This window comes from Furipterus horrens, unplaced genomic scaffold (genome assembly GCF_987537825.1).
Source record: "Furipterus horrens unplaced genomic scaffold, mFurHor1.1.pri manual_scaffold_3, whole genome shotgun sequence".
Lineage (NCBI taxonomy): Eukaryota > Metazoa > Chordata > Mammalia > Chiroptera > Furipteridae > Furipterus > Furipterus horrens.
The window spans coordinates 32,027,576-32,098,890 of record NW_028327173.1 but is presented as its reverse complement, the minus strand read 5'-3'; the positions used below and the strand labels follow the sequence as shown (position 1 = coordinate 32,098,890).

At 44.3% G+C, this 71,315-nt stretch overlaps 2 protein-coding genes across 4 annotated transcripts; one reads left to right on the top strand and one right to left on the bottom strand.

The window, feature by feature from the left end:
* The first annotated feature begins 8,396 nt into the window (after positions 1-8,396).
* On the top strand, positions 8,397-13,842 carry PDZK1IP1 (PDZK1 interacting protein 1). Of its 3 annotated transcripts, none has more exons than XM_090269409.1 (5): positions 8,397-8,460; positions 8,669-8,844; positions 11,285-11,393; positions 12,769-12,864; positions 13,441-13,842. In XM_090269409.1, exons 2-5 carry the CDS (start codon positions 8,778-8,780, stop codon positions 13,511-13,513), a joined length of 345 nt encoding a protein of 114 aa, XP_090125535.1. In that variant the 5' UTR covers positions 8,397-8,460; positions 8,669-8,777; the 3' UTR covers positions 13,514-13,842. The 3 variants fall into 3 exon arrangements, with proteins under 3 accessions (XP_090125535.1, XP_090125536.1, XP_090125537.1); XM_090269410.1 differs by having other exon boundaries at positions 8,405-8,460; positions 8,655-8,844; XM_090269411.1 differs by lacking the exon at positions 8,397-8,460 and adding an exon at positions 8,501-8,519.
* Positions 13,843-25,358: 11,516 nt separating this feature from the next.
* On the bottom strand, positions 25,359-62,374 carry LOC150014852 (cytochrome P450 4X1-like). Its single transcript, XM_090271613.1, has 12 exons — positions 62,048-62,374; positions 48,304-48,448; positions 47,053-47,097; positions 43,475-43,602; positions 41,589-41,716; positions 41,351-41,505; positions 34,983-35,077; positions 34,236-34,426; positions 31,114-31,247; positions 28,354-28,418; positions 26,844-26,926; positions 25,359-25,821 (listed from the first exon to the last, which is right to left on the bottom strand). The coding sequence occupies exons 1-12, from the start codon at positions 62,219-62,221 to the stop codon at positions 25,653-25,655; spliced, it is 1,512 nt and encodes a 503-aa protein (XP_090127739.1). The 5' UTR covers positions 62,222-62,374; the 3' UTR covers positions 25,359-25,652.
* Positions 62,375-71,315: the final 8,941 nt, after the last annotated feature.

Below are 71,315 nucleotides of genomic sequence, written 5' to 3'. Positions count from 1 at the left end.
AAAAACAAAATTCAACTAAGCAAACCAGAATAGAAACAGAATCATAGGTATAGGGATCATTTGGAGGGTTATCAGCTGGACAGGGGAAGGGGGAAAAATGGGGAAGTGGTGCAGGGATTAAGAAGCATAATTGATTGGTACAAAATAGGCAGGGGGAAACTAAGAATAATATAGGAAAGGGTGAAGCCAAAGAACTTATATGCATGACCCATGGACATGAACTAAGGGGGGTGGGATTGCTGGGGGAAGGGGAGTGCTGGGCAGAGGGGAGCAAAGGGGAAAAAATTAGGACTACTGTAACAACATAATCAATAAAATATACAAAAAAAGAATTGGTAACATTTCTTAAGTTTACATATCTCCTTGTCACCATGGGCTGAGCAGGGAGGGCAGACCCAGATGCTTCCATGTGTGTCTTGGCACCTGGGAGGCCTCTCCAGAAAAGTGCGATGTGGGCAGCCTTCAATGAGCCAGAAAACAGGCAAACTGGGCTCTGCCACAGAGCCCCAGTGGCCCTGCCTGTCCGCGACAGACTCTTTGACAAAGTGAGGCTCTTGGTTAACTTCTGGGTTATTTAAGAACAGTAGTAGATCTGTGGATAAGTGTCCTGATTTTGCATCTCATGTACATTTATTTTGTTTCATTTTAAATTATGAGTTTTGTCCTCCCCACTCCCAATAAACATTTCTTGTTATAGAAATTCTGGAAAAAAACAGAAGAAAAAGAAACAAACAAAAAGTATTACAAACTCAGCCTCTTTTTGTTGTTCATTTAGAAGAAAGTCTACATGCTTTACTTCAATTGTGAAATTATTTATATTGTGTTTAACTTTTGCCTGCAGTTCTAGCCTTTTAAAGTCATTTTAATTTTGAAGGTCAAAGTCTGACATTTCAGACAAAAGCTTCAGGGGTGACATGGTCACATGGATTGGGTGTGGCTTCTTGACTGAGTTTGAGGGCGGTGAACATACTGGCCAACATATAGCCTCTAATGCCTCTTACTGCCCTGCTGGGGCCTCTGTCTTTAAAAAGGACTGGTTAGAGGCCAGGCAGTGTGACTCAAACATGCGATGCCCTGTTTAGAGCTGGGTAATCCTAACACTTACTAGGTATCCATAGCTACAAGGCATTCAGATGCATTATCCTCCTGCCAATTCGGTGCAGCATAACTGGAAACAGAGGCTCAGAGAAGTGAAGAGACCTGCTCAGGTCACATAGCTAGTGGTGGGTGAGGATCCTGACCCCAGATCACCCCTGCTGGGCCCCAGGAACTCCAGCATTGAGACCATGCACCCCTCCCCTGACCTTGCCGTGCTCTACACCCCCTGCAAGCTCACAGCACCTCTGTGCAGACCTCTGATGGTGGGGAGCTCACCACCTCGCAGGGGTATCTCTGCCATCACTAGACAGGCATTTCTCTCCCTGAACCAAATCCAGCCTCTCTGTGACTCCTCTCATCTTCCCCAGCTCCGTGTTCAGAAGGCACAGAACACAATTTCTCTCTCTGACCTGGGACTGCCCTATGGCTATTTGGGGACAGACCCTCCCAAAGCTGTTCCCGTTAAGGCTGAAAATATCAACTTCTCCAAATATTTAAGAGACTTATGGAAAAATTAGTAACAAGGGAAGGAAACAGTTTTAGTTATGATAAAATGAGATCAGTTACATGACTCCAAAGGCGCTGAGATGTGAGGCATGCCTGCTGCTTGTGGTTTGATCCTAAGTGGCATAAAGGCAATATGTGTTGCTTCTTTATTTTCCCTTCAATTCAGATGGAGATGCACTTTCAGGCCTTTTAAATTGGCATTTCTTAGGGCTGGGTCCTGGCCCAATTTCTCATACTTCCCTATCCCGGGCCAGGTCATCCCTGCCTTCAGGACCGCCCACAACCTGCTGAATCCTAAGCCTCTCCTTCCAGCTCAGATGTCTGCCACGATCGCCAGACAGACACACGGAGCTGTCTGCACTGGAACCTGTCGCTGGGCTCATTGCTCATCGCTCATCTCATCCCCTAACATGTGAGTTCCCAGGGGCAGGGCTGTGGAGCTATAATGCTTTGATGGTGCTGGGCCCCAGAACAGACAGTTTAGAAAGTTTTGTTAGGTGAATGACTGCATTGCCCCCACCCCTGTAAACCTGTGGCTCTTTTAGTATCCTCTGGTTTAAAAACTAGCACCAACATGCAAGTGTTGTCCAATAAGGGGGACTAAGTACCACCTAGACTCTACTCTTCTGAGTCCCTCGCTCCCCACATCCTTAGCCTGCCAGTTGTACCCCTTAAATTGCTCTTTGACCCTCTCACTTCTCTCTATGCACTGTTCTACTCCCATCCACACCATCTCTCTCCTGGACCCCCTCTGGACCCCTCCACTCCTGCCCCCAAAAACAGCCCACTCAGGGCTCACTGCCTTGTATAATCCATTCTTCAAGTTGTGGTTGGGGAGATCTTGCTGAAATGCTAGATTGCCCAGGTCACATCTTTGCCTAAGAACCCATGATGGCTCCAAACCTCTTCACAGGTCCTGCAAGCCCCTCAGGACCCCTTTCTGACCATCTGCTGGTCCCCAACCAGGCTTATCTCCTTGTCTGCCTCCTTCCCACCTGCTCTTCCCCAAGCCCAGTACTTCAGACCTCTCTGTGCCCTGGGGGAGCTCCTACACCCCTGCCTGGCATCTCCCAAATGTACCTCTCCAACCTGGACCTCGCCTCTGAATTACAGACTCACATACCCATCTCGAAACCAAACTTGTGGCTCCTGCCCCTTCTGAACAAATATGCCCTGTCCTTCCTGAACCTTCTCTACCTCAATCTAGTCTAGCTGAGCAGACTCAAAACCTTGGCTTCTCTCATTCTCTCATATTCCAAATTATATTGGCTTTACCCTCAAAATCCATCTCCTCTCCTGTCCCCTTCCCTCAGCCTCACTGCCTCAGGGCCTTTGCACTTGCTATTTGTTCTTCAGTGTGAGATCCTCTCCTCTCAGACAGCTGAGCTTCCTCCTCTTAAAGGAGCCTTCGCTCATGTTTCTGTGTAAAATAGCACCCCCTCCCCTGCTAGCAGCCCATTCTTCTGATCATGTTTGATCTTGTTTTGTCTTTCCCATATTGCTATTTGACCTATTTTATGTATGTTTGTTTCCTGGTTGACCCCACCAGGGTGAATGCTTTGCACAGGCAGGGACTTTGTTTTGTTTATCACTGGAACCCTGGCATCTTCAACAGGGCATGGTTTATGGGAGGGATTCAATATATATTTGTTATATGAATGAATAAAGTTCAGATTTCCTAAACTAAATAGCTTCTTTATTTATATAGCATCTTTTTATCTCCTTGGAAACATTTGGTGCAACTGTAATTAGGTAGTTGTACAATGTAAGCTCAATCTTGGTCACTACTGTATTTCAAGTCCTGTGTTAGACACTAAATATGTGTTGAGTGAATGAATGGAAACAAGCCAGAACACTGTCCAGGAAACTGACCAACAAGTAGATGCTTGACGGAAGGACTGAGCCCTGGGCTAGCCATAGGGATGCCTGGGGTTTAGCCCTATCTCTCTTATTAACTTACTGTATGACCTTTCATTACTGACTGTCTCTTTCTGGGTCAAGTTTCCCCAGCTGAATAATGAGGAACAAGATCACAGTACTCAGGATGAGCCATTAGGCCAGGAGAGACTGTGATTCCAGAAACCAGCACCCCATCTTGGTTCCACTGCTAGCCTGTGACTTTGGGCAGGATAGCAGGGCTTGTGACCTCTGCTGGCCAGCTGGGCCCCCAGCACAGGGCCAGCCTATTAGTTTCTTGGCTGAGTGAGTGGGCAGCAGGAGGAGGTGATTGATCTGCCCCCACTGGGTGGTCTGGTCCATAAATATCACTGGCTCAGTGGAGTTGCCTAGGACCCAGGAGTCGCAGCCAGTACATTCCTTGGCTTGGCTGGCTCTGAGAGGTGCTTTCTGCCCCCTCCAGCTCCCAGGCACAGGACCTTCTATGGTGGTGAGCACCCATTCAATCAGACCACAGCTCCCAGCCTCAGTCCTAGAAAACTTCTGTCTGGGGAGTGATCAGTCTTTCTCCAAGTCTGACCTTGAGATCACAAGGCAATGCTTTGAGCCAATCTGCCCCAGGTTCCTGGGTGAGTTAGGACTTCTTAACCCTTTTCCGTGCTTTGAGCAGTCTGGGGAAGCCTATGGACCCCTTCACAGACTGAGGTTTTTAAGTACATGCATAAAATGTGTAGCATTGTGAGGGAAATAAATTACATTGAACTACAGTTATCAAAATATTAAAAATATAAGTATAATATAGTAAGTTATGTGTATCTTTATGCTATATTAAATAACAAGATCTAGTGGAAGGGCCAACGACTGTTATACATCCATTGTGATGAGCATAAATGATATCTCCAGATACCTGTCACAATTTTATAGTGATATGAAGATATCACAGAGGCACCGTGGTTTGCTGCCTTCATTCCTAATGGAAGAAAATGGTAACTTTCAGTTAGAGGTTAGTGAATTACAGATGTGACGTATGCCCCAAGCAAGTTCATGAAGCCCTGAGTTCTGTCAATGGAGCCTTGTGAAGGGGAGCCAGGTGAATGAAGTGCTGAGTTTGGGAGGAGACACAGTCCTCACCAGCCCACTCCCTCAGAACCTGATCACAGTATGAAAATCTATCATAATCTGCTAATGGAGTCACAGAATCCATTAGCTGGGAGGGCCACACCCCTTACGCAGATGCCCCTGGTGGATGACTTGGCTCTTTGCTTCTGCTTGCCCACCTCTAGGGATGGGGAGCTCACTCTCATTCTAGGACTGGACAGCTCCAACTTCTCTGAGCTATGACCACATACAGAAATGAATCAGACCTAGGCTCTGTCCCCACAGCTAGAGGATAGAGAAAAAGAAGGATCCAACTCAAGTTAAAATGCTTTATTCATTCCACTTTCGTTGTCTGTCAGGCCAGAGGTAGGCACTGGGTATACTGTGACTTACTGCCATAAAGGATTTTCTGGGTGTGTGCTCAGGCATGGTGCTCAATACTGGGTGCTGGGGTGACAGGATACTAATGCCTCCCCTCTGGGGAGACAGACATTAAGTGAGTAAACACAGAAATCAATATGTAGTTGAAGTTTGTGATAATGGCTGTAAGAAGATGAGCAAGGAGGACTCACAGGAGGAGGAGGACTCACAGAAGAAGTAACTGCAGATGCGGGAGAGGGGAGGTCAAAGAAAGCCCCTTGGAGAAAGTAGCATTTAAGGCAAGACTTAGAGGATCTGTTAGCAGCCAGGCCAATGGGACGGGAAGTCCAGTGCAGGCAGAAGGAAGAGCAAATGTGGACAGGTCCTGATGCAGGTAGGAGCTGGGCTACTGCTAGGACTGGCAAGAGGCACTGGGGCCAGATGAGGCTGGAGAGGACAGTAAGGACAGGGTGTGGGGTCTTCAAGCCCATCCTAAGTAGTTTGCATATTACCTTAAGAGCTCCTGGAAGGCCTTGAGGGGTTTAAGCAAGATTTTTTTGAAAGAATAAAAGTTTCCAGGTCTTCTTAGGCTTGCAACAAAGACATTAATGAGATAAAATATTATAAGAATGAATGAATGAAAAAAACCTTTTATTTCTGTGCTCTAAACACCCTACTTTCCCTCAGGCTGAGCTCTCTGCCTGGATGCCTTCCTGGGGCTGTCTTTCTGCTCAGTCCAACGATTCAGCTAACTTTTGTGCTAGCACCACCTTCTCCAGGACACCCTCCTGAATATCCTCCAAACCATTCCTGGAAGGGGGTGAAAGTGAGGGGCTGGAGGGTGGGGAAGTTGCAGAATCTTTAGCTGTAAATCGGCCCCCTCGGCCCTCTCCAACCGGTCTGGGATTGGAACTGAGCTCTGCCACCTGCTGGCAATAGCTGGGATGACAGGCTGGATGAGGTGGGCAGAGAGGGGACCCTGGGCCCACTTGGGCTTTTCTAAAGGGTAAGCACACAAGGTTTAGCTAGATGGAGGGCCTGTCCAAGGGAGCGTGATGATTCAGGATGGCAGAGCTGGGCTGGGAACAGGAATAAGGAACTGAGCATTAGTGGAACAGCAGCTCAGAGTTGAGGATACAGGGTCCAGCCCCATGGGGCTCCTGAGGCCTGAGTCCAGATCTTGGGTCCAAGCCAGACTCTCAGGGGGGCCCAACCTGTTGCCATGGGGACCCAGGGCTGTGTCCATACAGCTGGGGAGATGACCCTCCCCCACCCCCAGTTGGCTGAGGACACCCAGGGATCAGGGACCAGCCTCAAAGCCAGTGTCCACCCACACCCCCTTTCCGGTACAGCTTGTTTTGCTCTAAAGCTTGGGACTTTGACCTGGGAGGTGTGTTTTCCTCCTGTTGGTCACCTGATGTCCTTCCTGCTTATCCCCCTCCCCCACCATCCCCAAAGCATGGCCCAGGGGATCCTTGCCCTTCCCTAGGTTTTTTAGGGAAGTGGGGGTGATGCTCAGGTGAGAGAGGCAGGACCTGGGTCATGGGGACTGATGGGAGAGGCTGGGCTGCTCTTGTGAGTCACTGGCGGTTGGGAGCTCACAGCAGTGACTTCCCTGCCCCTGTCCTCTTGGATCTATCCTTTTTGGATTTTTGGAACAGCCCCTCCTCTGGGGTTCCTTCCTCCTGCTCCATTGTGACTCCTCTCTGATGAAAGACCCTTCCATGTCTGCTCCAGGGATTCTGCTGCCTTCTGGAAGTTTCCTCCTGGAGGGCCAGCTGGTACCACAGGCCAATGCTTCTAAGCCTGTAGCTCATCTTGCCTCTGGCATTCTGGGACTTGCTCTGCCTTGTGTTAGGCACCACCGTTCACCAGTTCCCAAGCCAGAACCCAGAGTTGCCCTCTGCTCCTCCCTGTTTCTCCCCACCCGCTCCCAGATAACACTGTGCTCTAGCAGCGAGTCCCATTTATTGTATCTCCTAAAAGGGCTCAGCTCTGTTCCTACTGCTGCTCCTCTGGTGCAGCCGCAGCCCTGGCTGTGTGGTTGTTGTCGCAGCCTCCCCAGGGCCTCCCTTTCTCCAGTCTTTGTATTTCCCTTCCATTCTCCACTCACTGCCTAGAGGTGTTTTCTCAAATGGAGACCTGACCATGTGACTCCCCTTAAAACCCTTGAAGAAGACCTTGTGGACGTTTATTAAATTCAACCTGATTCCTTGCATTCCGGGCAGTGATTCTGTGGCTGTTCATTAACATGCACATTGACTACTCTAGACAAACTTTGTGCCAGAAGATTCTGAGGACACCAGGTTGGGGGAGGCAAGCAGAAAAGGTCATACATATGGGAGGTACCACTCAACTTCAAGCCAAGTCTCCCTGGATCACCTTGAGATGCCCCATCTTTGGGTGGAAATGGGCCCACTGCACTGCCATGTGTACACCCAACCCAGGCCCATACCCAAACACATGAGGGAAGCAGGGATGAGGCATGATGTCTGAGTGTTGCCCCTAGAAAACCTGTTCTGGGTAGGAAGAGCTGCCCAGGAGGCCCTGTGAGCAGCAGTTTTGTGGCTTCTGGACAGCGAAGCTGTGAAGGGGTTTCTAGCTCATGCCCTGGCTTCTGGGGACCCTCCATCTCTAAGACTTTGCCCTGGTCTGCTGGCTCCTGCTTTCTTAGTGTCTGTGGAGTTGGACTCTCAGCATCTCTGGCTTTCTGTACTCCTGGGGAGTGGTGGGGCAAGGAGACCCAGCATAACCCTTGGCCCCAGGCCTTGGCAGGTACTTGGGTCATTCTTCGTTCCTGAGCTGGAGGGCACGATGGACTCCATGTGATCCTGAGGGTTGAGGGCCCAGGGGTTCAGGCCCTGGATGGGGCCTTGACACCTGAGGGTGTCCTTCCGTTGCCCTCCACAGCAGGGCTGAGTTTTCTCGCTGTCTGCCTGTGATGGGTGGAGGTAAATCAGAGATATGTGTAAAGACTTCTGACCAAGCCCAGATCCTGCCCCAGGGAGGTTCCACCCAGATTCCAGGAACCACATCTGGGGCCAAGAGGAAGAGCCAAACTGAGACAGGTCAGCTGTGCTGGGTAGGGAAGGCTGGGAACTCAGAACCCTAGGCCCTCTGTGGTGACCCCCATGGGAGAGGGTGGATTTAGAGAGCTACTGAGCTGGGCCAGGGGCAGGGGGACAGAAGACAATGCTGTGTTCCAGGACTGTGTCCCAGGATTGTGTCCCAGGACTGGGTCTTGGCTGAGTAGGGCCAGGTGAGGAGTGAACAGTAAATAGTCCAGGCTCTGAAGGAGGGGGCAGCTTTGACCTTTCTCTAGCCTCTGGGGTTCCCCTACTCTCTCCCAGCCAACCAGCAAATTTCTTAATCCTACTGTCTGCCTTCCAAGAGGCCCCACCCACTGGACTCATTATATGTGTCACTTCTTTTCCCAGAGCCCAGCCCCACAGCCAGGAAGGGGGAGCTGATGTAAAAACGGGGAAAGCCTGGGGCTTGGAGGTGAGGCCCTGATCATGTCCCCCTTCCACAGACCCACTTCCTTAGCCAGCCTTCGGAAGGTGACCTCAAATGCCTGCTCCAGTGGGCTGGGCACTGGCCGGGGAGGCCAGGCCTGGCAGCTCATTACCGTGGGAGGGAGGGCAGTTTCTCTGCACCTTCCCTCCTCCTTTCCCTCTCACCTTCTTCCTTACTAGCTTTTCTCCTCCAGGGCCAGACTGAGCTCAGGCTGATCTCAGCTCACGCCAACGGACCCCACAGCTGCTCTAGGAGCCCAGACACCAGCAGTCGGAGGAGAGACCCAGGAGCTGCCTGCAGACATGTCAGCCCTCAGCCTGGTCATTCTGGGCCTGCTCATGGCTGTGCCACCTGCCAGCTGTCAACAAGGTTAGCACAGGACTGGGCCCACAAGGTGGCTGTGGTGCAGACAGCAGCGCGCTGGGTGCTGGCAACCTAGGTGTGGAGGGGCAGAGGGGGTTGTCTTCTGACTTTTGTCACCACCCTTGACACCTGTAGCTTGGAGGAGGGAACAGGGACTGGGCTCCTGGAGGAACTGCCAGAGGCAGAGACCTCAGAGCCAGGCTTCTGCCTGTAACTTGTTTCCCACAAGTGAGAAAAGCAGAATGCAGGCAACAGGGGGGTTAGGATTGGGGAGAGGAGTTGAGACCCAAGCTCTCAGAGCAGAAATGTGCCTAGAGATAGCTGGATCCAGAGAACAGGGGTCAGGGCTGCACAGAGGGTGAGGAGGGGCCTGACTACTTGTGCCAGGGAGGAGCAGAGCTGCCACTGGTTTGCCCACGGCTTTGGCCTGAGTTCTTGTTTCAGTTTCCTGGGCTTTGGTAGAGGACAGTGCCCCAGTGTGGCCCCCACCACACACCTGAGCTCCTTGTCCAGCTCTGCCTCTATTTTGTTGTGTGGCCTTGAGCAAATCACTGCCCCTCTCTGAGACTCAGGTTTCTCATCCATATAATGAGGACAATAAACCTGCCCTGCCTACCTCCCAGTGTGGCTGCCATGACAGGGGTGTGGAAGGGCTTGGCCCCAGTGAAGCGTCACGCCCCAGAATCTGGTGTCTGCCTGCATTGTGAGGCCACATCTGTAGCCAGTTTCTGGAGACTCTGCAGGTGGAATTTGGGTCCAGAGGGGGCTGGCAGAGATTTTTGCAGATCACCTTGTTGGCAGGTGTCCTGAGCTTTCATACACATCTGCTTCAATTCTGCCCCTGGGAAGCCTTCTTGGAAATTGATGATCAGAGAGGTTGAGTAATTTGTGTGGGTCACACAGCAGAGCAATAGGGACAGGGGTCAGATCACCTCTTTCTCACCACAGGCTCCGCTGCTTGCTCTGTGTCTCACCCCAGAGCCACATGAAAGGAGGAGCTGGGACTGTAGTCCCTGGTGTATCTGGAGGGAGTTTGCTGCAGGGTTTGGAAGAAGCAAGAAGGGGCCTCCCAGAGCTTGAGTCCTAACTCCCAATTCTTGAGTAACCACTAACCTGAAGAGACAATGGGTCTCAACTGTTGTTTTTTGGGGAAAATAATGAGTCCAAAACGTTGCTTTTTGGCAAGTATGGAACTCAGGGTAACCACACTGTGAATCTTTTGTTACCCAAAGAAAGAAGCCAGATCTAACCTGGCCATTGAGAATTCGGAGACCCCTCCCTCCCTCCTTTCCAATACTTGCCAGGATCAGAGAGAGCTCAGAGAAGAGGTAGAACCTTCACTGCAGCAGGAGGGCTTTAGGGTAGACTCAAGGAAGGACTTTTGAGTAAGAGGAATACAGAATGAGATTTTTGATGGCCAAATTGACCCCACAAAATACAGGATGGTACTAAAATGCAAGTGTTTTGGCCTGGAGGCAGGACCCCTCTGAAGCTTCCTGTTAGCTTTTGTCCCCTCTGAGACCTCTATCTGCTGCTGGGTGCATGTCCTCTGTAGGGCCAAGCTCCCTTGGGCTCAGAAAGCACAGTGATGTCCAGGGAGATAAGAGCCCTTAGGGCTGCCAGTGGCTGAGGGCAGAAACTTCTGGGAAACCTTGAGGGTTAGAGGTAGTGTCAAGGGTTAAACTTAACACTTTAAGGGTCAAAAGGCAGAGAAAGGGCCTTGACCTGGTCCCTGGCCTACTCCCCTGGGCACCTAGCTGGAGGAGCTGAAATGGGACAGGTTTTGAATCTTCTTTCCTGGCCCCCGAGACCCAGAGGAGAGCCCCTCTGTCTTGCCTTCCAAAGATGTTCTGTCCCACCCCTCTCTCTGGGCACTCCAGCCCCCTTGGCCCAGCCTGTCTCTCATTCCCACGCCCTGAGTAGAACCAGAGAACCCTCTTGTCACAGAACAGGATTGTCCAGATGCCAGCCTGGTGCTATCAGCTCTGGGCTGCCCCAGCCTGCTGGGAGTCAGGGAGGAGGGGAGCCGTCCCTGGCTGACAAGGCCGAAGCCAGCTGCCCAGGGGGCTGCCCTTTGGTCCCTGGGCCCAGGCACTCCCTGGGGGGCCCTGCATGTGACCCATGATGGGGGGGGGGAAGTTGCTCTGGGCTCTCTGGATCTCAGACACAGTATTCTGAGGCCTGTTCCCTCTTCAGCTCCTCATTCCTTCTTTGAACTCCTGACTTCCTTCCTCTAAACCTCTATCCCTTTCTTAAGCTCTGTGGAGGATCGGCTGGGTTCTCCTTCCCATCCCCGCCACCCCAGAATGTCTCCTCTGGTCCTGGCAGCTGGCCTCTAACACAGGCCCCAGCCCCTGGCGTGGGCTGCCCTCCCTCCCTGGCTCTGTACTTGCAGCCCCCCTGTGGCTCAGACTACATAAGCACCCCCTCACTCCCCTCTTTCCAGGCCTGGGGAGGCTGCAGCCCTGGATGCAGGGCCTCATTGCCGTGGCTGTGTTCCTGGTCCTTGTGGCAATCGCCTTTGCTGTCAACCACTTCTGGTGCCAAGAAGAGCTGTGAGTGCTTGCCGTGGCCCTGGGGGTGGAGCCACCACAGGCAGGGTGGCCCCAGGACCGTGGCTACAGCTCCAGCAGCAGTGAGAAGGGCCTGGGAAACCCTGAGTCCATTCCTCTCACTGTGTGGAAGAGACACTGAGGCCTAATGTCTTGGAAACTAAAGCGCCAGCTTACCTGCTCCCAGATCTACCTCTGATTGCCCCACAGCTCTGGCGCTCACCCACTGGGAGGCCTGGGGAATGTCTTCTCCTCCTGGAGTCTCTGTGCTTCTATCTGTGTAGTTGGGACAGCTGCCGGCCTGTGATGGGGGCTGTGAAAACCTCAGGAAAGGAAGGTTCTGTCCTTCCTCAGGGTCAGCTGCTGTGCCACACACTGGGGCACAGAGGGGCAGTGGGACAGACAACGCCTGCGCTCCAGGCCCCGGGATGGGAAGGGAAGGCAGACATGGAAGCAGCTACCACAAGCGCACGTACTGGTGCTGAGGGGAGTGCAGAACGCGGTGTAGGCCTGACCAGGTCTGGGAATGGGGTGCTGGTCCAAGAGGGCCTCCTGATTGGCCCTTTATCCCAAAGCCTGAAGAATAAGGAGGATCCAGTCTCAGGATAGGGTGGCATGGGAAGGGGACCACAGGCAGGGAAGAGTGCCCCTGGGGTGCTGAGTTAGAGGCGGGGCACTGAGGTAGAGGGAAACAGCCAGGCTTTGGGCCACTCCCTGAGACGTGGAACACCAAAGCAGATCTGGGGCAACTACTGAGTTTAACCCGGGACACGTTAAGTCTGAGGAGCCTGGGGGATTTCCAAGGAAAGGTGAGCAGCAGTAGGGCTCTCTGTGATCCTCGTGAAAGCTGTTTCCAGGAAAGTGGGGGCAGAGGCCACACACTGTGAGTTTAAACTTAAATAAGAGGCCAGGAGCTTTTGGCTGCAAGTGCTTCCTTTCTCCACTGACCCAGCTCTGTCTTCAGTGGCTGTTGCCCACGCTGCTCCTGCTGCCTGGGAAAGGGCTGTGGATATGTGGGCAGACCCTGAGCCCTGTGGGTCTGCTCTGGGGCTAAGTTGAGGCCACTCACTGAGTCCTGCGGGGTCCACTCTGGGCCAAGCTGAGGCCAGAAGAACAGCGAGGGAGACTGGGAAGGGCCTCAAATCAATCTTGCTAGTCTTGGGCTGGGACCTGAGGCGGCCACTGTGGAACAGGGATGAAGGTATAAGAGTCCATGGAGTGAGGCCAGGACCAGGTGCTGACAGGGGCCCTGCAGGGGAGAGGGGCCCTTGGACTTGTGAGAACTGGAGCCCAGAACAGGACTTTACTGGACATGGGGAGGAGGGGGATCCAAGAGGGAGGGCATCCAGAGAGCCCTACTAATAAACCCTGTCCACAGGGAGCCTCAGAACACGGTCATGCCCATTGGAAACAAGGCAGACGGGATTCTGGTAGGAACAGAAGGAAAGTATTCCTCAATGGCAGCCAGCTTCAGGTGAGGTGACCCTGGGGCCCATGGGGACCTCAGGACCAGGTGCTTCTGACAAGGGGGGCTCATGTGGGGCTCATGTGGAGCTCAGTGAGGAGAGAGGGTTCAGGGAGGGGAACTGGTGAGCCATGTGGGCTTTATGGGGACTGCAGGGCTCCCTGGGAACAAGAAGACTTAGTTAGGGGAGAGGGCCCAGGAAGAGGATGGGATCTTGGTGGGGCAAAGGGCTCAGTGGGTGGACTGGGACTCAGAGAGGGGGGGCAGTGGGGAAAAGAGGGTTGATGAGTGAAAGGGACTCTGAGGGATGAGTGAGGAGACTCAGTGTGGGGAGAGAGCTCAGTAGGGAGATGGCCTCAATAGGGGTCCCAGCGGTGAGGGCCTCAGTGGAGGAGGAAGGTGGGGTTCAGGGAAGTGGTGCTGAGAAGCCTTCATTCTCAGGTGCACAAAACAGATGTGGTACAGGGAACCCCCTTCCGGGCCTCAAATGTTTATTATGAAAGATACTGTTCTCCCAAGCGCAGGATGGGGCAGGGAGGAGGGGATGGGGTGGAAGGTGTAATGACCACTGTCACCCTCTTTCAGGTCCGATGAGCATGAGAATGCCTATGAGAATGTCCACGAGGAGGAGGGCAGGGTCCGGAGCACCCCCATGTGATCCCAGTTGCCTGTGGCGCCCAGCACCAATCCTGGGCATCTGTGATCAATGCCCCTCCTCTGAGCAGGAATCTACAGTAACCGGCCAACTCCTTCAATCCTACCCTCCCTTGAATTGTCCCAGCCAACGTCAGAACTCAGACTGTGTCTAGGTTAGGGCTCAGCTGTGGCTCTGGGGTCTCCTGGTGGGGGCGTCTCCCACTCAGTTTAATTCAGTATGCCCTCCTGAAGGAGAATCAATGCAGCACCTCCCATCCTGCCTCACATTTCCTCCCCCCACTGTGAGAACGACCCTTATTTCTGTGAAATAAAGATGTTTTGTACTTCCAAGGCTGAGGCTCCCAGGGCTCAGAAACAGCCCCTGAGGCTTCTAGACAGCTCCTGTTTTGCTTTCTGCATCATGACAATCACCTTCCAAAGCCGCTGTCTTGGTGGCTTTGGAGGATTACCCAGGAAGCCATCTCTGGGAGGCCCAATGGGGCCAGGGAGATCACCCGCTCTGCCCTAATTCCAGGCAGCACCGACCCCATCCCCCTGCCTCCATGCTGCCTGGCATTGCAGTGGGCTCGCTTATCTCATTCACTCGGCTCTAAGCCCCTCCCCATAGCCTCCCCAGGTGGGCTTCAGGCATAGGAAACACCAGGAAAGAGTCTTGGGCTAGGACTTAAGAAGCACAGATCTGAGTCCCCACTCCTCCACCAACTTGCTGTGTGACTTTGTGAAAGTCACCCTCCTCTCTGAACTCAGCTTCCCCTCAGTGACAGGTTTGGCCAGTCTCACCACAGACTCCCAGTCTTGGGTGGGGATGGAGTCAGGGTCCCAGCAGGAATGAAGCAGGAAGGAGAGAAGAGAGGAGACATGATTTAGCCACTGGCTGACCCTGGAGGCCCCTCACCTCTGACTGTCATTCTTATGGGAACAGCCTCTGTCTCTGTCTGGGGTGACAACCTGAGTCAGACTCATCGGGAAACACTCCCAGATGCAGAGGAGTGGGGCTGGAAGGTAGGAGGCAGTCCACTTTGTCCCCAAGATCTCCCTCTGCCACCTGTGCCAACCTGTCACAGCCCCCTCACGTCACTATTACAGCCATTCCTCTGCTGTTCTGAGGCTTCACTCAGATACCTCTAGGAGATCCATCTGAAATCCAAATTTTCCCTTCTCTCCTCCCTGGGGTCTAGTTTGGAGCCTATGGAGTGGGAAGAGCCCTGAACAGAGGGATGGCAGGGTCTTTGCCCCAGGCCTACACTTGCCCTGCTTCAGCTCAGAAAATTGTGGCTGTAGCTCTTGTGGTTCCCACTCCAGGCTCTTGCTCACATGGCGATGGAGATGACTCTCAAGATCACTTCACTCGTGCTCAGAGTATCAAAAACAAGAAATCCTGCTTGTTTATTGTGCTTCAAGGAGCCATCACGTGGGCTGATGCCTTCGAACCCATGTCTGCCAGTTTAAACTCTGCACATTCCTTTTGTTCGTGGCCCAGCTAAGGTTCCTCTTCCTCTAGGAAGTCTTCCTTGATTAAACCAGAGGGCAGAGCTAGGGGACCAGCCAGCCCAGACTTTCACCTACTGAAGGAGAGGTGGAGGTTCCTAGAGGGCCTTTGCTAAGGTACAAACAATCCCTTCCTCCTCCTCAGCCTCCCAGTCTGGACCTTTTGGCTACCTGGATCCCAATCTCCATGCATGAAGCTACATTCCCTCCCACTGCTGCCCTCAAGTTGTCCCTGAGGGGTGGGGTGGGCTTGAGTCTGAGCCCTCACCAGCCTGCTAGGGCCCAAAGGCAGAGCCACCATCCCTCTGTCTCCCGGCTGCAGGTGAAGCCAGCCCCTCTAACCTGTGAGGTTTTGCCAGGTGGGATGGGCGTGCAGGGTCGTGCCCCGGTTCCTGGGGCAGGTCCCCAGCCCTCTGCCTCCCAGGCCTCAGGCCCCTCTCCATACTGGCAGGACCAGGAGGGTGGGAACTCGGGGGTTCCTTGCAGGTGCTGGGCTGGCACTGACCTTCCTTTCCCCTACCCCCTTGTTCCTGCCCTGACAGGGGGCAGGGGGCATGAAGCTGCCCGCCCCAGAACCGCAGGAGCCCCCAATCCTTATCGCTAGTTCCCACCTGTCGGCCTGGCCAGATGAGGGAGGGAAAGGAGGCTGGGCCCGGGCCAGGGCGGCGCTTAATGACCCTCCCGAGGCCTAATCTCAGACTGGCAGCCTCTGAGTGGCTCAGGCTTGCTCCTGGAGGAGGCTGATAACGCACCATCTGGGCCCCCGACCATCTATCGGGGCGGCACAGCCAGTCCCGAGGGGACGGCCCTCACCAGGCCGGGAGAGCTGAGCCTCTGGGCTGGGGGCGGGGCGGGAGGTGCGCTCTCCGCCCCCGGCCCCACGGGGAGGGATGCTGAGCTCCTAGAGTGACAGCCGCGGGGGAGGGCCCCCGGCCCGCGGAGCTGTGGGATGGGCCGTCAAGAAACCCCAAAGGGCCAGTGCTCCTTCACTCCTTCCCGATACCTCCCCACCCTTTTCTCCCCGTTTAGGACCTCGCCCACCAAGACTTGGTCTCTTCTCGCACTCTCCCAGCCTTTATCGATCTCCGATCTCCATCACTCTGCTTCTGTCTCCTTCTGAGTGCGTCTCTTGGCTTCTGTTTTTATCTCCATCTCCTTATTTTCGTCCCGTCTCCCCCTTTTCCTTCCACTTGCCCTCAGTGCTCGCCGTCCCCTCTCTCCCATCGCATCCTTTCTCTATTTCCAGCTAGTTCTCCCCGCTGCCCTTCTTCCCCCTGTCCTCTCCTCCGCACCTGCCCAAGCTGCTCTGCTGTGGCCCTTGGCGGGGAAAGTCCCCGGCTCTTATTGGCGTCTCACTTCTTTTTGCCACATCATCTCCCCTGATCACTCTGCCTGACCTCTGGGGAGAACGCTCAGAGCTGCCCAGGCCCTGGCTCCAGGACCAGCAGGTTCTCTTACTGCTATAGGGCATTCCTGGAACAGGATTTGCACCTTTCTTTCTCCTCCCCTACCTAGCACATGTGACTTTCACAGGGTTACATAACAGATTACACCCACATTCAGGTGGTGAAGGCTCCACCCAGGAACTGCCGATCTGAAGGTAGATTGCATCACAGCTTACTTCAGTTAGACTTGAAAAAGAACTTCCATCCTGGAGTTCTATCTTGAGTGTCACCTGTTATATATAGGCCAGAGTGCCAGGTGATCGAGATGATTTTCAAGATCATTCATGCTCAGGGTATCATGAGCAGAAATAACGCTTGCTTATTGTGCTTCAAGGAGCCACCAGATCGGGAGTTTGGGCTGCAAACTGTCACTGGTAGGGGGTGTAACCCAAGTCACACTCTGCTCTGTACCCTTGGACCAACCTCACAAGTGAATCAGATGGCTGGAGCTGTCAGACTTGCTCTGGGGCCAGGTAGGAGGCACCTGCCTTCCCTCCAGAACTGACCTAGGGCCTGGACCCCCACCCCCACCCTAGCCCTCAGTTTTCAGACCCTTGGAAGTACACACAGTAACCACGAGTTTGAGACTGAGAATCTTGCAGACTTGGGTTCAAATTCTAGCTGTGTTCCTCACTGCTCATGGAAACATTTATTTAGATGCTGCATTCTTTTGCCTGTAAAATTGGTTCTGTCATGTCTACCCTGCAGAGCTGCTGGGAAGAAAGAGATAATGTACATTATTAACACACCTGAGACTTGCCAGAAGACCCTCTAGGCTCAGCTTAGATGTCAATTTGTCTGGGAAGCTCCTCCTCTGGGTTAGGTGCTTCCTCTCGGCTACTCCAGCCTTCTCTGTACTCACCCCATCTTGTTGTCTGTTTACTTGTCCGTGTCCAGCTCCAGCCCAGGCCTGATTGCTCCTCAAGGGCAAGAATGGGGTCACTTCTCTCTCTGTGTCGTGGGCATCCGGGACAGGGCTAGACTCAGGGGAAGGGAAGCCCTAGGCCTGATGAAGACCCAAAGGAAGGGACTAAACCTCAGCCCTCTGTCCAGCTGACAGTCTGTCCATACCCCTCAATCATGGCACACTCACACACATGCACTCATGGTCCTGGGATCAGTGACATGATCTCCTGAGCATCACTGCTCCAACTGTCCTTCAGTTTTTTAATGTCTAGTAGGTTTGTTTTGTTTTGTTTTTTGGGGGGAATGCTTTCTGCCTGTCTGTAACCTCGGCTGCCATCTGGTGGCTGCACACTCAACAGGAAGAGCAGATTCAGCAGAGCCTTTGAATTTGAACTTCAGGTGGGGTGCTTCCCCCTTAAACTCTGGGACCAGAGATCCCTAGGAACCCTCACAGATTGTACCAGCTCCTTGTTCAGTCTTCCCAAGGGCTTCAAGGGCAGCCAGACCTCCAGTGGCCCCTCCTTGTGGTCCAAAAGGCCATGTCTATGAATATCTCAGTTTCTGTGCACTATTGGTGGGTGCCAGGCTCTTGGGGGCTTAGTCATCCTGGTTCCAGGTGACACACTTCCTTTTCTCTCAGGGAGCCCAGTGCCTTCTACCCTGGGGCATTATTTAAGACGATAAGGGACTGACCATATTTCTGGAACATGTTAGCCCCTTGGAGAAGTAGAAAAGGGAGAGAGCAAGAAAGTGAGCGAGTAAGGCGGCTAGGGGTGGGGGAGAGAAAGAGAGAGAGTTATGTCAAGGATGATGAGTCCCAGCATCATCCTGAGCAAAGTGAAAGAAGGTGGAGCCAGGGAGGCCGCCCTGGGTTGTACAGACTGTGCCTACACTAACCTGGCCCTGCCAGCTGGCTCAGGCCTGTGTCAGCCTGCAGGGAGGGGCACCTGTTTCTGATGCTCACAAAGGCCCCTGTAGGCCAGTGAATAGCACTGAGAGTGGCAAGTGGGACAAGCAGGGGTGTATGTGGGGGTGACAATGTGGCACTCAGGAGCCTGCGGGCTCTGCAGAAGATGGAAGAGGACAGTTGGGGACACAGGTTAAGTTTGAAGTTCAACTGAGCAGTTAGTAATTGAGCCAGGCATTTTGCCTTCAATAGGGACGTCAAGAGCCTGGGTCTGGGTCAGGCAGCCTGGATAAAGCACTGCCCTGACACTTAGGATCTGTGACCTTGGATAAGTCCACTCTACTCCCAGAGCTCTGGTTTATTCACCTGTAAATTGTGGGCATTATATGGTGGCTATCTAATAAGAGGTATTGTGACATTTAAAAGCAACAATGCACATAAAATACATGACTAGTGCCTAGCACAGTTGGTGCACAGTAAATATTAGCTATTGCTATTGCTTTTTAAAATCCTCATCCAGGGACATTTTTTCACTGTTTGTAGAGAGAGAAAGGAAGGGAAAGGGGGTGGGGTGGGGGGAGAGAGAGAGAGAGAGAGAGAGAGAGAGAACATCTATGTGAGAGAAACATTGATTCGTTGCCTCATAGATGTACTTTTACTGGGGATTGAACCCACAACCTAGGCATGTGCCCTGACTGGGGATTGAACCTGCAGCCTTTCAGTGTATGGGGTCATACTCCAATCAACTGAGTTACCAGACCAGGGCTTTTTAAAAAAATTAATATATCTATTTTTATTACAAGATGAACTGAATTGGACGCAAGACCAGTGTGTCAGAGCTGGCAAAATTCTTAAGGCCTTCCCATTATGCACTGTGGAATCTGAAGCCAAGGAGGGGATGGCACCTGCCCAAGTCATGTAACAAGTCAAGGTGAGAGGCAGGCTAGAGGCTCTGCATGGCTGGTGGGTACAGAACATGCTGAGCCCAGCTGCTCTCCTGGGCCTCTTGAGGCACCACCACAATGGATCTGACTGCACAGGTTCGTTCTGCATTGCTGAGGCTGGTACAGTTCTGTACATGGACTTTGCAAATGAATAACTGGGCTGTTAACCAGTTCTAGCTGTAGGCTTGGGGGTGTAGGATAGGGACGGTGAGGACAGGTGCCGGCAAACTGGGGATAGGGTCAGAGAGGAAAGGGAACTCCAATGGTAGTGGTGGTAGTTTTTACATGAAAGCTGAAGGCTTATAGGATGCTTTCTGATCTAAGTCCTGTTCTGATCCTATCAGGTTATGTAATTGGGCTCATTGAGTTGAGAAGAAAATGCAGACTCAGAGAGGGATGTGACTTGCTCAAAGCCATACAACCAGTTAGTGACATATATGGACCCTGGTCTTTTGACTTTAAATCTATGGTTAAATCTAGGGTGTGTGTGAAATGGGAGCTGAAGAAGAAAATAGAATGCTTGTCATTGTAGCCCTTATATTCATTTGGAAAGCTGCATCTGGGAAAGGGGAGAGAGGTCCCTTCAAGTACCTCAGAGAAGTAGTTGACATTTGCTATTTTTGCCTCCACCCTTCCCACTCACTCCTGCACATCTTTTGTGCCCAACACCCTGCAGAAACTGCTCTCACCATGGGCACTATAGTCCAGTCTTCTTGTTACAAGATAAAATGGCTTATTTGATCCTCTGCTTTCAACAGTAATAGGGCAGTAGCCATTTTTTTCTGAGAGGCTGTTCCTGACCACCTGCCCTCTGCTGCCCAGGCTCCCACATTGGTCATAATGTTGCTCTCTGAACAACACTGTGGCCTCTGAATTCCATGAGACGCAGACCCCATCCGTCCTGTTTATTGTAGTGTCCGGGTGTCCAGCACAAGCTGGAAGTACAGGAGGACCCTAGTAAATACTTATTCAAGGAATGGCACGGGGACTTTATCCACTATGTTATTTACATTACTTCCTTTGAATATTCAACTTCCAAATCAGCACCTTCAGCCCCACTCCCTCCAGTACACAGTTGCCTCCTGCTCAATTACTCAAGTTACTCGGGTCCAAAATGGAATTCCTGGTCTTTCACCAACCTAAGTCCCTTATTCCTGTTAGGGGCACCACCACCGATCCACCCAGGCCAGGGATGGATTCATGCTGAATGCCCCTCCCTTACCCCTACCCCCAGCTCTCCTGCTTCGAGTCTCCATCTTGCCTGGGGAAGTTTTGTTTTCACTCTTGCTGAACACTCAAACCACCTTACACACTGCCGCTAGAGAGACCTTTTTCAAACACAGTGCCAGCCAGGGTCCAACCCTTCACACCTGTGAGATAAACCGCACGCTTCCAGGCAAGTGCAGCTTCGTGGCTGTGCACATGGGCATGAAGCCAGGCTTCCCTGGGAAAATCTAACCCTGAAAATTTTTCAGCGCCTCAATACGAAAACATAGGGTGAAATTATGACTATCATAAAGGTTTGTGGTGAAGAGTAAATGAAGTAACGTATGTGCAGAAAGCATATAGTAAATGTTCAGTGTTAGCAACAAGCCACCATAATTTTCCTTCCTGCTTTGCCTGCAATGTTTTGAGCAGCCACTAGATGGCCACACTGGAGACTCTCTGTGGCTCTGAGTATTCCAACCTCTCCTCCCTCCCCTCCCAGGCTGTTTTACATGGCGGTGTTGTTCAAGTTCAGGGCTAATAATTTTTCCTACTGCCAGCCTCATTTCCTTCAGGATGGCTTTATTTTCCTCCCACACTCACTGGGTGAGCTATTCTGTGTGTGTTTGTGAACTCCTGGATGGCAGGACATCTCCAGGGCATCTGGCATAGAGTACCTGCATAGAACAAGTGCTCCGTGTTTTTGAGTGAATTAATACCTGTCAGCCAGTCCCAGCTCAGCCACTTAAATCAGTTGTGTGAGCTTGGGAAAATCACTTAACCTCTCTGGGTCTCAGTTTCTTTTTCTTAAGTGAACACAAAAAAGAGGATCTACTTCATATTTTTGGTGAGAGTCCAGTGTAAAGAGCTGGCATCCTGTAGATCCAGGGCCACCATGCACAGCCACCTGCCTGCCAACCATGGCTTATTCCTACTGCCCACCAGCTATTACCCACCCTAGACTCACTCCTGTCACCTGGCCCCATTGAGGGTATTAAAAATGTTTTACCTCTTCCCCAAGGTCCTTCTTCAGAAATTAGTCTGCTAGCCAGCTGGGCTGGGTGGTTGACAGATCAGCTGAGCCCAATGTGCTCCCATTTTCCTGGAAAGCACAGCTTCAGCGTCTCATTCCTAAAACCCCAACATCCTCCTGAATGACTGCGCTCCTGGTCCTCCTTTTCTCCATCCAGCCCAATTCCTGATATCCCAGTTCAGTCTGGGGTTGGGCTGGAGGTCTGGATCCTGGCCACTCCCCATGGATCTCTGTACTCTAGCACTGCCTCTATCTGGAATGACCCTAGTTACTGTTCCTTTTCCATTAAATCTCTGAAGTAATGACCCTTCCTTATGACAAACTTCCAGGAGTAGAATGACTCCATCAAAGAATATGAGCATTTATGTGGCTCCTGTAATGTACATCCTCACTATTGGTTTCCTTAAGGGTTGAATATTTTTACAGTTACTTCGTTGCACTACAGTGTAAACAGAGAAGCAGGCAGTGGATTTCCATTTGCTTTAAGGCCAAACACTTTCTAAAAGTTCATTTGCAAAGTATAAGCGCTATCTTTTTGCTATCTTTTGTTTATTTTTCCTCCTTATTGCTTGCAATATCTTGAATAGCCACCAAGTGGCAGAGCTCACACAGTCCCTGGGAAGATCTTCAATAGAGGCTGGATCAGCAACCCGCCTTTTCGGGTGCAGAGATGGGAGTCTGTCCAGGCTGGGGGTCTGCGTGGAGTGGCAATTGATGCGATCCCTGGGGAGATGTGAGGGTGGCCCTAGTAGAGGGAGCTCTGTCTGGAAGTTAGTTGTTTGGGATTCTATTATACAACTGGCGCTGCCTTGCATCAAGTTTAGCTTCCATTTAATTTCTTGAGGACTTCCTGTTTGCTACATATTGTATCGATCACCGATCACGGCAAAGGAAACATCCATCACCAGGGTTTGTGTCTTAGGCAACTGATTGTTTTATGGATGTCTCAGGCAATGCTAATCTCAAGACAAGCCTGTATGCTCATGGGCCACCAGGCAATATTTATTAAAATAGAAGTTCTGATGACTGTATTTGTAAACCAGGTCACTGTGATGCAGGAGAGTGCGTTGACTAAGGTGGATGAGTTTGGTCTTGTTCAACTTTGCTTCCAGAAGGGATCTGGTGACATTTGGAGAGAAGAAGTGGAGCAGCATGTTCATCGATGAAATAGCTCACGGTGAATAAGTTTATTTCCTGCCTTTTGGTCACTGACCTGTCCACCTGGGCACTGTTCTAGGTGACTGAAGACACACTTCATAACGGTGTCCAGGGTCATTAGAAAAGGTGTTCGAAGAATTTCAGATATGGGTTCTGGACAATGCTCTCCTACCATTTGTCTTGGAAAAAGAAATGAAGATCACTTCCTACATATGCTCGTCTCCATTGGCTCCTTTCTCTACATGTCCCTGACCCTCAAACCTTTAGAGTGACTTTTAGAGCTCTTTGGACTCTGTGGTAGAGAGAAATGGTTCCAAAGGAATGTACATTATAATTACAACTACTATAAAGCAAAGCAACCTGCAAGCAACTGAAAAGAAATGAATTTTCTACCTCCTCTCAACTGCCTCATGAGGCTTTGACAGTATTCTATGTGACTACTAGAAGATAATTCAACCCTCTTTAACTAAGCGTATCCTCTACCATTTATTGTACACCATGTACAGAATTTAATAAAAACTCAGTTAGCATGCCAAGAAACAGTCTAGTTGATCAAAAAGCAAAATAAAACAAGAAACCAGGCAATTGAATTAGTCCCATGGGTGATCCAAATAGTGAATAGCCAGACAGAGACACTAAAATAACTATCGTCGGCAGCCGTCCGTCTCGAGAGACGATGGTGTAGCTTCTTAAGAGTCTATCTGCACCGCCGAGAATGGCTGTGCAGTCCAACTCGGGAGTGACACGGTATCTGTCTCCTCCCGTGTTGAATCGACATCTTGCGATGACGCTGGAGTGTCCTGTCCAGTGAAGCTGAAGCTACAGAGCCTGGGCAGGGTGATATGGAGGGTCTGCTGTTGCCCATGCAGCAGACCCCCCCTCTCTTCGCAGCTGAAGTGTCCAAGGGAAAGACGGAGTCAATACAGCTTGGCTTCAGGTGCGCCGCAGGAGTTGCCAGTGTTGACTACAACGTCAAACCGCCTTAGGGACTCCGGCTCCGGATTTTCTGTTGGGGTTTACTCCCTTAGCCTTTCCCCTGAAGAGGTATGCCGCAAGGCAGCGGAGGTTTTTTGGAGTCAGAGTTTTCCTTCTCTGATGTGCCCTGACTGGAAGATCGAACCAGCGACACTTAGCTCGCAGGCCGACGCTCAATCCACTGAGCCAAACCAGCCAGGGCTAAAATAACTATGATTAATGTGTTTTAAAATATAGAGGAAAAGTTGGAGAATTTTAGCAAATAATTCGATCTATAAAAAAGAGTAAAATGGAAATTCTAAAATTATTTAGTAAAGTTTTATAGGTTGAGTCTATAGGCATAGACATGTCTTTGTAAATTTATTCCTACATATTTTATGCTTTTGGCTGCTATTGTAAATGTGCACTGACTGGGAATCGAACCAGTGACCTCTTGGTTCGCAGGCTGGCACTCAGTCCACTGAACCACACCAGCCAGGGCTTAACTCAATTCTTTTGAGAATTGCTGTATGGTGTTGTATGTGCTCAATTTTTGTAAATGTTCATTGTACCTTCATAAGTATGAATTATTTCTAATTTCTGGATGCTGAGTTCTACATATTCATTAAATCAAAACTGTTAATTACATTAGATTGAATCTTGTATATCTTTACTGTATTATGATTATAAATATAGTAAGTCTATTAATATTTGAGCAAGTGCATAAGGGGTCCCACCAAAATTGTGAATTTTTGATATGTCCCTGTAGTTTTATCAATTTTAATTTATGTCTTGAGGTTTTATAAATATGCTTACATGATTACAATTTTTATAGTTTCCTGGTACATTGAACATTTTTTTTTTAGTGCAAAGCCCCTTTTTTTCCTTCTTAGATGTTTTTGTTTTTACTTAGTCTATTTTGTGATATTAATATAGCCACTACAATTTCCTGGCCTGTATTTACCATCCTTTTACTTTCAATAGTTCTGTGGCCTATGACTTAGGAATGTCTTATATTCTAAAAATGTACTCAGATAGCCTTTGTGTCTTAATTCATGAGTTCCTTATATTCACATTTGGTGATTATTGATATATTTGCATATGATCCCACCAGCTCCCTTTGTGCTTCCTTCCCTATGCTCTTTTTTGGGAAAATGTATTGAGTTTTTAAAAAATATTCTACCTTTTCCTATTCTATACTTTCCTCTACAGAATTAGAATTTATACATTCTATTTTTGTTCTTTAGTGGCTATGTTTGAAAATTTTATTTCACATGCCTGACAAAATCTAAAATTATTGGGTACCGTTCTGCCTTTCAAAAGATACATGTATTTTAGCCCCCTTTAATTTCAGTCATTCCCTCTTCACTTTAATAATGACAGCTTTTGTTCTTCTTTTAAAATATGTATGCCTTCGGTGGTAGCCAGACTATCCTTGCCACAGTCCTGGCTGTGGAGTGCAGGCTCTGAGGTAGTCACTGATGAATATGAAGACCCTAGATTTCTAGGATTCTAAATTACAAACCTTCAAAATATTTCTCCACCACTAGTTCCTAAAGTGTTTTGAAATCAGAATTAAATATTGATTTTTATCCAGTGTTTTCCAGCATATATTAATAACATTTTAAAAAATTCTTTGGCATAATGGTTTGTGTGTGTGTGTACATGTATGAGTATATCTGTTTGTATACACATCTGTATCCATAAATGAAATCTCTATTGGTATATAGTAATCTATATCTATAATTACAAGTGAAATTATTATAAAAATGTTTAAACCAAACAAATTGCTCAACAACATATGGTAAGGTAGTATACCATTCATTTAAGTAGTTTAATGAATAATTAGAAGCTCCTACATCAACGGGGTGTTGTTGAAACCAAGTGAGATTACAAATGCAAAGTGGTCACGATTCACTGCCACCATTAATAAATATTTGGGGCATTTAATTAGATTATAACATGAACACAAGAGACTCCCTCCTACCTACCCGTAAACCTCTTGCCCCACTTTGATTCCTCCCCATGTTCTTGTACCATTAATCATAATTGAACTTTAAAACAAAAAATATATAATTATTGTACCCTGGGCTCTAACACTAGGAAAGTTTTTTCAGATACAGGTGGACCCCATTCTTGGCTTTGAGGATAATGTGGGGTAAGAGGGAAAGCGGCCTGGTGGGGTCCACAGTCACCTTGAAGCGCAGCAGAATCAAGGCAATGGCCACCTTTACCTCAATCATGGCAAAGTGCTGCCCGATGCAGTTCCTGTGGACACCGAGAGAAAAAAACATAAGATAGTGGAATACAGCATTCCCTCACTTATTGCGGATATTACGTTCTAGACCCCCACCCCACCCCGTGAAGTAGGAACCTTACATTTATTCTACACTCTTAAACCTACGTAACTTTAACAATATACATATATAGTACCGCAAAATCCTGTGACATAGTGAAAAATCCGCGATAAATAATTAAATACAATATTTTTAAAAATCCCACGATACAGTGAGGCCGCGATAAGTGAATCACGATATAGCGAGGGACTACTGTAACTAGTCTGATGCTTACAGTAAAGCAACACTTTTATCCCAAATGTCATTCAAACTTCTGTACTTTGGGTTTACTTGCAAAAATGTGAGCTGGGAGGCTCCAATGTGAACCAGGTGACACTTGGAGCTGTTCATATAATTGTTTCTCTTGTGAGGATCTGATATAAAGTATGGTGACTATAGTTGATAACAAAGCATTGTAATTTGCTAAGAAAGTAAATTACAATTATACAATAGCTTATACTTCACACACACACACACACACACACACACAGATAGACATGTGAGGTGAAGGATGTGATAATTAACTGGATGGGGATGAATCTCTTTACAGTGTATCTATATGAAATCATCACACTGTATACTTTAAAGATCTTACAATTTCATATGGCAATTATACCTCAATAAAGCAGAGATTTTAAAAAGTTTCTCTATTTTTAGAGAAAAAGAAATAGAGCCCACCAGTGTTGGGGTGGCCTGCAAGGAGCCCATGAGCAACAGCTTGCATCACGGGACGGCTTTCTGAGGCACGGCCACATAGGATGGGATGGAGATGGGCACCATCCCTCATGAAACTGACTGCCCCTCTCAGAGGCTCAGCTAGGCGCCAAGATCTCCTCGCGGTCAGGTGAAGGATGGGGTTCCAGGGAAGAATGTATAGAGCTGAGGGGCTAAAGGAAAGACGCTATCTCCAATAAACATTTTTGTATGTTTTTAATAGCTTCAAGTTGTCCTCACCTTGGTCCAGCTGAGAATGGTAAGAAGGAGTGGGAGTGTCTCTTATTATAATTCTCCTGCGAGAACCTCAAGGGGTCAAAGACCTGAAATGAGAGGGGACCCCCAGTACCATTAACACATTTCTTAAGCTACGACTTAGCACTGATCAACAGAAATATACTGTGAACCAGGTGTACAATTTCAAATGTTCAAGCAATCACAGTTTGAAAGGGCGAAATTAACTTTAATAATAGAACTTATATAATAGAAAATATTATCATTCCAACATCGACCTAATATAAGAATTATTAAGGAAATATTTCACTTTTTTAGCACATGCTCGAACTCCAGAGTGAATTTTTGCCAGCACATCTCGGTTTAGACCACCCACATTACAAGTGCTCAGTGGCCACGTGTGCTAATGGCTACCACCCTGGACAGTGCAACCCTGGAACTCTGACCTAGTCTGGCTTTCCAATTGACTAGTCTATTATCCAGACTAAGGGGAAAGCAGAAATACTATGGCCAGTGGTTCTATTTTCACTCTGGAGGAAAGAGAGCTCCTACTTAGAGGTGAAGTCACAATAAGCATGTGATCAGTTGTTACTGAGATATGGAGTCCAATGCCCATTACATGTAACGCTAGTCATTTTATAAAAGGGTTAACCCATCTTTAACCCTAGCAGTCTTGTAAAAGGAAGCATTCACGCATGTTGTGCTCCAAGTTTTTCAGAACATTGAATCAAGGAACTCAGGTATTCTACCCTTCTCCTTTTTGCCTCTCCAGATTCTCTCTCCTTTCTGCTCTGGGCTCTGAGAAGCTGACCCTCATGTTATCCTGTTGGGTTAGGTTAAGGAAAGGCATTGACAGGAGGTCGGATGGTGGGAGGAGAGAGCATTCGGGGTATTTATTCCCTGGGCCCCTCCCTGCCAGGCTGTATCAGGTTGACTGCACGCCCTACTGACAGCTACAAGCCCTTTCTGATGGCCTTTCCCCAGTGCTCTCTTTCCCCAGGTTTGTAACCCTCCCCACCATGTCTCATCAGGCCTAGCAGTGGTAAGCACTGTGGCAGTTATTTGCTCCGTTCTGCTTTTCCTAAACCCTAACCCATACCTTTATCAGGGGTTCCTTCACAGAACTCTCCTCCAGTTGCCCAGCTTGAGGGGATCATTGGATCCTGATACAATCCTAATTGTTATATCCAGCAAGAGGGAGTGTGAGTTACCTGAATTACTGATGACCACCCACACTCCTGCAGATATCTAGGTAAGTGCTTGGCAGAGCATGTTAAGTAAATGGCTGTGGCAATTTAGAGCAGCCTGTCTGACATTATGCCAATTTGTTCATTCAAACCACAGTAAAGTAGGAATGGGGGAACGGACAATTTTCCTTTGGTAGAAAAGTTTTACATTTTTGGTCTTTATGTTTATTTTTGTTTGCTGTATCGTTTACCACTTCCTTTCCTAACTAACAAAAAGTGAATTGCACAGCATTAGTTCTCTCAAGTATTTATGTGTAGGACAGTCGTACCTTGGGGTTTTCCCAGACGGCAGGGTTGTGGTGAAGACCCCAAATACTGAGAACCACGGTCATTCCTGAGAAAGGAAGGAGATAAAAGAGATTGCAGGAGAAAGAGCAAGCAGTGGGCTACTGTTATGTCATCTTCAGTAAGACATTTCTTCTACAAGGGAAAGAGCTAGCTCCTGGCCGGGCTCTGGGTGCCGTAGCAGGTGCTGTAGCGGATGCTGGCGAGAAAGACCCATGGGAAGATGAGGCTTGACAGCACCTTAGTTTGCAAAGCAACGATCTACTTAATACCTGATTCTGTCTTAAAGAGCTATGGGTACCATGTCAAAACATGCTCATGTTTTCTGCTACCTCTGAAAATTGCTTATGCAGTAGTCCCTCCTTATCCATGGGGACACATAAAGAGACCCCCTGTGAAACCCTGGACCTGGGGATAGTACGAACCCTATCTATAGTATGTTTATACCTATGCATACATACCTATGATTAAGTTTAATTTATAAATTAGGCATAGTAAGAGATTTATGACAACTAGTAATACAATAGGACAATTACAACAATATACTATAATAAAAGTTATATGAATGTGGTTTCTCTCTGTCTCTCAAAATATCTTATTGTACTGTATTGACGCTTCTTCTTGTGATGATGTGAAATGATGAAATTTCAAACCTATTCCTGAATCTGTATAACCATCTCTTACTTGCAGGAAATGGCTGGGTGTCGCTCATTTCAGGGGACACATTGCCGAAGTCTTTGTATAGGTTCAACGTTTTCTGGTGCAATACATTGCTGTCAATCAGAACGTGTTTCTGTTCATGTTTTTCACCCACAAATTTAATGCCTTGCCCATCTTGACTAAGCACTGATCATGCAGTGTGGCCAGAGCTTTTGCAGTCTGAGGTGCAACAGAAAAACTAGCATAAATTTATTTTTCCTTCTTCACAATTCCATTAATAAAAAATTCATTTTTAGGGTAGGTCATAAACTCAGCATACAAGAACTTTCACCTTTTCTGTTTTAAAAAGCACTTTAGAACTTCTCTTTGGTGTATCCAAATTGCCAGTATCACTAGTCTTGTGCTTTGGGGTCATATTAAGTAAATTAAGAGTTTCAGACCCCAGGGGAGTGCAGATAACTGAACTAGGGAAAATGAAACCACCCATAAGGAGGTACTACTGTATATTTATTAAAGGACTATAAAGCACCCGCCCCTGGCTGGTTTGGCTCAGTGGATTGAGCGTCGGCCTGCGAGCTAAGTGTCGCTGGTTCGATCTTCCAGTCAGGGCACATCAGAGAAGGAAAACTCTGACTCCAAAAAACCTCCGCTGCCTTGCGGCATACCTTTTCAGGGGAAAGGCTAAGGGAGTAAACCCCGACAGAAAATCCAGAGCCGGAGTCCCTAAGGCGGTTTGACGTTGTAGTCAACACTGGCAACTCCTGCGGCGCACCTGAAGCCAAGCTGTATTGACTCCGTCTTTCCCTTGGACCCTTCAGCTGCGAAGAGAGGGGGGGTCTGATGCATGGGCAACAGCAGACCCTCCATATCACCCTGCCCAGGCTCTGTAGCTTCAGCTTCACTGGAGAGGACACTCCAGCGTCATCACAAGATGTAGATTCAACATGGGAGGAGACAGATACCGTGTCACTCCCGAGTTGGACTGCACAGCCATTCTCGGCGGTGCAGATAGACTCTTAAGAAGCTACACCATCGTCTCTCGAGACGGACGGCTGCCGACGACGATAAAGCACCCACTGGAGACACTTTGGGGACATAAGAACAGAACTATAATTCCACCATGCAAATCCAGTGGCAAGTTTCTGTTGGTGCTATTCCTAAATAGAGGGTGGGGAATTTTTGCAAATATCCATGTAGTTGAAGGATTTAAAAAAAAGACAGAGGAGAGAGAATTTAGGATTATTTGATTATCAGAAATAATTCTGGTAATTAATTCCTGACCTGTCAACAACGTCCTAGTAAGTGACAAGCAGTTGGTGTTTACTACAACAATTCTGTCAGCTCATTTCCCAGGGCAAGAATAACTAGAACACGGAAGCAGATGTGTGAAGGGCATCTCACATGAGCCCCCCTGCCTCTCACGCACCCTGCTTGGAAACCTATGTTGTTCTGAGGAGCCCCAGGCTCTGGGCACGGGACCTCTGTGTGAGTTCCAGCTCTGCTCACTGCACATTGGGGTCCTCCACTGAGATTCTGACTATAAAAAGTATTTGAAAGTGCTTTTCAACTGCAAAGCACTATAGTAGTGTCTGCTAAGATCATGTTCCAAGGGGAAAATGAGATAAAATGTTTGAAGGCTCTATGTAAAATAGTCAATGCTGCTCACTTATTAGGGTGACATTATTAGAATGATGAAGGCAAAACCTTTCCTTGGGTCTTTTAGATAAAGATAACGATGCACATCTCCCACAAAGTCTCACCTGGGTCTCATGCTCAGCTAAACAAGGATTATCTTAAAAACAATGTCCCACAATGGAAGAAACCCTGGGTTTGGGTTCTGGCAACACAGGTTCTGGGCATACCTTTGCTCCAAAAGGTTATGTGCCTTTGGGAAAGTCTCTGCAACCCACGTGTGATTAAGGTGATACCCAGTGAGCTCTTACTTAATAGGTGCCCAACTTTAAGCCAGGCATCTTTAGGATTGTCTTTTGACTTCTCCAAGAGAAGAGAAACCCACTGCCCTCTTACTGTGGATCCTAGGATTCCACAGTCTCTAGGAACTGCTTAAGAAAAGAATGTGAAACCTGCAGGCAAGGAGCGTCCATCTGGGAAGGTTATGGGCTTGCTGAGTTCTCTGGAAATGGCTACGACTGAAGGTATCAATCGGAGAGACTCCTTGATACACATTGTGGTGTATGACATCTCACCCAGCTGGTCCCTGTGAATACATGGGAAGGAGAGAAAGGAACTCAGAGTCCATATCCAGTTTGTAAATCTTGATTTATTTTTCACCTTGATAATTGTTCCTGGTGGATCTTGTCCTCAGCTTAAAGCTATTTTTCCATTTGGTTATGTGACAGAATGTTAAAATGGAGCTCTTGCCTTAGGGCCAGCTGGGTTCCCAGAGGAAGACAAACCAGGCAGGCCTCATATATCCTCATTATAGTGAGGTGCTAAAATATTGGTAAAGGATTGCTAAAGAGATTTCTGAAAACCAGTTTTGCAACACTTAGCACATCATAGAAATGAAGAATGTATAAGGAATGGCTGCTAGGGACTGAAGAGAGGAGGCTTATGAGTTTTGATAGTAAAAAAAAAAAAAAATCCTTTAAAGAGAATTGCTGGAATGTTGAAGTACTGTGAAAAATGGAGGAGGGTATTCCCTCCCATGTTAAGCAAAGGGGGAATTCAAGAGGATCAGTCAGGGGTTCTGACATGTGCTCCCTAGAGTTTGGGGATCCTAGGATTGATAGGAAAAGCCGGGACTCAGACAGACAGAGAGGCAGGGAGGAGCAATGGGGACAACGTAAGATTTCTCTCCTGTGAGCCATGGCCCAATGAACTGGCCAGAGGGAGAGCTCTGGTACCAGCTTGAAGGGAACTCTAAGGACAAGAATTTCCTTGCCCCATGAATCACCATTGCCAATCCCAGTGAGGGAATCTCCAAGAAACCCACAGAAGCTCCCATTGAGAATAAAAGGAAGAATTTAAATATGCACCAAGCTCAGAGGGCAAGATCACAATGGTATCAGTCCCTTTCTCCTTCTCCCCTCTCCCTACTGGGACCATTTCTGGAGGGTCAGAAACAGCAGAGTGGAGTAGGAACTGGTCCATAAGAAGGAAATAAGCACAGCCCCTTATCCACCGCTTGCTTCCAGACCCAAAGAGCTACTGACCTGGGATAGAGAGAGATGCTCCAAGTGAATAGGAATTTGAAGTTTTAGATATTACACTGGATCAGACAACTTAATGACTGGAATGAGACTGCTCTTGTGATTTAAATAAATTGGAATATGAAAGATTCACTCCAGATTTCACATGGGAAGAACCTACCCCACACAGCAAGTTTGAAGTGTTGGCAAGAGAAAAATCAAGTTCTTTTTTGCATCCTAGCTAGTAAGGATGATACATTTAAGTGAATGCTTATATTACTTAGTCTATTTGCTTTTCTGATTACTTATTTTGAATGCAGGCTTGGGCCATTTGGTAATGTGAAATTTCATTGAACTCTTTCCCCTTTGACCCCAGAATAAAGAGTCATGTGCTTAGTCTGGAACTTGGTATATTTAAGAAAAACAATGTTGTCTTTCTCAGCCCTGATGTAAAAAGAAGAGAAGAATTTTAACCCAAAGCAGAAGTGGGCTGATAAGGAGTCAAACAGAGACATTGAACAGCTTTTCAGCTTTTCCAGAAATTGCTTTTTGCAGTGTGTTTTTTTTATCTGTCTAAAGGAATTTTCAATTCTCAGACTGGTATGTACAAATTTTAATAAATGTAACTGTATGACCATATAACAGAATAAAAACATATTTTATTCCCTTTTATATTACTGCCATTACTCTCATTAAAATAAATGGTAGTTCAAAAATCTTCTGCACTTCGTTTTCTCACCTGGAATGAATTCTTTATTGTTTTCACATTTCACATGCGCCAAATAAGAATGAGAAAAGTCATTATTTGAGTTGTATATATAGTCACCATAATCAAGGTTAAAATATTTAATTAATGTTGGCAGATAGTATACAGTGTTTTCAAATTCAATGAATGAATAAAAATGACTAATCAATACTGCATTTTTGTGCTATATAGATTAGACCTTTAATTTATAGTAGGGAAACATCTATTATTTTCTTATAACAAATGAGATCTCTACTATACTCACATAAATTCAAATTTTCCAATTTTCATATACAAATGTTCTAATTGAGCTGACCTTTGCATTTGAAATATGAAGTTTCCCCCATAACTGTGGGGCTTTGTTGCCCTTAGCATTTCTCTCTGCTCCTTTGACCAGCAGAACAATGATATGTGAATCATGTAGCTAAAATGAATAATGTGGTTTATATCAGGGGTATGTGTGTTCTTTGCATGTTTAAGGGGCTTCATAAACCTGGGCCTTATTAACAGCCAGATACACTAAAAGTCTAGCAAATAGAGTTGAAGTTTTCCACCTGGCTAATACCACCCAACCCATAAGTGGTGCCTGAAGCATCAGATCTCCAAGGAAGTCTCCTTGAGCCCCCACACCTGCTTAGACACCTGAGTTGTAAGTCTCTGTGGTAGCCAGCTCATATCTCTCATCCTTACCATGCTATTCTGCAATTATCTGTATGGGAGGCCTGTCCCCTGTACTAGGATGTGAGCTCATTCAGGGTAGGACCCGCACCAAATCTTGTGTGTATTTTTAGTGCCTCAGTACTTAAAATGTCCTTGGTCCATACTGGCTAAACTCAACTTCAGAGTGCATCATTTAGTATTATGTTCAAAGTCCAAAGCCAAATCTGAGGAGTGAACAAGAATATGGGAGAGAATGTCTACAATGAGGTTTAAATGATGCAAATGTTAACTCAGGTCTCTCAGAAGAGGAGCCCCGCTTGAGCCCTACCATTCAAGCTCTACATGCAAGTCTAGGGACCAAGTCCCCCTTTCCAATGCACCAGAAATTAAGTATAAGAAAGAAGACATTTTACATGCTACTGATTAGAAAAACAATGAAATACATAACTTATGGATGCATGAACATCTTTTGCAAAATTCAAAGGAGTAACTTTTAGCCCCCTAGAAAGAAAGCAGAATGGTAGCCTACCTCTTCTGCTTCCACATACATTCTTTGAAGCACTACAGTCACCAATGTACCAGAAGAAAGAGTAAAGCAACTATCCCAGGAGGAAAACCAGGATGAAATGTTTAGGGATGCAGATCTTACCAGGTGATAGAAGACCCATCCCCAACAATGCCCCTGATCTCTTCCCGGCATCTCTCCTGATGCTCAGGGTTCTCAGCCAGGTGGTAGAGGAGCCAGGAAATGCTCCCTCCTACAGTGTCTTGCCCTGCTGCCATGAATGTGTTCACCTCGGCATGCAGGTTGCTATCTGAGAAGCTGTTGCCACTTTCAGCCTAGAAAGTACAATGGAGATATTTTTATGTGATTTCAGTTTATAGATATTGGAGCCCCAATCAAAATAATAGTTTTTAGGAAAAAATAGCATTTCAAATGAGAGTTTCAATTTTAATTCACTTCAACAAATAGATACTATGGAACCACACTTTGCTCAAAGCATAAAAGAGGACCAAAGTTATATAAGGAAAGCAGCCCTTGCAAAGAGTTCCTCCAATCATCTTGCCAGATTTATCCAGATTTTCCAAACCACATCATCAAAATTTTATTAGCTGTGACCCATTTTCTTGTTTTTACTGAACTATCATGTATCTTTATGATAGTCAACAAATCCTGTAAAATCAATTTTTAAATGTAGTGTTATTTGATTTTCTTTAGTGACAAAGTTGCCAAATTCTACCTTCACCTAAAATGGTATTGAGCCAACCAAGCAATTCAAAAGCATTGTTAAATTTAGTTGATCAATTTTGCTTTTGTCTCCTCTTCTTTCACTCATCTATGTACCTACACAATAAACTAGATATAGGAGCAGGCTCAGGCATTTGAAAGATTTACCTGGGCATAAAGCATAATATCCAGAAAATCCTGATACTTCCTCTTCTCATCCTTCTTATCCTTGAGGGATTTCCTTCTCTCTTGTATTACCAGATCTGTGGTAGAATAATAATTCCCCATTACTAAAGCGACAACAAAGTAAGTCAAAATAAAATAAATTATAGAGTAAGGCATGGCCCATAAATCACTTCAAATCTTGCCTAATTTCCTGAAGTTGGAGTGGGTATACCTACTGAAAAAGATTTAATTTTTGCAGACTTCATTTTCCCATCAAATGACACTTTTTGATCAAAGCTCTAAAGATAGATGCTTCCAGTCAAAATGGGGAGTAAGTAAAAGGTATACTTGCCTCATCCCGTGATCACCTCAAAATCACAACTAAATTACAGTCAACCATCCTTGAGGATCACCTGAACACTAGCTGGACAGCACAATTAAAGGATATAAAGAAGAAGCCACGTTGAAACTGGTAGGATGGGTGGAGATGTGAAACCAGCTTGTCCCACACCCACATGTGGTAGCTTAGAATCAGGAGGGACACAGATGGGCCAATACAACGGAGACTCAAGTACAACCAGAGGGCTCACATAACTCACACAAAAGACATTCCTGGAGCACTTACTCAGGTGATCAGGAAAAGTGTGCCATTCACCCCCACCCCCACCCCCCAAAAATCAACTCCATAAGACCACGATAACAAGATTGGAGATATAACAGAGCTACCTAATACATAGAGGCAAACACAAAAAGGCAGACAAAATGGGAATGCAAAGAAACACACACCAAATGACAGAACAAGAGAATACACAGAAAAAGAACTAAATAAGTTGGAGGCAATCAAGCTACTGGATGCAGAGTTCAAAAGCAGAAATGCAGTAGTAATACTTATTTCACACAAAATAAACTTTAAAACAAAGACTATTACAAGAGATAAAGATAAAGGATCAATCCAACAAGAGGATATAACCCTTATAAAATTTATGTACCCAATGCAGGAGCAACTAAATATAAAGTAAACAATGATGGATATAAAGGGAGAGGGCAACAGTAATACAGTAATATCAGGGAACTTTAATGCCCCATTGACAGCAATGGATAGATTATCCAGACAGAAAATCAACAAGGAAACAGTGGCCCTGAATGACACATTAGACTAGGTTGATTTAACTGATGTTTTCAAAAACATTTCACCTCAAAGCAGCAGAATATACATTGTTTTTAAGTACATATGGAATATTTTCAAGGATAGACCACATGTTAGGTCAAAAAACAAGTCTCGTTAAATTTAAGAAGGTTAGGAGACTTCCGTCCAAGATGGAGGCCTAGACTGACACACTCCATCTCCCTCCATAACTAAGAAGGAATACAGCTATGACAAAACCAGCAATAACCAGAAGTTCCAGAAAATAAGTGGAAGTCCAATGTATGAAGTTATAAAGAAGTGATGCTCATCTGAATAGATAGGAGGGGAGAAGCCGGGCAGGAGAGGTCAAGCTGTGCTATCCACGGCAGCAGCAGCGACGGCGGCAGGACAGCAGTAAGCACAGACACCCATATCTAAGGGGAGGCAAGAAGCGCCTGGTGAGCACCCTTGGCTGCAGACCAGACACGTCAGCTTGCGATTCCAAAGCCGGGGAAGGCAGACCCCCATTGCCTTGGACTGTGAGGCCCAGTGGGGGTGGGGATGGAGGAGGAGGCTCCCGGTCTCTCAGTGGAGATTGAATGGCAGGAATCCATCTTGGACTCCCACCCCCGCAGAAAACACCCCATTGTGACAAATGCACAGGGCTCTGCCCCTTATAGCATAGGAGGTGTGGCAGCCCTGCCCAGGAATCAAAAGGTAAACACAAAGCAGTTCAGGGTGGCACAGATCATGATAGAGATCCCAGTGATGCAGCTGACCAGACAGCAAATTTCTAATTTAACTAAGCAGCAGATAGGAAATCCTTCTGAGGCACAGTTCAGAACTTTGCTTATAAAAGTGCTTACAGACCTAACAGCAGATCTTAAACAAGACAGGGAAGGAATGAAGGCTAGTCCTGCTGAAATGAACAAAAACACATACAAAACTAGTAGTGAGAGCAAGAAAACCATGGATCAAATCAACAAATCGGAACATAGGGAAGGAACAAACAGTCAGCAAGTGCATAAAGAGGAAATGAGAAATGAGGAAAATGAGGAGAGGCTCAGAAACTTATCGGACAGCTATAAGCGGGCCAACATCTGAATCATAGGGTTGCCAGATGGTGAAGAAGAAGAACTAGAAATGAAAAAATTATGTGAAAAAATAATGAAGCAGAACTTCCCAAACTTGGGGAAGAAAATAGACTTACAGGTCCAGGAAGCACAGAGAGTTCCAAAACAACTGGACCTAGGGAGAACCACTCCAAGACACATTATAATCAAAATGTCAAAAATTAAGAATAAAGAGAGACTCTTAAAAGCAGCAAGAGAGAAGAAGAGAATTACATACAAAGGGGTCCCAATAAGACTGTCAGCCGATTTCTCAAAAGAAACTCTGCAGGCAAGAAGGGACTGGCAGGAAATATTCAAAGTAATGAAAAGCAAAAACCTACAACCAAGATTACTCTATCCAGCGAAGCTGTCATTCAGAATAGAAGGGCAGAGAAAGTGCTTCCAGGACAAAGTAAAACTGAAGGAGTTCATCAGATCCAAACCACTGTTATTGAAATGTTAAAGGGACTTGTTTAGGAGAAAGAGGATCAAAACTATGAACATTAAAAAGGAAACTGTATCACAACAACCAACAACAGAAGCTAGGGAGCCGAAACAAAGGCAAACTAAGTAGGTAACAAGAGTGGGAAAAGAATTATAGGTATGGGGAACATTATGGGGGGAGGTCAGCAGGGAGGGGGAAGGGGGTAAAGGGAGGGAGATGGTACAGGAATTAAGAAGCATAGTAGGAGGGAGTGGAGTAGATAGGAAGATATTGAGAAGAACTATATGTACAACCAATGGGCATGGACTAAGGGGGGGGTACAACTGGAGGGAGGGATGTCACTGGGTGGAGGGGAACAAAGGGAAAAGAAATTGGGACAACTGTAACAGCATAATCAATAAAGCATATAAAAATTTTAAGAAGGTTAAAATCATATTGAACAGTTTCTTGGATCACAATGGTATAAAACTAGGAATCAATTACAAGAAGGAATCTAAAATGGAGACTTAATAACATGTTACTAAACTAAAAAACACATGGAGGCTAAATAGCATGTTATCAAATGATGAATGGGTTAATAGCAAGGTTAAGGAAGAAATCAAAATATACCTTGAAACAAATTATAATGAAAACACAATGACCCTAAATCTTTGAGACATAGCCAATGCAGTTCTAAGAGGGAAATTTATAGCAATATAGGCTTTCTTCAAGAAACAAGAAAAATCTCAAGTAAACAATCCAACCTTACACTTAAAGGAACTAGAAAAAGAACAACTATTAAAGCTCAAAGTGAGTAGAGAAAAGGAAATAATAATGATCAGAGTGAAAATATATAAAATGAAATCTAAAAAAAAATGCAAAAATCAATGAAACCAATCATTGATTCTTTGAAAAGATAAACAGATTTATAAACCTTTAACCAGACTCATCAAGAAAAAAAGAGAGAACCTGAAGAAATAAAATCAGAAATAAAAGATGAGAAGGGACAACTGACACCACAGAAATTCAGAGTTATAAGAGAATACCATGAATGATTATATGCCAACAAATAGAACAACCTAAAAAAAATGAATAAATTCCTAGAAACATACGATCTTCCAAGACCGAAGCAAGAAGAAAATCTGAACAGATTATTACAACTAATGAAATCAGGGCAGTAATCAAAACACCGCCCACCTCCCCGCAAAAATAAACAGACATACTGAACCAAATGGGTTCACATGTGAATTGTAGCATGCATTCAAAGAATAACTAACACCTATTCTTTTCAAACTATTCCAAAAACTTGAAGGGGACGGATGGCTCCCAAACTCATTTTATGAGGGCCACATTATCCTGATTCCAAAACCAAAGGCTTTACAAAAGAGGTCAATATCTCTGATAAACATAAATGCAAAAATCCTCAACAAAATGGTAGCAAACTGAATTCAGCAATACATTTAAAAGGTTATAAACCATGATGAAGTGGGACTTATTCCTGGGATGTAAGGTCAGTTCAATATTTGCAAATCAATGTAATATATCACATAAACAAAATGAAAGATAAAAGTTATATGATAATATACATAGATGCAGAAAAAGTACTTGACAAAATCCAGCATGCATTTATGATAAGAACTCTGAGCAGAGTAGGAATAGAGGAAACATACCTTAATATAATAAAAAGCCATATGTGACAAACCCACAGCAAACATCATACTCAACAGTGAAAAGCTGATATCAAACAAGACAAGGATGTCCACTTTCATCACTTTCATTCAACATAGTATTGAAAGTCCTAACTATAGCAACCATACAAGAAAAAGAAATAAGAAGAATCCAAAATGGAAAGGAAGAAGTAAAACTGTTATTGTTTGTAATTGACATAATGCCATATATAGAAAATCCTAAAGAAACTGGTTGGATTTTTATATACCAATAATGAACTATCAGAAGGAGAAATTAAGAAAACAATCCCATTTAAAACTGAATAATAATTTTAAAAAGTACCCAGGAATAAATTTAACCAAAGAGATAAAATGCATGTACTCAGAAAAGTATAAAACGCTGAAGAAGATACAATTAAATGGAAGCATATACTGTGCTCATGGATAGGAAGAATTAACATTGTTAAAATGCTCATATTATCCAAAGCAATCTACAGATTTAATGCAATCCTTATCAAAATAACAATGGCATTTTTTATAAAGCTAAATAAATATTCCAAAAATTTATATGGAACCAAAAAAGACCTCAAATACAACTATTTTGAGAAAGAACAAGTTGGAGGTATCACTCTACCTGATATCAAACTATACCACAATGCTATAGTAATCAAAACAGCACGATACTGGCAGAAACCAGACACATAAATCAATGGAACAGAATAGAGTCCAGAAATAAACCCATGCCTGTGTGACTAATGAGTCTATGACAGAGGAAGCAAAATTATACAATGGAGTAAAGACAGTCTATTCAACAAATGGTTTTGGGAAAAATTGGACAGATCCATACAAAATAATAAAACTAGACCACCTTCTCAAAATGGATTAAAAACTCAAATGTAAGCCCTGAACCCATAGGCAGTATACTGTCTGACATTGCTTTTAGTAATATCTTTTTCTGATTATTCTCCTTGGGCAAAAGAAACAAAATAAATAAATAAATAAATGGACTACATCAGACAAAAAGTTTTTGCACAGCAAAATGAACCATGAACAAAACAAATGAGAACCTAATGAATGGAGGAAGATTTTTGCCAATGATACATCCAATAAAGGGTGTGTCTTTCAAATTTCCTAGGGGCAAATATATTTTATATTTACATTTATTCAGTTCCAGGAATTGTTTAAAGTACTTAAAATTATTAATTTATTTAATCATCACCACAAACCTATGAGCTAGGTCCTTTTTTATCCTCGTTTTACAGATGAAACTATGAGAAAGCAGCAACTTGCCCAAGTCACACTGCTAGGAAGTTGGGGAGCTAAAGAAGGATGAATTAACTGCTTGATAGACATTCTCTACTATGGCGCTCATCAAAAGTAATGTTGAATTGCTTAGAAAGCTTACTCTCTTTCAACTTTTAAGTTTATGTTGTGTTAAAACTATTTTGAACCATTCTTTTTTCCCTTTTTAAAAAATTTCTGGTAAGAATGTTTATCCTGAGATTTTCCCACTTAACACACTTCTAAGTGTATGATACAGTACTGTGAACTATAGGCACCATGAAGTAGAGCAGCTCTGTAGAACTTACTCGTCTTCCATAACTCAAACTCTATATCCATTGGCCAACTCCCCGTTTTCCCCTTCTTTTGAATGTCTGTCCATGTTTCCTCTGTTCCACTATTCATTTCTATGTTGTATGAATGTTTTTCACTTGTCATTACTACTGCAATCATTAAGCGAAAGATCAAATGCCATTTATGCTTTGAAATAGTTAAGGGCCCGCTTGTTAAGTTATATTTGTATTAATAAAAATTGTGCATAATAAAAATCATATAATATGTTGAAAACTTTTCATAAGACCACTACTATGGATGTAGCAAGCTCTTCTAAAGGACTTGCATTTCATTTGAGCAGTGTTCATATCAAAGTTCCATAAAGAACAAGAATGCTTTCTCTTTTCACACTGAGACCTACTCTTCTATACACACACAATAGAGTTATGACAATAGATGCATTTGGGAAACCCAAACCCTAGAAATACCTGTGTACTGATGCAGAACATTGGCTATCTTCAGTAAGCGGCGATGTGCAGAGGTGAATTTGAAAATCATGTCATGATGATATAAGAAAGTGTACAAGCGTTTGAAGACAATTTTGCTGCCTTCCGCTATTGCATTTACATAATCATCATGGGTGCTAGAGAAAAAGTAGGAATAATAAGTCAATAAGTGACTTAGACAATGGCAAACAGATGTCTTTTCTGTTCTACTGCCACTGACCTGTTTATCTGACAGTTAGTCTCCTGGCTGAAGGTACATTTCATGAGTGTGTCCAGAGTCATCAACTTGATATCCCCAGAGACTTCCACAGGTGTATCCTGAGTGTCGCAGATCTTCTCCCATTTACCCTGATACAGGAAGTCAAGACCAACAACATCACCCTCAAAGTGCCTTTATCTAAAAACTTCTGCCTCACCCTGCCCTTAGGATGTAATGCAGACAACCCTGACCTAGCAGGAGCCAACATTCATACAGGCAAATAGCCATTTACTTGGCATTAGGAAGGGGAAAACATGCACCCCACTGTGTAAGAAAGAGCATGGAGCAAACCAGGTATCCAGTAAATGGCTGAATTAAGTATCATTGGCCTTTCAAGTATTACCATAACTCTGCTTTAAAACAGATCAGAGTTCCAGTAAAACAAATAATCTCTGATACAAGACCCATAATTACAAGGGGTCTCCTCAGGGCTTCCTCCATCTTTAGTTCCCAAACTGTTAGATACCCTACCCTATCACTACTCTCAACCACCATAACCAACTTAAAATAAACTTGGAACATTAAAAGTAAAAATACAAGTAAATCTAAATGCTTAAGTTTCTATCAACTGACATTTGAGCCCCTCTGCTTATAGCTAGATGCTAAGGATTCAGAGACCACAAAGAAAGGCAAAGAGATGGTTTTAAAACTTTTACCTAACTGTCAACTGTTTAGACAATTGCTTTCACCCTGAATTATGTAAGTTTCACTGAGAACAAAAGCTGGTTTAGAAGAAATGAGAGCAAAGGGGAGGCTCAAAGCTGGAGGCACTTGAGCACAATTCAGCAGAGGGAAGAGCTGTGAGAGGAATCTCAGGGAAATGTGGGACCTAGAAGTGGGGGAGACAGAAATGGTTTATTGAAACGGAGATAAACTCAAATACCACCACTGGCTGAAGAGCAATTGTGCGTATAGCAGCGCAGCACCAAATCAGAAGAGCGTGCTCCCTCCACTCTAACCTGCACCTCAAGCTCTCTGCTTGGACAACTCACACTGGTGCTTACTTTCACCACAGTCCCAGCAGACTTGAGGCTAAGTTCGCTTTTGTGAGCGAGACTGAGAACCCAGCCAGTCCCTGGGTCTCCCTTGTGGAAAAGGATAGGCTTCAGGTGAAAGTGGAAAAACCTTTGTCTTTGGTTGTGGTGTTGGAAGTGTTTATGATGAAACTGTATTAGCACATCGGTTGTCTGATTTTAAAGAAGTACAATTTAAAATTTTATCAAGTACAAGGGGAATCTTGGAATAGAAGTCAAGTATAAATCAGTGAGTGCCCATAGAAACATTCCTTTACAATCACCTCCTGCCCTCTTGGAAGAGTATGGGCCAGCTCCTAATGATGCTCTGGTATCTACAAGAGTGAACTCATATCTGTGACTATAATGTAGACACTTATGATTTCCCTGGTCATTAATGGTGATCAGGTGAGTTCATTCCAACTGTCCAAACTTTGTTCATGTTAACTCACTCTGCCTAAATTCCTTTATCAATATTTTCCACATATTCAAGTCCAGTTCATATTCCATGATAAATCTGAGTCTCCTCTGAATCTGAAGATATTATAGCTACTCCAGTTTTCCTTACCTGTCACCCACAACACTTACCATTTGAATCTTACTTCTTTGGTTTCCTTCCATAGAATCTCAAAATGTATCTAACAGACCACTGGATCTTCATCTTTTTTATCACCCGAAAAAACATAGCAAAGGCTGATATAAAAACTATTGCTTGATGAATTTCTAGATATATCATCCCCCTTTGACTTTCAGTACTCACTAAGCATATGTCTAATCCAATCCCTGTTGGAAGCATATTGCAACAACTCAGAACACTTTTATCCCTCCACTTACCAGCATTATGTTCACAGACTGGGCCATCACGTTGACATAGGATTTCAAGATATTAAAACTAAATACAGGAGTTATTAGGCGTCGGTGCTGGAACCACTTGGGTCCATTTAGACTCAGTAGTCCTTCTCCTTGAGAAATAAAAGGCACAAAAGCATTTTATTAGAAAGGATAGTGAAGGATTGGTGAGGGACACTCACCATGGAGTTGCCATGATGCACAGTCATGACATAGTACAATATCAAAGTAGTTCTCATATATTAAGAATAAAGTTAGTTTTGATGCTTACATCTGTGGTGAATGTATTTAGCACTGTCAGAAAACCCCCAATTTATGAAGCCTTGAAGAGTGCTCATCCTGAAATCATCAGTTCCTACCTGTGTAATTATTAAATAAATCACTTAACCTTCCTGAGGATTGGTTTTCTCAATGATCAAGTGTGATAAATATCTACTTCACTGTGTTGCTGTGCAGATTAAATGAAGGTCTGATCTCTAGCTGACAGCAGAAACACAGCAAATATTCATTTTCTCTCACTCCAAACCAATCCAAACCATACTGTGAACATAAAAATCACAAGGAACTAGACAAGAGTGTGTACTATATCCCAAGATATCTCTCTAGAGCCCTAGTTTGTGCTTCACACCCACAAATGATACAAACTGGAAACACTTAAGGTTAATGTCTCACAATCTCTTGTCACAAGGGAGGTCATTAAAGATTTGGCTTTAAAAGAACCTTAAAGCTTAGTAATATGTAATGGCCATCATTCATTGAGGGCTTATAACATACCAGGCTTGCAATGCATGGCATGAATATGTTTCACTTAATCCTCACTACAGTTTGGAGATATTCTTCCTCATTTTCAAAGATGAGGCAACAGAAGCTTAGAGAGGTTAATTGACTTCCCCAAGACCCTACTCTACTAGTCAGAAGGGGAGGGCAAGGATTCAAATTCAAGTCCCTCTAATACCAAAACCTATATTCTTTCACTTATTTCCTTTATGTCTAACATAAATACCAATTATATGACTGAAAGAATATACTTTATCAGCTCATAGAATATTTCTTTTTTGATTGACATTTATTTTTTTAATATATTTATTGATTATGCTATTAGAGTTGCCCCAATTTTCCCCCCTTTGTCCTCCTTCCCCTGCTACTTCCCATTCTCTCTGGCAATCCCTTCACTTAGTTCATGTACATGTGTCATGCACATAAGTTCTTTGAGTACTCCATTCCCTATATTGTTCTTAACATACCTCTGTCTATTCTGTAACTACCAGTTTGTACTTCTTAATCCCTGCACTTTTCCCCTAGTCTCCCCCTTCCCCCTCCCAACTGAAAACCCTTCAGATGATCTCCATGCCTATGACTCTGTTTCTGTTCTGCCTGTTTGCTTACTTTATTTTTTAGGTTCAGTTGTTGATAGTTGTGAATTTATTGCCATTTTAATGTTTGTAGTTTTGATCTTCTTTTTCTTAAATAAGTCCCTGTAACATTTCATATAATAATGGCTTGGTAATGATGAATTTCTTTAGTTTTACCTTGTCTGGGAAGCACTTTATCTGCCCTTCAATTATAAATGATAGCTTTGCTGAATAGAGTAATCTTGGTTATAGGTCCTTGCTTTTCATCACTTTGAATACTCCTTGCAAGTCCCTTCTTGCCTGCAAAGTTTCTTCTGAGAAATCAGCAGATAGTCTTATGAAAACTCCTTTGTAAGTAACTCTCTTCTTTTCTCTTGCTGCTTTTAAGATTCTCTCTTTATCTTTAACTTTTGGCATTTAAATTATGGTGTGTCTTGGTGTGGTCCTCTTTGAGTCTAGCTTGTTTGGGACTCTGTGCTTCCTGGTCTTGTATGTCTATTCTTTTCCTTAGGAAAGCTTTCCCTCATTATTTTTTCCCATAAGTTTTCAATTTCTTGCTTTTTCTCTTCTCCTGGCACCCCTTTGATTCATATGATAGTAAATTTGAAGTTGTTCCCGATGCTCCTTAGCCTATCCTTGTTTTTATTTTTTATTTTTTCTTCTTTTTTCTTCTTGATATTCTCATTGAATGTTTTTTTCTTCCTTATATTCCAAATCAATGATTTGATTCTTGGCTTCAACCACGCCACTGTTTGTTCACTGTTAATTTTTCCTTATTTCATTTAGTGTAACCTCCATTTATGCCTGGGTCTTTTTAGGCTGTTGATGTACCCAATGAGTTCCTTGAGCATCCTAATAACCAGAGTTTTGAACTGCATCTGATCGATTGCTTATCTCCATTTTATTTAGTTATTTTTATCTAATTTTGTTCTGTTCTTTCATTTGGGCTATAAATCTTTTTTTCCTTATTTTGGCAGCCTTCTTGCGTTCATTTCATTTATCAAGTAGAGCTGCTTTGAATCGCTTTCTTAGTAGCATGACCTATTGTAGAAAATCACAGTGAAATGGTAAGTTGGATGGAGCAGAGCCTTAGGTAATCACCAGGGAGGGTCACCCATGTGAACCAGATTGATAGAATCTCACATATGGTGTTGCTGCTCTGTGGTTCTGTGTCAGGAAGAACTCAGAAAGGGGACAACGCTGCTGCCTGGCATCTGGCAAAAGGAAGATGTCCCCTGGTACTCACCTGATGCCAGACACTTCAATTTCTTCCCATTGCCACTGGTACCCTTCCAGCCGAAGCCCTAATGCTGAATCCCAGAGCTAGTGAGTCTGTGTCAGTCCTAAGTCTGTCTGTGCCCTTTAGGAGGAGACTCCTGAGAATCCTGCAGTTTCTTCCACTACCCTAAGCCCCAGTAGTTTTTACAACCAGAAGTCATGGGGACTTATCTTCTTGGCAGTGTAACCCTGGGGCAGGTCGTCTGGTGTGGCGCAGGGATCCCTTGCTCCTAAGGTATACCTCCTAATTTTTATCTATCAATTGTGGGTGTGGGACAAACCGTTCCATGTCTCCACATCTTGGTGCTTCTCCGTGTCTTCATATTTCCGTCCCTCCTACCCATCTGGATGAATGTGGCTTCTTTAATTTCTTGGTTGGTGTACTTCCATACAGCTTGATTTTCTGATGATTCTGGGTAATATTTGTTTTGTAGTCTAGTTGTAATTTTTGCTGTGCTTCTGTGAGGAGGTGAACCGTGTTTACATATGTCTTCATCTTGACTGGTATTTGGATCACAGAATATTTCTAAACGGTACTTTGGAGCAAATTAAACTGATTTACATATGGAAATAGAGGAACTCCATAAGGAAGGGAAAGAGCCAAGAAAACAAGAGAGAAGAAAGGATAACATAAAGAATATGGATGGTGAGGCTGCAATTTTAAAAACAGAGATGGGACAGATACATACATATGCTGTCTTGAGAATGAGATCTTAGGAAGAGAAATTGACAGGGAGAGCTCCTAGGAAGTTGTCCTGTGTTGACTTTAGGACTCCCTCTTAACCCCTTCCCCTTACTAGATAACCTGCAGGATAGATCTACCATGTTATTAATGCTTTTAAATTCTGACTTGAATTTCTTTGGAATGTTCTACTGTAGTAAGGGGACTTCTAGTAAGAGAGTGGCTCACCCCCCTCATTTGCACATACATACCGATACATGGAATCAAGAACTTGTATAGGTACTGGGACTTGGGATCTGCAGAGTCAAGCAGAGGAAACAAAAGACATCATTAGAGGAAAATTATTAAAGCCGGTGAAGGCTCTCTTCATTAGCCTACATTAACCGTAAATAATAAGCAAAAGGGAGGCCAGGGCTTACTCCCTGCAGCCCTTTGCAGGTGCAGGGGTTTAGGGAGATGGCAAATGTCTTGGTTCAGGAATTAGCAAACAGGTACATGATGTAGACAGGTACACAAACCCAGATTCTTTCCTTATTTACGCTTCCTACATCAGACACAGGGATTACTTGCAAGTTACAAAATTTCCAGAACATGAGTTGGGACAACCTATCATATGCTTTTTGATAAGCAAATTACCTGTTATAACAAGGGTTGGGGAAACACCAGGAAGTAAGGTACAAAAGTGTGTTGGGGTTCTCATGTACTCTAACATGGCGGTATTTTACAGTTCTTGTCCTCTAAGAGGTGAACATGAGACCAATAATAGAACTGGAAAAATGTGAACCATAGAAAAGGCTGTTGTTGTTTTTTTTTTTTTAGGTTTTGTTGTTGTTGTTTTAGGTTTTCCTAAGAGTAATGGAGATACTGGCACAGGGAAGACAGGTTTGACTATCAGACCTTAATTTACAAAGCTGATGGAGCAAAGACTGGACATTTTAATTTTGTGCTATGAGATAATATAACATGGGAGCCCTGCAGAAGAACTGGATGTGGGAGTCAGAGGATTCAGCCCCAGAAGAAAACACAGTACAGAAATGTGCAAAAATTTAAAAAAAAACAGTTTGGACCACTATGAAAATTAAAGTAAAGACTGAGTAAAGTAATGATCTAAACTTCAGGTTTATATATTGAATCAGCACAGGCAGAGCTACCTACAAATCCCTTTGAAGACTGATGCTCAAGGAAGTGATCAGGGTGGAGAGTGTTTCTGACACTGAAGTCACAAAAGCAAAAGAGGAAAGAAAGCCCCTGGTGATCTGGTGGCGCCTGCTGGTCTTTAAGATAGGGTGAGCTAAAAGAGCCCATGGGGGTGTGAACCAGACAGTGACTGGGGGATGTGGGAATCCCCTTCAGGATTGGGGGGAAACCCCTCCACACTTCCTCCAGTGTGTCTTAAAGGCCCAGTACTAATCTCTGCTGCAGAATTGCTTTAGAATCTACCTGTAGGTTGTGCATATCACTCCCAGGAGGACAGGGTTACTGGGATTCATTTTTTTTCTTACCTGTTCTGCTCAGAAATGTCCTTGCATAGTCTGGGTCACAGATATAGAGACATGTCTGAAAGGGCCCGACCCACAAGGGAAAGGCACATGGGTATTTTTTGACAAGCTCATCAATTTCCTCCAAGTTATCACCACCCTGAAGTAACTGCAATGAAAAAAGGGATGGGAATTAGAGATGCCAGCCAGACTGGACTCATCCTCTCTTACAGACCTGAGCTGAGTTCAGGGCCTGGATAAGGTCCTAAGGAAGGGGGCCCTGACCCTTTTTCTGGAAGTGGGTGAACATGCTTTGCTTGGCATTTCTAGGCTTGGGGTATAAAATTCCATACATGGATAGTGTACTTATCTTCCCAATATAAATAGATGTTGTATCCCCAGTCCAAGTCACTATCAAATGACATACACTGTGAGATGTTTTCCCAGCTGAGTGGGTGAAGGGAGCCAAGTTACATATCCTGCCTCACCTGCCAAAGTCAGACACCTGGATGAGTGACTTTTTTCTAATGACTTAATAGTAAGTGCTTCTCTTAAAAACCTGCTAACTCCATCTAGAAAGAAAATCCAATTCTTTTGCTGCATTACTGCAGAAGGCTCATTTATGCAGGTGTGTGAAACCTGAAGCAAACTCAAATGCAAAACTCTCAGCTACTGCCATCTCCTCCCATACATACACTGCTCCACCTGTCGCTGTGCAGCGCTTACTCAAGCATCACCTCCTCAAGTAAGTAAACTGCCAAGCTACAACTATCCTACCCAGTCTACCAGCAGGCAGATAAGAAAGAAGACTGCTTCAAATATCTGCATTACAGCCCTGCCTGGTGTGACTCAGATGGTTGGGCATCATCCCACAAAGAGAAAAGTCTACTGTTTGATTCCTGGTCAGGGCACATGCCTAGGTTTCAGGTTTGGTCCCTAGTCAGTCACATCTATTTTCTCTCCTTCTCTTTCTTCTTCCTATCCCACTCCACACTCTAAACACACACACACACACACACACACACACACACACACACACACCACAAAAAACGCTGCATCAAGGCCATTCTGATCCCTCCCCACTGCTGACAACTGACAACATTTCATTTAGGAAGTGATTCTTATCTATCTTGAAGTCAGGCTAAATACCTCAGTCTGTTGTGATAAAAGACTCATCAAATTTGACCCAGGAGGAGGTTTCAAAAAGGAAGAGTCAAAATTACTGCCTAAGATAAAATAAAGAATTTCATGCGGTTCGATGCATGTAATCCATGTTCTCACTGCAGTTCAGATAACTATACAGGTATGATGTAAGGAATATATCTAACACATGCTCCCACCTTTCTGGGATACAAGCTCTTGCTAAAATTGCCATATATACCCTCCTGATGCCCAAGAATATGGCACTCATTGTTATTAAAGCAAGAAGCAAATAATTGTTTTCCTATTAGAGCAATAAAAATAAACTCATGCTGCCCATACACCAAAGAGATATGGGTGCAATCTTGGTCAGTGCACATGCCTATGTTGCCAGTTCAATCTCTGGCTGAGGTGCATATGAAAGGCAACCAATTGATGTTTGTCTTTCTCTCTCTCTCTCTCCTCTTCTCTCTAAAAAACAAAAACTCAATAAACATATTTTTTGGGTGAGGATTAAAAACAAACGAACTCATATGCACAACAAAAAGGAAACAACAGAAATACCTCTCAGCTTCCAACATTTATAAATCAGAGTCAAATACTACCATTAGTAATTAACTTTTTGCCTGATAAGCAGACTGGTAATGGCTCATTAAATAGATCTACTAACTCACTGTCAATAAGATTCATTTCCATTGGCTTCTTGTATAAAGTGGGGTGGAGGAACTGGGGGTTTCCTCTGTCTGGGGGTGGGGGTGCCCAGTGACACATTGAGCATGATCGTGGGGATTATGACCTACAATAATCCCTAAGGTTGGCAAGTTTTTCTTTGTGTGACCAATCACACCGCATTTGCCATGTGATTGTTCCTACCCTCAGAAGAGGTGGTAATTTTGGCCTCGTAATTTCCCATGACTAGTGAGAACCTCTAATCCAGGAAGTGTTCCCTGTATAGTTTAGATCCCTTTTAAAGCTTGAGACTGTTGAAACTCGTTCCTGAAGACTTGTTAGCTCTCATTCTGACAATCAAGCCAGTGACAAGCACCCACTGATGACATGAACAGTGTTTTCCAACAATTCTAATATTTATTCATTTGTAAAAAGTAAACAGATGACTATTTATTAAGTGCCTATTATACATACCAAGCAATAGAGATGCAGAAAATATATAAAATAGGCAAGGTCTTTGCTATCATGGAAATTATAGCCTAGTATAAGGATTATTTCCTTAGGTTAGAAATTATCATGGACACCCTCAGCCACAAAAATTTAGTTATACTGTTAGTAACTCCTATCTAGACAAAAAGAACAGAAAGTTATTGTGAAACCTGTAATACATAAATTTATAGTTTTTCATCCATAGCAGCATTAAATACATTTAAAAATATGTATTACACATATTTAAGAGACTTTGTTCAGAAATATTCAGAAACTGCTTAGCCCACAGAGAAATAATAATAGCTAACATTTACTTAGCACTACTATGAACTGGGTGCTTCCGAGTGATTTCCATATTTTATATTCTTACATTTTTACATCAGGAATTTTATGAAGCAGCTACAATTGCAGTCTCCATTTTACAGATAAGGAAATTGAGCCTTAGATAGGTGAAGCACTCTGTCCAAGGTTGTACAGCTGCAGGTAGTAGTAAGGATTCAAACCCAGGTTGAACTCTGGAGCCCAAGAGCCTTACTGCTTAGCTATACACATTTCCTTTGAATTACATACAAGTGTACATGAGTACCTGCATGCATGCACACACACACACCCTGCATATACAACACACTAGGTCCCCCACACTGGCTGGGATTCGTTGGCCTGCTAAGTGTCTATCTATTTGGCCTATTCTTTGAAGTCAGTAGATCTTTGAATGAATGAATTTATTTAACACCTAAGACCTGTGCATTCAACAAAGTAGCTATTGAGTACCTTCTATGAGCCAAGCACTAGGTGGATAGTGGTAAACCCTCCTCTCACAGATTTTGTATTCCAGTGAAAGAAGGAGAGAATATAGTAAAGGAGAATATAATATGGTGTCAGGGGATGACAAGTGCTAAGATAATAAAAACAGGGGATAGAGAATACTGGAGGCCCTATATTAGTTTGCTAGGTCAAGGGCAGGCCTCTCTGAGGAAGTGATGTTTGTTCAAAGGCCTGAAGAAAGTGCAGGGAGAGCAGTCCAACCAAAGAAGAGCACATCCAATCCCCAAGGGAGGAATTTGCTGGGCACCTTTGAAGAAAAGCAAGATGGCCAGTGTGACAGGAACAGAGCAAGGAGTGAAAATTCTTGTCTTATAGGGCAGTGGTCCCAACCTTTTTAGCACCAGGGACCAGTTTTGTGGATGACAGTTTCTCATGAACCAGGATAGTGGTAGGGACTCAGGATGTGCAACTCAGGACATAATGGGAGCAGGTCCACAGACCAGGAGGAGGCAGGTCGGGGACTCCTGTTGTAGGGAATTCCCCCTACACAGACATTTTCCTTCTGGAACCTAAAAAGTTCTATAGTGCAAAATAAATTCAATCTTTCCTTGAGACTATCTGACTGACGAATCTACAAAAGAAACATAAAGGGTTAAAAAAAGGTAACTAGGGACTTCCGGCCAAGATGGAGGCCTAGATAAGACACACTGCTTCTCACTCCACAACTAAGAAGAAATACAACTATCTCAAAACTATAGACAACCAGAAGTTCCAGAAAATCGAGCTACATGGAAGCCAACAAACAAACATATAAAGAAGAAATACTCAGCTAAAGAGGTAAGAGGGGCAGAGCTGGAATGAAGAGGAAGCAGTGTGGTGGTGGCGGTGACAGGCCAGCAGAAAGCATGGTCACACATTTTTAAAAGTGGGAAGGAACACCTGGGGAGCGCTCCCAGCACCAGGCTTGTCCGCATAGCTCACGGTTCCAGTGCCAGGGACAATAAAGTCTCATTGCTTCTGACTGTGCAAACCATGGGGGGTGGGGCAGAGGAAGAAGCTGCTGGTCTCTCAGCAGAGTCTGCTTGTTTAAAGGGCCCCCAAATTGATCTACAGATCCAACCAATACAATCCCTATCAGAATTAGAGCTGGCTTCTGTGTAGATATTGACAAGCTGGTGCTAAAATTTATATGGAAACTGGAAGAATCCAGAATAGCTTAAGTGATCTTGAAAAAAGAACAAAGTAGAACTCATGCTTCCTGATATCAGAACTTACCATTAGGCAACAGTAATTAAAACTGTGGTATTGGCATAAGGAAAGACATATGGATCAATTACACAGAACTGAGAATCCCAAAATAAATCTTCATGTTTACAGTCAATTTATTTTTGACAAAGGTGCGCTGAGATAATACAATAGAAATGTATAGATAGATAGATAGATAGATAGATAGATAGATAGATATCTTCTTTTCCCCGGGGCTTCTGTGCATTATTGCCAGCGAGGCCTTGCAATGAGGCAAAAGGAAAGTAAACTACACTCAGCTTGCTACACCTGCCTGCTGGATATGCTGAGTGTGGCTAACAGGATCCTGGCATTCCCTCACAACCAGTTTGGAAGGCAGGGATTTGCTGCCAGCTATAATGGCAAAATAGCAAGGTCTGTGTGAATGGGGATAACACCCACCTGCTGTGGAAGTGAAGGAAAGTCCTTCCCAACAGTGGGGGCATGCCATTAAATGGAACTTCATCAAGTTCCTCATTGACAAGAACGTTTGAGTGACTTGAACAGAGCAAATGGTGAAGTGGTAGGGTCTTACGGAAGAGCCCCTGATCATAGAGAAAGACCTGCCCCGCTACCTCTAGCTCTGCAAGTGTGTCCCTGCCCCCTGCATCTGAGACCACTGCCAGTGCACCTTGGAGACTTCCACCTGGCACCCATGACAGTCTGTCTAAAAACCAGCCCACTGGTGGGCTCGACCCAAGGACCTGGCGGCACCCCTACCAGAGGAGGGCCCTTTGGTCCCACGTGGTAGGCAGCTTGGCACCCACCATTGACTGCCTTGTAGGAGTAAAATATGCAAGTTGGAATATATATATTTATGATCTTACCCCAGTTCCTGGCAGAGCTCCTGCAATTGTTGTAATTTCCTCAGTGATAAGAGTACTAGGAGCATCTTTTGTTCTAACATTTGATCTTTGAACTTGGCTCCTGGTGCACGGTTCTTAATCTCTTGGCCTTTCCTGAATGATGGCAGTGTCTTTGTTTTAATGAGGTGATTTTTGGTGGGCTGCTGGATGCCTGCTGGGCATCAGAAAGACTAAGCTTAGAATTTTCAGCCTACCTCCCATTCTTCCAAGAAGGGAGAGAGGCTGAAAATGGACTTAATGACTGATCATACTTGCATGATGAAGCCTCCATAAGAATCTGAAAAGTACAGAGTTTGGAAACCTTCCTGGTTGTTGAACACATGGAGGTACTAGGAGAGTGGCACACCTGGTAAGGACATGGAAGCTCTGAGCCCTGCCCCACATATCTTGTCTTATTCATCTCTTCTATCAGAATGCTCATCTATATCCTTTATCATACCTTTTTATAATTAACCAGTAACCAGTAAGTAAACTCTTTTTCTGAGTTTTGTGAGTCCTTTAGGAAATTAAAACAACCTGAGGAGCAGGTAATGGGAACCTTCAATTTCTAACTGATTGGTCAGAGGCACAGGTAATATAACTTGAACTTGCAACAGGCATCTGAAGTTGGGGTGGGGACTGAGCCCTTAATTTGTTGGATTTGATGCTATTTTCAGGTAGTTAATGTCAGAATGGGGTTAAATTGTAAGACATCCCGTTGGTGTCCCAGAGTTTCTTGGTGTAGGGAAACTGTAACACACCTGGTGTCAGAAGTGTTGTGGTTGTGGCAGTGGTGTGAGAGAAAAGTAGATACACAGAGGGAGGACTATGTTTTCCCTACCCAAATGCCAAAACAATTCAATGGGGAAAAGAATAGTCTTTTCAACAAATGGTGCTGGGATAACTGGATATCAACATGCAAAAGACTGAATTTAAACCCCTACCTCACACAATATGGAAACTCAGAATGGATCAGAGATCCAAATGAAAGAGCTGAAGCTCTAAAACTCTTAGAAGAAAACATAGGATTTAACCTTGAATTTAGCAATGGTTTCTTTGGTATGACAACAAAGGCGCGAAAAACAAAAGAAAAAATTAAATAAATAGGGCTTCTTTGTTGTCTTAAGTTACTAAATTTTAGGATTTAAAAAATGCATTACAAGCCAGCAGACACAAGTATAAATAAAGAAGAAGATAGAACTCCTGGAGACTTCCAGCCAAGATGGAGGCTTAGACAGACACGCTTGGTCTCCCTCTACAACTAGAAAGGAATACAACTACCTCAAAACAAAAGATAACCAGAAATTCCAGAAAATAAAACTACATGGAAGCCCAACGTATGAAGTTATAAACCAGCAGTGCTTGTCCAGACAGGTAAGAGGGGCAAAATTGGAACCGGAATGGAAAGGTCAGGTGGCGCTGTTCGTGGTAGCAGCGGGGATAGCAGCAGGGGGAGCAATCCAGGCTGCAGTCGAGCCCCGGCAGCTCGGGACCCCAACAATGGGAAAGGCAGCCCCCCCATTGCCTCGGACGGAGCGGCCCAGAGAGTGGGGGGACAGATCCTGGTCTCCCAGAGGAGAATAACGGCAGAAACCCATCTTGGACCCCCACCCTCACACAAAGCGCCACAGCGTAGTGAAAGAGGTTGTGGACCGCCACTGCCGGTCGCCGGGTAGCGACAAGTACACAGGGCTCTGCCCCCTACAGCCTGCCCAGGAAGCAAAGCAAATAACAAATCTGTCAAAATGAAGCAGACAACTACAGAAATCCCAGTGACACAGCTCACCAGGCAGCAGATGAGGAACCTGACAGGCGAACAAACAGGAAACCTTTAAGAGGCTCAGTTCAGAACTATAGTTATAAGGTGGCTTACAGAATTAATGAAAGATTTGGAACAAGACAGGGAAGGAATGAAAGCCACTCATACTGAAACAAATGAAAACACATACGAGACAAGCGGTGAGGAAATAAAATCCAGAGATCAAATCAACAAACCGGAACATAGGGAAGGAACAAACAGTCAATCAGTGCAGAGAGAGGAAACAAAAAGTAAGGAAAGTGAGGAGAGGATCAGAAACCTCTGGGACAGCTATAAGAAATTGAACATTCGGATTATAGGATTGCCAGAGGGCGAAGAAGAAGAACTTGAAATTGAAAAATTATGTGAAAAAATAATGAAGCAGAACTTCCCGAACTTGGGGAAGGAAATAGACTTACAGGTCCAGGAAGCACAGAGAGTTCCAAAACAACTGGACCTAGGGAGAACCACTCCAAGACACATTATAATCAAATTGTCAAAAATTAAAGATAAAGAGAGAATCTTAAAAGCAGCAGGAGAGGAGAAAAGAATCATGTACAATGGGGACCCAATTAGACTATCAGCTGATTTCTCAAGGGAGAACCTGAGGCAAGATGGGACTGGCAAGAAATATTCAAAATAATGAAAATCAAAAACCTACAGCCATGAATACTCTATCCAGTGAAACTGTCATTCAGAATAGAAGGGCAGAGGAAGTGCTTCCAGACAAAATAAAACTGAAGAAGTTCATTAGATCCAAACCACTATTATATGAGATGTTAAAGGGACTGGTTTAGAAGAAGGAGGATCAAAACTATGAACATTAAAATGAAAACTGCATCACAAGAACCAACAACAGAAGCTAGGAAATCAAAACAAAGACAAACTAAATAAGCAACGAGAGTGGGAAAAGAACTATAGGTATGGGGAACATATTGGGGGGAGGTCAGCAGGGAGGGGGAAGGGAGAGAGGGAGGGAGGTGGTACAGGAATTAAGAAGCATAGTAGGAGGAAATGGAAAAGACAGGAAGAGGTTGAGAAGAACTATATGCACAACCAATGGACATGGACTAAAAGGGGGGGACAACTGGAGGGAGGGGGGCCACCAGTGTAGGGGAGCAGAGTGAAGGGAAATTGAAATAACTATAACAGCAAAATCAATAAAACATATTAAAAAAAGATAGAACTCTTGGAAATTAAAATTATGATAGCTGTGTTTAAAAATGTAGGAAAATAAAGAAGCAAAATGGTTTATTAAAAAAAAAAATAGAGGCTCAACCCAGGAAACCCATATCCAACCAATAGGATTTCCAGAAAGAGAGAAGAGGAAAAATTGAGAGGGTAATGGGGAGGAGATATCAAAGAAATTGTAATATTCACTATTACTCTCCTTTCACTAATTCTTCATCCTTACCACTTTAATGCATACCATAACCAGAAATTTTATTTATTAATCTAAGGGTTGTCACTGGCCACTGGAGCCTGCTTTGCTGCCTGCATAGCAGTTTTGAATTGTAGAGATTTAACACCCCCTAGACCAATCTTCAAACAATGACTGTCAGGAGTTAGTCCAAAATGCCCCAATTCCCTTACTCTTCAGGTAGAAGACCACAGGATAACTCTGAGTTACATACACGGGTTACCAAAGTTCACCTGTGGGATCCAACTACAGTTTTCCACAGTGGTAATTTGCTTGAGAACCAACCTTGTGTTGACTGCCTTCTCATCTCTATGTCACCTGCCTAATCCTCTATCAAAATTTTCAGGCATCATCTCCAAAATAAAATATTTGCTCTTGAATCCTTGTCTCCTGGTCTTATTCTGGGAAAACCTAAACTACAACAAATATTATACATAAAAATTTCCCAGAACAGATGAATATGAGATTCCAGATCAGATAGATTGCTGACCAAATCAGGAGGCATAGTAACTGAAAACAAAACAGAACAAAACAAAAACCGAAGTGCCACACCTGAGTACTTCTTCATTAAATTACATAACAATAGAGGCAGTGTGAAGTTCTTAAAGCTGTTAGAGAGAGGCATAGAAAAGGGCCACATAAGAATTAATAGTCATTTGTTTATTCTTTCCTTTATTTCCCTTGCCTTAGGAGATATATCAGTGAAAATATTGCTACGTAGGATATCTGAAATTTTCCTGCCTGTTTTCCTCTAGAACTTTAATGGTGTCAACAGCTTACATTTGACTCTTTGATCCATCTTTAATTAATTCTGGTGTAGGGTGTAAGTTCATGGTCTAGTTTCATTTTTTTGCATGTCCCTGTCCAGTTCTCCCAGCATCATTTGTTCAAGAGGCTCTTTTCATTCCATTTTATGTTCCTTTCCCCTTTGTCAAATATTAGTTGACCACATAGACCTGGGTTTATTTCTGGGCTCTCTATTCTGTTCCATTGATCTATATGTCTGTTCTTATGCCAGTACCAGACTGTTTTGATTACAGTGGCTTTGTAGTATTGTTTGACGTCAGGTATTGTAATTCCTCCTACTATGTTCTTCTTCCCCAAGATTGCTGTGGCTATTCAGGGTCCCTTTTGGTTACATATAAATTTTTGCAGTATTTGTTCTAGGTCTGTGAAATATGTCACTGGTATTATAATAGGTGTTGCGTTGAATCTATAAATTGCTTTGGGAAGTAATGATGTTGATTCTTCCCATCCATGAACATGGTATTTGCTTCCATTTATTTGTATCTTCCTTAATTTCTTTCTTCAGTGTTATATAGTTTTCCAAGTACAGTTCTGTTACGTCCTTGGTTAAGTTTATTCCTAGGTACTTTATTTTTCTTGTTGCTATAGTAAATGGGATATTTTTCCTAGTTAAATGGGACTATATCAAACTAAAGAGTTTCTGCTAAGCAAAAAAAAACATCAACCAGATGAAAAGGGAACCAACTGTATGGGAAAACATATTTGCCAATGATACCTCAGACAAGAGATTGATCTCCAAAATACTTAAAAACTTATATGACTCAATTTCAAGAAGACAGACACCCCAATTAAAAAATGGGCAAAGGACCTGAATAAACACTTCTCCAAAGAGGACATAGAGAGGGTCCATAGACATATGAAAGAATGTTCAACATCACTAGCCATCAGAGAGATGCAAATAAAAACTACAATGAGATACCATGTCACACCAGTCAGAATGGCCATCATCAACAAATCAACAAACAACAAGTGCTGGCGAGGATGTGGAAAAAAAGGAACCCTAGTGCACTGTTGGTGGGAATGCAGACTGGTGCAGCCACTATGGAAAGCAGTATGGAATTACCTCAAAAAACTAAAAATGGAACTACCTTTGTGTCCATGGGTCATTTATACTACTTTCTTGACTAGACCCTTCCCTTACTTACCCCCCTTCTCTCCCTCCCCACCGCACCCCCAGTAACTGTTAATCTGCTCCTTGTTTACACGCCTCTGGTTCAATTTTGCTCATTTGTTTGTGCTGTTCATTAGTTTCCTGTATTAGGTGATATCATACGGTATTTGTTTTTCATTGCCTGGCTTATTTCGCTAAGCATAATTCTCTCTAGTTCCATCCATGTTGTCACAAATGATAGGAGTTCCTTCTTTCTTTCTGCTGCATAGTATTCCGTTGTGTAAATGTACCACAGATTTTTATCGACTCATCTACACAGGGTACTTGGGCTGCTTCCAGCACTTGGCTGCTATAAATAGCACTGCTATGAACATGGGGTTGCATGGGTTTTTTTAAATTGGTGTTTCAAGATTCTTCGGATATAATCCCAGCAGTGGCAATGAGGGAAAAAGTGCGAAAACTGTAGTAGAAAAACAATAAATAAATTTAAAAAAACAAGAAAAAAACAAACAAACAAACAAAAAAGTACACAGTGCAGAGAAAGAGCCCAGTTTTGTGTAATCTCAAAAATAGCTAATGCTCACTGGGTTTTTAATATAAATATCCAGCTCGATCACTCTAATGAAAGATGACTTTACACTCCTTTCATATCCACCCTGACTCCTGTGTTTTGAGGGGAACAGAAGTGGGAATACAAAATCCATGGCTTTCAGTGTTTAACAGACCTGGGTTCAAATTCCATCTCCTCCTATTTTAATCAAAATCGTTCAGGTTTTGATACAATAACAAACAACTCCCAAGTCTCAGTCAAAAAAAAAAAAAAAAGAATTAATAGTCAGAAGGGTGGGAGAATTCCAGAAAGACGGCAGACTAGGAAACACCTGTAATCTGTCTCCCCACCTAGACAACCATCGCACTGGCAAAATTTGTCTGATGTACCTATTTTGGAACTCTAGAGTCTGGTGAAGGCCTGCAATTTACAGGGTGAAGGCTTGGACTGTGTATTGCAGTTCATTTTTGTCAATTTCAGCTGTTCATACAGTAGCAGCTACACATTCACCAACCTATGCCCCACAGCAAGCAGCTGCAAGTATTCCTGGAGCAGCTTGGACACAGCAGGAGAGGGGAAGGAAGGGGAGAGACCCTGTCCTACAAATATTGAACATTAGTGTTCTGATCACTGATTATTTCTTCTCATCACAGAGGGGCACACAAAGAGACTAGTAGCCATTTTTGTTGCACCTCTGCCCATTGCTATAAGCTCCCTTGCTCTAACCAGCTGAAATGACTTCTAGAGAATTTAAAAGGCCAGTGCCTTTTTCTCCTGGTCATGTTTCTCTTTTTCTTCATTTGAGAACCAGACATTAAAGACTAGAACATTCAAAAGTAATTGTACCTATAAAACAATTAGAAAGTGGCCACACATGTCCAAGGAAAGGCATAGGCTCAGAAAAGATCTGAGAATGCCTTAAGTTTACACCTCATGATTATCCTTGTTATAGAAATTGCTAACAACAATTTTAAAGAAACACACCAAAACAACCTATAACAGCACCCCCCAGCATCCCTTGAAAAGGGAGAGAATCTGATTTCTTGTGTTATCATATTATTAGATTGAAATCTCCAGCTGTTAACAAAGAATCACAAGGCATACCAAAAAAAAAAAAAAAAAAGGAAAAAAATTAAAGCAACAGAAACTACTCCCTCTCAAAAAAGAACCAAGGGCAATGCTACTAGACAAAGACTTTAAAACAACTACTATATTACAGATGTAAAACTCACTAGAGTGACTCAAAGGCAGATGTAATCAGAAAGATAAAAATCAATGAACTTGAAGATAAAAGAATGGAAATTATTGAGTCTGAGAAACAGAAAGAAAATGACTGAAGGAAAGTGAAAAGAGTTTAAGGGACCTACAGGACACCAGCAAACTAACCAATATACAGAGATGAGAGACAGAGAAAGGGATAGAGAGAATATTTGAAGAAATAATGGCTGAAAACTCCCCAAATTTGGTGAAATACATGAATATAGACATCTAAGAAGCTCAGTGAACTCCAAGTAAGATGGACTCAAGGAGACCCCCCCTGAGACACATTATAATCCAACTTTTGAAAGCCCAAGACAAAAAAAGAACCTTGAAATGAGCAAGAGAGAAGTGACCCTTTACATAAAAGAGATTCTCAATTAGAATATCAGCATATTTCCCATCAGAAACTTTGAAGGACACAAGACAGCCGGCTGATATATTCAAAGTGCTAAGCATGTGTGCACACACACACACACACACACACCAACAACTGTTAACCAAAAGTCCTATATCCAGCAAAACTGTCCTTCAAAATTGAGGGAGCAATTAAGACATTCCCAAGTAGACAAAAGCTGAGGGAGCTTCTCACTACTAAACCAGCCCTGTAAGAAATGCTCAAAGGAGAAATGAAAGAACACTGATAAGTAACCCAAAGCCATATGAAGAAGTAAAGATCTCAATTAAGTTAAACGTATGGGGAACTATAAAAGATAGTATTATTGTAATAGTGGTTTGTAATTCACTTTTTGTTTTCTACGTTATTTTAGAAAGTAATAAATTTAAAATAATCAGTAGTTTATTTTATTTTACTTTATTTATTTTGAAAGAGGGGAAGGTGGAGAGAAAGGGGAAAAAAACATTAATGTGAGAGAGAAACATAAATTGCTTGTCTTCTTCCACCTGTTCCAACAGAGGGATTGAACCTGCAACCTTGGTATGTGTCCTCACCAGAAATAGAACCTGCGACCTTTTGGTCTATGGGACAATGATCCAACCAACTGAGCAACAATGCCAGGGCAGGTTTATGTTCTTACTAAACAAGGAATCAGGAGTGAAAGTGGATTTAAAGAACAAGGTTGGCCAAAAGGCACAAGCCTCCCTCTACCTTCCAAATTTAAATTGGTCAATATGCTTTGAGAGATTGGCTGGGGCTGTTCCCCACTTCACAAGAATCTTAGGGAAAGTATTAATTTTCTCCAGTTGGAATGGATTAAGGGTGGTAACTATTGTGTCCAATTTATCACATTTTTCTGCAATTAATAAATATTATTTACGACAATACTTAAAAACATTGGCAGTACGTGTGGAAGCCTTTTTAAAACACAGCACATAAATGCGGGAGACTGGTGAAGCAGAGACAGACCAGAGTTACACCACACTTTCTTTTTCTGGATTCAGTCTTTTGAAATAGCCCCCTCCCAGCCACCAAAGCTTCCTGTCTAGTGGCTCCAGGGTGTGTCCCTTTCCCTGTAGGGCTGTGAGGGAACAAGTCTAGAGCAGAGAAAGACACGGAGAGCCAGTCTGGACCACAGAGCTCTGTGCAGGATGGAAGGATGGGAGAAAGGGAAGGAAGCAGTCGCCTCTCTGCCCGCCCGGTTTCAGCTCCTCCTTCGCCCCTCCCTTCGTCTACCTTCTGGTGCCCGGTTAACCAGTGGCCGGATGGCCCGGGAAAGGCCCGCAGATCTCGCAGCAGCTGCAGCCTCCGTAGGTAGAGCTTGATGGCCTGCAGCAGCCCGAGGGTCAGGAAGAACATAAACGCCAGGTAGAAGGGCCTCGTCCAGCGCGTCTCCAGCCAGGACTCCATCACTCGGCGCTGCTGATTGCCCCCAGTCTCTGGGGAGCCCGGGAGAAGGTGACCTTACAAAAGCCCGGCGCTTAGGGAGGATCACCCAGCCCACTGCGCGTCTGTGCCCTACGGGGAGCTCCCTCCTTCCCGGAGCAGGAGGAAGAGCGGTGGGAGCAGCAGCTCAGGCTTGGCCAGAGGAGGCAGGCACAAGTTCCAGGTTTCTAACCCTTTATCAACTGATGCAAACCTCCATTCAGGACGGCTTCTTATACCCTCCTGGAGTGATTATTTCAAGCATGACAGTTTTCAATCAAAGGAGATTTGCATTTACGTTTTGTAGTAATGCCAAGTCTGAGGTTATCCTTTTTCTTCACTGCCACAAACAAATGCTATGCAAATGAAAATGAACTGCTATGCCAAAACACCTTCTTTCCTGTTCTGAAATTTTATCAAAACCCACAGGGTCTGTGAGCTGGTGGTGGGCATGTATGACCATTATATTTATATAGTGTGGCCTGTCCTGTGGTGTGCTGGTGAATGCTTTACACCTGGAGCTCACTCTGATTTCCAGTGTTTGTGCATATCCATGGTGTTCTATTTCAAGCTGCCAACAGAGACCCTGAACCCTGACTTGGGAAGAGATGCTAAGCAGCATACGATTGTATAGAAGCTCCACCATACAGGTACAATCAGGACCCGCAACATAATTTGTGGATCATGGTGCAAAATGAAAATGTGGGGGCCCAAGTTAAAAATTTATTAACAAGATGATTACAGCAGAGCATTAAATCAGGCCCACACTCTTCTGAGGACAAGGTCATGTGTGATTGTTCAGGTTCACACTCATAAAATCAGCCGTGGACTCAAGAGACATAAATAACCTCACAGACATATATAATAGTAAATGTAGTAAAGGAGTTAGAAATGAAAGAGTTGTTTTATTTTTTTAATTAGCTATTGGGTAGTGAAGTAGGATTCGCAGACTCGGCTTCCCAAGCTGCTGTCCCCCACTCTCACCCTTATTATAGGCACTGTCCACAACTCATTTACTCATTCATTCAGTTATGGTAAGATAGGCACATGTTTGGTATTAGATTTATAACCATGAACAATAGTCCGAATCTCTGTTAGGATTTCCTATTCTCCTCCCTGTTACTGCCCCCTACTCCTCAATTCCTATCCCAGTCTCTGGACCAGGTTTTATTTGGCAGGTTAATGGTTAAGACAGAATCCAGGGATGATAAGTTCATCTGGACCAAATACTGGCCCCTGGAATGTTCCATTTTGTGCCACTCCTTGCCTCAGTTCTTTCTTCCCTAGATCTTTCCACCTCTTCTTGCCTACCTCCTCCCATCAGCTAGAGTTATTTGACAGCATCTCAAAATTGAATAATTTATACAATTGATACAAAGAGCATTGGCAAACAAATTGTTAAAATATTGAGGAACCTGTGAAATTTACATAGCAGACTCACGCAGAAGTCCAAGAGCACAGAGTCCATCATTTTCTTCCTCAACAGCCTGGAGGAAAGATAATGGAAATGTTCAGGAAGGAGGCATAGAGCCAGTCCCCACTCTTAACCACTGTCTCCTGGACCCTGGCCAGTGCTGGGCAATGCCAGGAAACAAAGAGGCCTTTCCTTGGGACAGTTCACAATCTGGTGGAAGGTACAGATAGATAAGCAAAGGTATACACTAAAATGGATAAATGCTACAATTGGAAAGATTCACATGGATTATCTAGAAGTTGATCTATCTTATAATAAGGAAATGAAATCCATAAAAGAAAAGCAATTTTAGCTAAGCCCCTTCCCTCCAGACTGAGAATTCCAAGGTGCTTACTCCTTTCCTCATGATCACTGTTACAGGACGGGGTCTGGGCCAGAGTGGGTCTGCCTCAGGCCCACCAGTAGTGTGTGGGTTCTTGGCTTCGTGTAGTAAAGAGTTCACAACATGAGTCCATTTGGTTTTGAGAGTATGTTTTTTAAGCTGGGGACAGTGAAACAAAGGAAGGACTTAAGGTAGAAGAAGCAACAAGAGAGAGAAAGTCAGAGAAAAGGGGGCCCGGGAGACAGGTTTAGAGGGCTAGCCCAAGATGAGCTGCTGCTGCCTACTGCTCCCCTGGTTGCAAGTCTTATAGAGTCCCTTAGAGTTTAGGAGGAAGACAGCAGAAATACAGGGTGTGAGCATGCTCTAGAAAGAGCATGACATGGTTTCTTTGCCTTGAGGCTTTTTATCTTTCTTTGCCCAGCCAAAGTCCTAGGGGAGACCTCAAGGAAGAATCTTAACAGAATATTCATTAGCTTTTTAGGTTAGTTTTATATTTAAAGAACATTATTGAAGAGGGACCAAGACCAGTCTGTCCATGATGGTCTGGATTGTGTAAACCATTTGCTGAGTGTCCTTGGTTGGGGAAAATAAAATGTTGTAATTCATTAGCTGGCTGTAATTGCTCAAATTGTTTGGCCATGTTTAATTATTTTGTCTTGGTTTCCCTTATTCCACTTTTCAAGGAATTTCCCTAGCTTCTCACTGTCCTGCCTCCTTTCCCTCTTAGAGACTTCCATCCCTAAAGTCTTTCAGAGTTGATGAGGGAAGATGGTTGGTCTTCAGTAAGTACTTCCTGCTGACAAGGTTATGGCTCCCTCTTGTGTAGGATATGGAAGTCTCTCCATGCCTAATCTATGGAGGACAAGGGAACGGGATCTGAGACTGGAGCAGAGAGGCTGTTGGCTGATTCTTCTGAAGTAGAAAGGGGCTCGAATCCCTGAAGTGTCATCATATTGACATGGAACTGTTGTATCTTACAAGTCACAAGTTTGACAAGATGTTTAGTGGAGTGGAGGACCTGGGACCTTGTCTCATAAGGGTTAAATCCAACAAGGACAGAAAAATTCCTTTCCTGGGAGAGGAGGCTGAGTTTATCAGCAGGCTGGTAGAAAGAATGTCAGAACTATGAGAAAGACAATTATATTAAGGCCCAATGTAATTTATCTGAAACAGAATTTTTTAATCCTCACCCAAGGATATTTTTTCATTGCTTTTTAGAGAGAGTGGAAGACACAGAAAGGAGAGAGAGAAACTTTGATGTGAGAGAGAAGCAATGATCAGTTGCCTCCTATAATGCCCAAACTTGGGATCATATGCCCCTGAACTAGGGATCCAATCTGCAACCTAGAAATGTGCCCAAACCAGGAATTGAACCCTCAGTCTTTCAGTTATGAGATGACACTCCAACCCACTGAGCCCTACTGGCCAGGGCAGGTTTTTATTTTTCATAGATGAGCTTGAGGTCCTCAGTGGGTTCACAAGAAGAGTTCTCAGGTTATGGTTCTTGGGACTCACAAGAAACAGTTTTAATCTGAGGTAAGTGAACCCTACTGTTCATCCTTGTGAGCCTTATTACAGTTCGGGTGCTTAATAGAACCTGATGCTGGCTTTTCCATCTGAGTTGTAGTTGGGACTTAGGAGAGTTATCCCTCTAGGTTTTTAAATAGATCATGTCTCCTGGTTTAATTTGGTTGTGTTGATAGTCTTTATTGGAGGCAGGCAATATAAATGTTTCCTTATTGCTCTAATGTTTTTGCACCTGTCCTAGATTAATGGTGTAAGACAACAGCTGGAGGATTTCCTCATCTTTAGCAAGTCAGATCTGGAAAAGGGGTTGCCATAGGTAAGTTCAAAGGGGCTAACTTGTAGCTTCCCTTTAGGTGCAGTTTTCATTCTCATGAGATCTATGGGGGACATAGACACCCAGGACTTTGAGGTTTCTTGCCACAGCTAGACTTGAGTCCTTTCTAGGGTTTGAGGTCTCCATGATGAGTGTAAGTGATAGCTGGTTCCTAAAATTTGAGCCAGCTGTAGTGTAATCTTGGCTACAAAAGAGGGTCCATTGTCAATCTGTAAGCTTCTTGGTAGTCCAACCTAGGTAATGTTTCTTTTAGTAAGTACTTGGCCACATCAATAGCTCTTTCTGCTCTGGTAGGAAAGGCCTCAGCCCATCTAGTGAAAGTGTCTACAAATACTAGTAAATACTTAAATCCAGCTTTAGGGGACATGGAGTCAAACCAATTTGCCAATCCTCCCAAGGGTATGTTCCCAGGTGTTTCATTGGTGTCTGGAGGAGAGGAGGAGGGAGGTGACTCTGGGACTTATTTTTAGAGCAGAGTATACATCCTCTGTTTTATAAGGCCCTTGTGACACAAGCAGCTGGGAGACTAGGGTGGTAAGAGCATCTCTCCGCAAGTGGATGTCATCATGGAGCATTTTGATGTATTTCCATGTTAATAAAAGCCTTTTCTTTGACACCAGCCTGCCCAGTCTCTAGAGAACCCATTCTCTAAGGCCCAAGAGACTTCCTGAGTAGTGCAGGAGGGGCCTTCTGGGGGCTGGGGGAGGTTGGGGAACAGAGTTGCCTCTAGGGTGATTGATGAAGACGGAGCCACTATCTTAGTTGCCCTATTTGCCAATGTATTGCCTTTGATTCTGTGTTCTCCTTTTGCTGGCACCAGTATCGTATTAATGCTACTTCTTAGGGGAGTGTTATAGCTGTCAGGAGTTCTAAAATTTCTTCATGGTGTTTTATGGGGAGTCTTTTGTTGTTAAAAGTCCTCTTTCTTTCCAAATAGCAGCATAGGCATGTAATATTAGAAACCCATATTGTGAGTTAGTGTAGATATTAACTCGGAGGTATTTTCTAATTGTAAGGTCATAGTGAGTCCTATGAGTTCAGCTTTTTGTGCCAAAGTAGTAAGGGGCAGGGATTTTGTCTATTACTTCTTGAAGACTAATAGTTCTGTATCCAGCCTTTCTTGCCCCACCTTGTATGACACTGTTTGTAATCTATTCTGCTCCAGGGTTGAGTGAAGTTTCTTCTTTTAGGTCAGGCCTGCTCGAATATACTTGTTCAATAGTTTCTATGTATTTGTGTGTGACCGGGGTTTCTGTGTTTATTGGTAGAAGGGTGGCAGCGCTGACAGTTTGACAAACCTTCAGGGTTAATCCAGGAGAGTCTAGGAGGAGAGCCTAGTATTGACTTAGCCTTCTTCCTGTGAGCCATTGATATCCCTTTTTTTCTAACAGAGCTTGTAGTTGCTGGGGATTCGTACTTCTAGTGGCTGGTGTAGGGTAAGTATATTGACCTTGTCTACAAAGAGCAGTGGCAGCTATGGCTTATAAACAATGTGGCCAGCTGTCTGCTATAGGAGCTAATTGTTTTGAAAAGTAAGCTATTGTCCTTGAAGTCAAGCTAAATTTCTGGGTGAGGACTCAAAGTGCTGTTACTTGTCTTTCTGCTATATATAAGGTAAATGGTTTTTATAGATATGGCAGCCCTAAGGAGGGTGCATTACTGAGTCTGACATTTAATTCCTCCAAGGTATGAGTGGCATTTAGGGGTCCAGTCTATAGGTCCTTTGTTGTCTCCATTTAAAGCCTCATATAGAGTTTAGAAATTAGCCCGAAACCTGATATCCACAGGCAGCAGAAAAAGCTTTTCCTAAAAATCATCAAAGCTGTCTTTTACTTTGTGAAACTCCAAGAGACAGTATGGCCCATTGGTTTCTGGGTGGCAGGATCTGGGGTCCTTAAATATGATAGGTATTGGACCTGCTGGAGGTTATTTGGACCTTTTGGGGCGAGACTTTATATTCTCTATCTGCAAGGAAGTTTAACACCAGAATGGAATTTTTATCTGAGTAGTCTGTTCGTAGTAGAAATTAATGTCATCAACATATTAGAGGAGTGTCTTGTTGGTTAATTGGAGTTCTCTTAAATCCTTGGCTAAAGCATTTCCAAACAAATGTGGACTGCCCCAAAGCCCTGAGGGAGCACAGTCCAAGTTTTCCTAGTTGGGGGGTTAGTTCATTCAAATGCATACAAGTACAGGGGTCAGGATGAAGGATGAAGGGAGATGCAGAAAAAAATTTCCTTTAAGTCTATACAGTAAAATAATTGGCTTCTCCTGTGATTTGCTGTAAGATATGTAGGGGTTTGGAACTATAGGATGTACTGGACTTAGACCCTTATTTACTGCCCTTAGATCTTGTACAAACTGGTATTCTCAATTTGGCTTTCATATTGGGAGAATAGGGGTATTGCATGAGGACTGACTGGCTGAACCTGAGAAGACTTTGCTTTAAATATCTCTCAATGAGAGGCTCAGCCCCTTTGTATGGCCTCAGTTTTAGAGAGTATTGTCTTTGGTTAGGGGATGGTACCCCTACCCATGATTATAAAGGTAAATTGACAAGGGGTACGTTTGATGTCCTTTCTGGTATTCTAGTTTCCCATGCCTTAGGGATGACTTGGACAAGGACAGATTCTGGAATATCATTCATTTCTGGTTCAGGGTGAGAAGTTAGATTGTCTATCAGGCCTAACAGTGAGGGTTCAGGACTTCTGGTCAAGATGGCAGCATAGGCAGATGTGGCTCACCTCCTTGCACACCCACATTAAAAGTACAACTGAAACATAGAACATGCATCACTCAGAACCATCAGAAATTGAGTTGAATGGAAGTCTGACCTGTGGCAGTTAAAAATTAGGAGGGATATGTTGGGTGAGGTGGTTCCCCTTGAAGAGCAAGGGGTCCCAGCTCCATACAAGGGCCCCCGCCCAGGTGTTTATTGCTGGGGAGAGAAAGTCCCATAACTTTTGACTGTGAAAACCAGGAGGATTGTGGCTGAGTGAGATGGATGGCCACTGAATTCCCAGGCAGTTCCACTTCAAGGGACCATGCCTGGACACACTCAGACTCACTTGCTCTGAGCTCCAGCACTGGTGCAGCAGTTCAAAAGGCTTTAGGGACATATGGGGAGGAACTGAATTGCCTGGGTTCAGGGCTGACCTGGAGGGGCAGTTTTCTCTCAGACAGAAGCTCCAACAGAGGCCATTGTTTATTTGTTGAGCCCTCCACTGAAAGAGCCAGAAGACAGGTGTCACATCTGAGTCTCCATCAACCTGGCTAACTCTGTTCACCTCTCTTTGATGATTCCCTGAGACCCTGCCACAGCCAACTTAAGTTCCCACCAGTGGCTTTTTCATATACACTTCCTGTCTTGGCTCAAGCTATGGCCTTTCCTGTAATCTCTCAAAGGTTCACAGACCCCATATAGGCTGCATCTGACCTTGATGTGCCCTGTGCATTTGACTGTGTAGCCCCAGGAACCACACTGGTGGCAGCTAGCCTTGTCCAAAGATTGGCTTCTCTAAGCCCCGCACAAGTAGCATCCATTTGTAGATCACTCTATAGCTCATGCCCTCTTGCCCTGAGAAGAACAGAGGCAGTGGTTGACTATTGTCTACAACTTTTGGGACACTCCTGAGGCAGAACAGCCAGTGGAAAACTTCATACCACACCTGAGCACTACCAAACACCTTTACAAGTGATACACTCAAGGGGTAGATTCGTCGGGTGTCTGAGCCATTCAGAAGCAAGTCCTTCTCTGTGGGGTTAGCCCTGTGCATCAGATCATCCACTGTGGTCACAGCCATTGCTTGCAGGTGATCAACTTGAGAGAATATTTCTTCCATTGGTGTGCCAACAGCAATCAACAAGAAGGTGCACAGAGCCCACACAAAGGAGAACCTGGAGGGCACAGTTCAGGTGACCAAAGAAACTGTGCCACTGGGCTCTACAGAACACCTACTACATAATGCCCTGCTACTAAAACCAAAATATGTAGCAGCTCTACTGAATATAGAGCTACAAACACAGGGAGGCAGCCAAATGAGGAGACAAAGAAACATGTCCCAATAAAAGAACAGAACAAAACATTAGAAAAGAGCTAAACAAGAGGGAGACAAGTAATCTACCAGATGCAAAGTTCAAAACACTGGTTCTAAAGGTTCCCAATGACCTTTGATGCTGGAAATCAAGACTTCTAATTTGAGGTATGTTTACATGCCTCTCAGTCCAGGTGTTTAATGATCCAAGCAGCGAGCTGGACTTGATGGTGCCGACAGTCTCTGACTGCTCAGGCCTCAGGATCTTAAAGACATCCTGTGACTTAAAAAGAATCTTGTTGAGTACTCCATCTTCCCTGATGTTGGTAAGGAAATCAAACAAAACTAAGTAAAAATGGTGTTTAACCTTAATTGCTTTCTCAACAGTGCATCCGTTCCTTAGCCTTAAAAGAGTAAGTGATTGGATTTCTGTTTTCCTGTTTTTCTGTCTATGGATGCTATATAGACTTGTTTGTCAGGAAGCGTTCTCTTCAGTTGACCTTTTAAGCTTCCTCTGTTGTAAGTTTAAAGTACATTGTAAACATTCCTGGAATGTGCCTGTGAGCTCATTCCTGGACTCTCCCTGTTAATTAGCATATCTGTAAAATCCAATAAAAGGAAGGTGCTTGCGCTGCTCAGGGCTGATGGTCTGAGCAAGCCACAGTCCTCCGAGCCTACTGGCCATTCATCCCACTTGCTGGAATTATCTCAGCGTCCCTGACCATATTCAACACTTCAACCTTAGAGGAAGTGTAGATGAACTTTGTGAGAACTTCAACAAACAGTTAGGAAACACAAAAGTGAAGATAAAAATATAAAAATTAATATAGAAATTCTATGTATTCATAAAAGAAGAATAAACTAACTTAAATGAAAAATATATTACAAGGAATCAACAGTCGGGTAGACAAAGCAGAGGATCAACTCAGTGATTTGGAAGATAAGGTAGTGAAGAACACACAATCCAAATAGCAAAAAGAAAAAATAATACAAAAAATGAGTATAGTTAAGGAGTCTCTGGGAAAACTTCAAGCATACCAACATTCCCATAATGGGGTGCTAGGAAGAGAATAGAGAAAGCAAGGCATTGAAAACCGATTTGAAAACATAATGATGGAAATCATCCCTAACCTGGTGAAGGAAATAGACATACAAGTCCAGGAAGTGTGGAGAGTCCCAAACAAGATGGACCTAAAGAGATCCACACCAAGTCACACCATAATTAAAATGCCAAAGGTTACAGACAAAGAGAAAATCTTAAAAGCAGACAGAGAAAAACAGTTAGTTACCTATGAGGGAGCTTTTGTAAGATGGTCAGCTCATAGAGAAACAAGATGGCAGAAGAGTAAGTGGAAGCTACACTAACCTCCTCCCAGAACTAGTCTGGA

Bases quoted from the DNA above. Each gene is read 5' to 3' on its own strand.
- PDZK1IP1 (XM_090269409.1), top strand. From the start codon at position 8,778: ATGTCAGCCCTCAGCCTGGTCATTCTGGGCCTGCTCATGGCTGTGCCA. The intron at 8,845-11,284 runs GTTAGCACAGGA...CCCTCTTTCCAG, and splicing joins ACCTGCCAGCTGTCAACAAG to GCCTGGGGAGGCTGCAGCCC. The intron at 12,865-13,440 runs GTGAGGTGACCC...ACCCTCTTTCAG, and splicing joins TCAATGGCAGCCAGCTTCAG to GTCCGATGAGCATGAGAATG.
- LOC150014852 (XM_090271613.1), bottom strand. From the start codon at position 62,221: ATGGAGTCCTGGCTGGAGACGCGCTGGACGAGGCCCTTCTACCTGGCG. The intron at 47,098-48,303 runs GTAAGAAAAAAA...TTGACTCTGCAG, and splicing joins GACATTTCTGAGCAGAACAG to ATCCCAAGTCCCAGTACCTA. The intron at 28,419-31,113 runs GTTTCACATTCT...TTCCTTTCTCAG, and splicing joins TGGACGCTCCTTGCCTGCAG to GAATGACCGTGGTTCTCAGT.